Raw genomic sequence first — 70,385 nt, forward strand, 5'->3', positions numbered from 1 at the left:
CTCAGATCTTATGTCTTGAGTAGCTAGGGTTACAGACATGAGACAACAGTGCTTGGCAGGGGCTGAATCTTTTAGGGCAGACCATTTATCAACTTCCAACGAAATGTAAAGTATAGATAGATGTGATTCTGAGAAGAGTCAGAGACAGTGGAATTAAATTCAGTTGGGGCAGAATAGCAATGCCTGAAGACAGACATCAAAAATTAAAGCCCAAGACCAGGCACCCATGGCTCATGCCTGTAATCCTAGCTACTCAGGAGGCCGAGATCTGAAGATCACAGTTCAAAGCCAGCCTGGGCAGGAAAGTCTATAAGACACTTATTTCCAAATACCCACCAAAAAGTTGAAAGTGGAGCTGTGACTCAAATGTAGAGTGATAGTCTTGAGCCAAAAAGTTCAAAAGAAAGAAGGAAAGAGAGAGAGAAAGAGAGAGGAACAAAAAAGAAAGAAAGAAAAAGAAAGAAAGGAAGGAAGGAAGGAAGGAAAAAAGAAAGAAAGAAAGAAAAATAGAAAAAAGAAAGAGGGAAGGAAGGTAGGGAGGGAGAGAGGGGAAGGAAGGAAGGAAGGAAGGAAAAGAAAGGAGAAAGGAAAAAGAAAGAAAATTGAAGCTCAGTATTCTCTACTGGGTTAATATTGACTTACAAGTATTTGTGAAGTAACAAAATATAAAGCCTGTGGTAGAAAAGATAGCCCAGGTTCCATTAACTTGATAGTACTGTTGGTAGTGAAATGCTTCCTGACCTAGTGAGAAAGATCTGCTAGGTTATACACAACAACATGTATAGCTTTTAGACATATCTATGAAATCAAGTGCAAGACAGATATAGATACAATTAAGACTTCATGGGATTCAATGTTACATACCTAGGAAGAGGCTAAGCTAAATTATAAGGCTAGCTCTTTCTGACCCAGGTCTATTGCTCCAGCAACCTTTAAATAAAGGATTCTAATATAAATGATATTCATAAATATCTACACTATTCTAGTAGTTGTGTCTCATTTCTCATTTTCCAGATTAAATTATTTTAAAGACTATTTCTCATTTATCTTTGTATCCTTTTATTAGCAAAATACCCAGAAAGGACTAAGCATTTGATACACACTGTTGAACCAAATAAAATTAAGTAAGACATTCACATTCTAATCTTGCTACCTTTATTGATCAGTTTTATTTTGTTGGGCTGATAGAATGTCCTTCTTTCAATCTAGACAAACTTGAAACCAAGCTTGAGCTCCAGAATCTTTATTCATCTCATCTCTGAAATCCACTGCAGCAGCATTTTATCTTTTCATTTATGCAAATCTTATCATTCTGGGAGGTCCTACTATCTTCTTCGTATCGGGTACCATTACACTTACAGACAATAGCAAGTCAACCTTGATTCCTTAAACCCTAGGAGTAAAAGCAGGTCCCTGAGTCTCTCCTCTCAAAAACCAAGTCAAAACAGGAATGACCATTCAAAATAGGAAAAGGATTCTAAACGTCCAGACATCATGATGGTCTGACTCGTTGTTTAGTGCATGAAAGCATTCCTTTGGTTCCCCATGAGGAATTAAGCACTGCCCCCCATCATGTACATAATGATATCTTGAACAGAACAAAACATTGTCTTATGAAAATGTTTTTATTCTAAGCATTTTCTATATGAAAATATTAATAGAGAGTTGGTATAATAAAGCTGTTAAAAATGGAATACTTGCCGTAAAATCGAAACAAAGTCTAATTACTTATAGAGGACCACAAGGCAGCAAATCAAGCTTATATCTTTATTCCTAAGTGATGGAGTAAGGGGACAGATGAAATAGCAAATAAATTAAAATCATACCGCTTACTAAACAGAAAGATAAATCAGAGAATCACTTCCTATTTTTTAATCAAAGTTTTGTTTAACTTTTTTGCTGTTGTTTTATCATCATTTGGATTTCTGAAAATGGGATTGGTGTTGTATCCTAAACACAAATCCTTAGTAAATTTTACTTTCTTCCAAAGGTTTGGGGAATCTCAATGTGTAACAATACATTGCATTGATTTTTGTCAGCATCAAATATCTAATGTAACAGATACACAAAGAACACTTTGAGTGTTTTGAAAATTCACATTCAGTTCTGCAATTATAGCTGTGAATGAAGAGACTATAAACCCTGAGCCGTTTTGTGACATGGAATGACCATGTTTTAAAACACTAATGGTCAAGTCAGAGGCTGACTTGATGGAGCCCAAGTGCCCAGGCTCTGTTGCATAAGCACAAGTCCCTTCCTAGGCCTGGACAGAAACCCTAGAAATGTATTTAATTATAATACACTTTTTTTTTTGTCAGTCATGGGGCTTGAACTTAGAGCCTGGACTCTGTCCCTGAGCTTCTTTTGCTCGAGGCTACCACTCTACCAATTGAGCCACAGCACCACATCCACTTTTTTGTGTATGTGGTACTGAGGAATGGAACCCAGGGCTTCATTCATGCTGGGCAAGCACTTTACCACTAAGCCGCATTACCAACCCGATAATATACTTTTGTACTGTTTGTTAAAGTATAAGGGCCAATTGTATAAGGGAAGGAGGGTCTCGTAGTTGTTTAAGTCTTCAGAACGTAGTGTAGAATAAATTACTACCAAAGCAAGGTAAGACAGACTCCTAGCAGTTCTCCTGCCAGGCTGCATACTGGCTTATTCAGTGTCATGACCAAAGGTGCAGGTCTAGAACGCTTTTGATGATATGAATGTATCCCATCTGTTAGGTACTGAAAGCATGTGGCTAACCCAAGAAGAAGTTTGAGAGAGATTTAGTCAAGTTTGATAATAATTTTAAAATGCTAGACGATACCATTCACAACAAGTTTGAAAATATGGAGATGATGGGGGAAGAAATGCCATGATATGGCACTCTTGGGCAACTTTACCCTCTGTATCTAATTTCTCGCCTGTTGGGTGATGATTTTGAGAATTAAGTAAGTCAATATAAAATTGTGTCTGAGATGTTTAAAATGATGCCTGGTCTACAAAATCCACTGGGTCATTCTTTTTGTCTCTGGGTCACCAACTGAGCTGTTTTGAACAGCCATTTCTCAATCTGAAAAAAAAGGCACAAACTGATTATCTTGTAGTTCTTAGTATTTCCGATTGAGCAGACAGAGCTCTGATATTGCCCTCTCTCTAGTCTGCTATCTTGGATCTGCCCACCTCAGTAATTCTTTACACCTCCAAATGTCAACATTAATGAAACTTAATGTTATAAAATACAGCTTATCATAGGTAACCTGCATTATTTGGCTAAATTTTTATATAGATCCATTATTTAATCCTAGTTGTTTTGAAGAGCTGATTAAATCTGTAAGAAAAAATGCTAGAAGGGAAAATTGTGCATATAAATATATAATCTGAATATATTTAGTTAGCTCTTGTTTGTATTCTTGCTTATGCAAAAATAAAACTAAATCAGAATATAGAGAAACAAAGCCCCACTTCATCAAGAGGAAACTGCTTACTTAAGCTCTCCTCCTCCTCATGAAGTTCCCACGATGGGTGATGTCACACTGAATCACACCATGCGAAGGACAAACATGAAATTTCATGTCAACATTGTCAAAGCTTTGAAATAGCCACATCACTGCAGACATAATACATTTTGCTTTTGGCTAGGATCCAACCATATAAGTACTTTTATGAAAAGGACTATTTTTTTTCAGTATGCTTATACTTAAGCAATATGAAATTATAGGTTCCAGCTACTCTAGACTAAGTTCCCTGGTGTGTCTAAAGTGATTATTTTCTGTAAGAAAATTATAAAGCACCATTTGGATTCTGGCATACTGGTTACAGTCAAGTTTAATTACAAGCAATTCTTTTAGGATTTTCCCTGATAAAGTAACTCTTTGAGAAATATGCAACTGGTAGCTACAACATAAAATCAGAGGAAACACTAAGATATTATTTTGAATAATGCATTTTTTCTTGTGTGTGTGTGTGTGTGTGTGTGTGTGTGTGCAGTTGCACACACATTCTTGTGCCTGTACTGGGGCCTGAACTCACCTCCCACTTACTTGGCTTTTTTATTTTATTTATTTATTTTTTTGTCGGTCATGGGGTCTGAACTCTGGGCCTGAGCGCTGTCCCTCAGCTCTTCAGTTCAAGGCTAGTGCTCTACCACTTGAGCCACAGCGCCACTTCTGGATTTTTCATGCTTATGTGGTGCTGATGAATGGAACCCAGGGGCCTCATGCATGCCAGGCAAGCACTCTACCACTGAGCCACCTTCCCAGTCCTTACTTGGCTTTTCTGATGAACACTGGTGCTCTACCACTTGAGCCATACCTCCACTCTCAGGTTTTGTGAGTTAATTGGAGATAAGAGTCTCTCAGATTTGCCTGCTCAGGCTGGTTTTGAACCTTGACTCTCAGATTTCAGCCCCTTGAATGGCTAGGATAACAGGCATGAGACACTAGCGCCTCATTTGTTTTCTGAACTGTTATTGGAACTGCAAAATGCTGTCTTTCTGACTTCTCTGAAGGGGAAATAAGAATGGCCAACAGACACATGAAGAAATGCTCAACTTTTCTGGCCATAAAAGAAATGCAAATCAAAACAACGTTGAGATTCTACCTCACCCCAGTTAGAATGGCTATAATCAAGAACTCTAATAACAACAGATGCTGGAGGAGATGTGGCCACAAGGCAACCCTACTGCACTGTCAGTGGGAGTATAAATTTGTTCAGTTACTCTGGAAAGCAGTATGGAGGTTCCTCAAAAGACTCCACATAGAGCTCCCCTATGACCCAGCAATCCCACTTCTGGGCATTTAACTAAATGATCACAAACAAGGCCATACTAAAGCTACCAGCACAACCATATTTATCAAAGCATTATTCACCATAGCTAAGATATGGAACCAACCAACCCAGATGTTCCTTAGTAGATGAGTGGATCAAGAAAATGTGGTATATATAGATATAGATTGATATATATATATATATATATATATATATCAATAGGTGTGTCTCTATCTCTATTAGTCTGTATATAATTTCTCAGTCTGTATATAATGTCTCACCATCTCGCTCTTTCTTCTTATGGCTTTTGCCTCTAACTACAATCCTATTTTTCTTCTAATAACCATCCAGAAAACAGATACTTTTATTTTAAGTGCTCACTCTCTTTAGCACTTTACAGCATACCTTCCTACCTCCTCGTCACACCTAAGTCAGTACTGGATTGAAGAGTGTCATGTAAAAACTCTTGTCTATCGAGAACAGCGAATGTAACCTTCTTTGGAAATAAGATCTTTGTAGATAAAAACACCTAGAGATGAGATCACACTGGATTACATCAGGCCCTAAATCTAATCATTCTTGTCCTTGTAAGAAAAGGGAAATGCAGACACTGAAATATAGACAGACAGAGACCGTGTGAAGAAGGATGGATGCAGACAGAAGGCTGGGGGCATGACTCAAGTGGTGGAGTGTCTGTCTGCTTTAAAGGAGGCAGAAACTGACTGGAGTGATGTCAGTACAAGCCATGGAAATGGCCAGGCTGACGGCAAGGGCTGAGGCACTCAAAATGCATGAAACCACCACAAGGCAGAAGACACAGAAAGGATTTTCCCCCAGGGGGTTCTGAGAACTTGATTTCAGCCTCCTGCCCTTCATAGCTGAGAATGTGTGACTGTCCCTTGCTTAAATGTTTTTTTTCTTTCTTGCAATTGTTTCCAACATATTTATAAGATATTTCTTTGTTGCTTTGTATGTTCCTCCCCCATGGTATAACCCCTGTTTTCACTGTATGTGATGTTGGTATAATATGGGAAGGGGAAGGGAAAAAACAAATTGTTTAAATAGAGATACAGATTGAGCCATTGCAACAGTGAGATGTACAAGACGTTATGTCGAAAAACGAACTTTACAACTTTGGCGTGGAGGGTAGGGGGAAGATGGGAAGGGATGGAAGGGGAAACAAAGAGGCAACAATGCTTGATAAGAAATGTACTCATTACCTTGCTCATGTAATTGTAACCCCTCTGTACAGTATTTTCACAATAAAAAAAATAATGATACTCAGAATCTAGGCTATTTTCCTAATCACAAATGTTTGCCTTGGTTTAAGGAAGGTATAATCTTAGCTCTTCTGAATTGAAATTTAAGTCTACCACTAATTTCTTCTTGGCTCCTTTCCCGGATCTTTCACCTTTTTGTGGGCTTAATTCAAAGCTTTTGCCCTGTCTTCATTCTTTCTCCCACAGAAATCATTTCCAATCTTGTGATTTCAATGATTGCTTCTTTTTTTTTCAATGATTGCTTCTGTGTAAACACACACTGGCTTCGGTCTTGGCCTTTCCTTTACAAAACTTCAGTCATGCATTTTTAGTAATGGCTACTTTAAAACATTTTTATTTTTTCTCTGTGTGTGTGTGTGTGTGTGTGCGCGCGCGCGCGTGCATGCGCACGCTGGTACTGAAATTTGAACTCAGGGCCTGGGTGCTCCCCTTTAGCTTTTTTAGTCAAGGTTAGTGCTCTTTCACTTGAGCTACAGCTCCATCTCTGACTTTTTGCTGGTTAATTAGAGGTAGAGGCTCTCAGATCTGTCTGTCTAGGCTAGCATCCGTCCTCAGATCTTAGCCTACTAAGTAGCTAGGACTACACATGTGAGCCACGAGTACTTGGCTTATTTTTTATCTTTCCTAGCAAGTTCCACATAGCCCCTTCAGCTCCACCTAGTCCCTGTTTCCAGGAGTTGACACACATGGCTGTGAGGCTGGCATCCTGAAACTCTGTAAGTCAGAGTGTGAGGCTTTTTGGATAGGTAGGTGAGCAGGCCAGAAACTTAAATAGGAGTTGATGCCACAGTACTGACAACACAATTTCTTTTTCTCTAGAAAACCAGTTTTCCCTTACTTATTACATGAACCCTACCACATTATCTTCCTTAAATATACAAAATAATTCAAACCGTAGCAACAGGTTAAAGTGGGCCTAGAGCCTAGAAAAGTATTATCTAAAACTAGCCATCATGGGAGTGAGGACAGAACAGACAATGGGAAAATAAAGTCTGCAAATATTGAGAAGTAGCCAGAAAATTAGAGAATTTGCAGAAAGTGTTCATAGAAGAAAAAATAACCACAGATCAAGTATCAAGCACTATGAAGGGTCACATAAGAGCCTAAATCTGTTCATAAATTTTGGTATTTTGTAGTTAGTTGTGACCCAGCAAGGTCTACTTCAGTGGAGCTCAGGGAAAAGGGCTTGCAGTAGTTTGAAAAGTGCAGGGGAGCCAAAGAAGTAAAGGCATCACTGCAATATGCCTGCAGAAATGATAAATGAGATGTTCTAGTAAAACATTTTGCTCTTCTTCAGATGGGCCTTCCCCAACACCAAATTATTTGGGGCTTCCCCAGACTCAAGCTACACCCTAAGGGGCTAGCCCAGGGACAGGTGCAGTCATGGCTGCATGCATTAGGAAACTAGTTTTGTGACCTAGTTGAAAAATAAAAGAGATACTACAATAGAAATAGTGACAATATGGCAATATATTTAAGAGACATGAGTCTCTAGAAAAATTCTTAATTTGCACCATTTTCTTTCTTCCTTCCTTCCTTCCTTTCTTTCTTTTCTTCATTTCTTTGCTTGTATTGAGTCTACCACTTAAGCCACATCTCCATTTCTACCCCAACCTGTCAAGTATATATTTTTAATTTTATTAAGTATAATTCACATGTCATGTATTTTCTTCATTCAAATACATAATTCAATGGTAGTTATTAAGGTCAGAGGTGTGCAACAATCACCAAATAGATTCCAAATATAGAATAACTTCATAAACCCCCAAAAGAAACTCTATACCCTCTAGTTGTTTACCCATTTTTCCCAACCCAGAAAGGAAGTTGAAATTTGCCTTCTAGCTCCATAGGTTCAAGCGTATTTCTTATCTGAGCTGGGCTGGTGGCCTAAGTGAGCAAGAAACATGAATGAGAGAATTAGACAAAGGTCAGATCAACCAGACAAAGGGAGGTAGGTGGAGAAAAGGGGAGAGAAAAAGAGAAAAAGAAAAAGAGAAAGAGAATTTTTGAGTCTTTCCTATAGTCAGCTAAAATTTACTGAGTATGTATAATGTGTAAAAAGTGCTGAAGCTGTGGGCTGGGGAGATGGCTCAGTGGTAGAGCGCTTGCCTTGCATGCCTGAGGCCCTGGGTTCGATTCCTCAGCACCACATAAGCAAAAAGAAAAAAAGCCGGAAGTGGCTCTGTGGCTCAAGTGGTAGGGCTCTAGCCTTGAGCTGAAGAGCTGAGGGACAGCGCCCAGGCCCAGAGTTCAGGCCCCACGCCCGGACCCAAAAAAAAAAAAAAGGTGTTGAAGCTGGTAGAGCAAATAGTGATTACCAGAGTGCCATGATAAACCAGTCCTCCTTAAGAAGATTATTCACTTTTTTCTTTACATTTAAATTGGACCAGGCCTAACATTTGCTTGCCAGCAGAGGTAAAGAAAAAAGTAAGATCCTAACCAAGTGCTGAGACTTTTAATGATTGATGTTTTAACTGTACTCTTGTTTACTGGTCAAAATCATGTTAAACAGGGGTTAACTTACAATAACAATTAGATGAGAAAACTTACTTTAAATGATCTCCTATGGACTGTAGCTCATGGGAGACAATACATAAAAAGTAATCTAAACCTATTAATATAATACTGAGACTCCAAAAGAGTCTAAGACAGGTTAGGACTCAAATCCAGAATGCTTTAACTGGGGGTGGAATAAGGGGACAAGTTTCACCCTGACAATTAAGGATTTCCAGATAGTGTGCCAATGTGTTTTTTATACATTTCACAACAGTCTAAGCATTCCAAAAACATAGCTAGTTGATACTGCTTTTTGTAAAATGACAAAAGGCCACAGTTTTCTCTATTCTCTTTTAGGATCTACATAAATACATTATTTTATCTGAGTCAGCAGCTACTATGCTCTTTGCTTTCAACCAGATGATAGGGTTTTTTTTAAAATAGAAAAAGACCTGTATCAGTGTGCCTCACTTGCCTTTGAGTTACTCTTTGTTTCTCTCCTCTTTCCTCTCCTCCTCATCTTGATATAGGGAACTAGTTCTCTCCCCTGCATTTGGCCAAGGTATTGTGCTGCCTTTTCTTCATTCTTCCACTTGGCTCACTCCCACTTTTTCAGTGTTGATTGATCCTATTATTAGAACTGTAACTGAACTACTGACCAATGCCCTGGCCCCTTGAATTTCACAGTACTCAAAGGAAACAAATGAAACACGGAGAACTGGAGGCCTAGATGGAAAGTGGAAGAGATATTTGAAGGGGGAGCCAAGCAGTCAACCTGCTAGACTCCATTGCATTCTAGTCTATAACTTCTAAGCTGCTCTTCCATCCATTCCTCACTGATCTCTGAAACAAAGAGGATGGTGGGAAATGCTTTAAAACAACAACAACAACTAGGTTTCTTTCTCATCTATTAGCTTTTTAGTTTTAAGTTTACTTTTCCAAATCCCAATATACTAATCTATAAAACAGCACTAAAACCTATTTCCCATGATTGTGATTATTGTGAAGGTTCACTGAAATAATAACACGGGATTATTCTAGGGATCCTGATTTTAACTTGATAATATTGCATACTTTACTTTGTTATGATTGATTTAACCATAGGCATTTATAATTAAGTAATCAGAGATAATGATTTTTTTTACTTTTAAGCAAGTAGATTTCCATTTGGAAAATAAATGATTTTACATTCTACCAATATTATTTTGGAAAAATGTCCCATATTGAAATACAGAGGCACAAGTAATTAAAATGTGAAGCAAAAGATTTGTTCTAAGTTAGTCTTAGGAATGCTTTGTAAGTTTTGTGTATGCTCAGTTTTGTTTTGTTACAATGACAGTGAAATTCATAGACATGAAGTGTGAGACTAGATAGGCTTTGACAGTACACACTCACGTAACCATCAAGTGATCATTCCACACAGTTCACTAGAAGGTTTTTCCAGTCAAATGTCAGGCCTCACAGGCAGCCAACTCCTCAATTACCTTTTGTTCAAATTATCTTTTGATCAATTCAATTGCTTTCATTGTTCAATGTTTCTGCTATTCACTAGTCTTTCCTTGTGTATCAGTCATTCATTTTCAATTGCTTAAGGTATTCTACTGTGTGTTTAGTGTAGTGAATTTCTAATTTTTGAGTTCTCTTTTTGATGGTCCTAAATTAAAAAACTGTTATTTATTTTTATTTATTTATTACCAATGTCCTGCACCAATAGACTCCAAAATGGATTCACCCATGCAAAAATTCACCAAACTCAAACGACACTGTCATCTGACCTGCTGAGAATTCGGGAGACAGAAAAATCAACCAAATTTCTCAAATAGTCCTGTTTCAGTTGACACAATAATGAATTTCCCTCTGCTTTAATCCTTGCCCCCAAAAATGGTCATTTGAAATAATCCAATGTTAACTAGCTATTTTTCTATTGCCCTTGTGTCCATCTTCATCTTATAAAGAAAATAATTCTGAAGTAACCACTTCTGTTTTGTTCTTGGTTTCTGTTTTCTTCTTTTTTCCTGTTTATAAAAATAACTCTTGTGCTGAGCTAGTTGAAACAGTTATTCTATTTATTGAAGGGAGTGTTGCCTCATGTTAGAATTGCAAATAAAGCCAGCTAAGGTCTTTAAATTGGTTTTGACTTTGTTCTTTGATATTAGATGTATAGACTGTTTACAGCTTAGGGTCTTGTGAATAAAAGTACTACAAACACTCCTAGAGTAGAAATCTATTTGTCAACATACGTACTTATTTCTCTGAATAAATTGGGATCCAAATGGCTTCAATCATGGGGTATAATTAACTACTGAGGTTTCCAAAGTCCTTTTACTATTTGACACTACACCACTGTTGGATGAGAGTTCCAAGTGCTCTCTATCCTTCCCAATACATGATGATGTTAATATTTTCAATGTTAACCATTCTTCTGAGTGTAGAGTAGTATTACATGGTCACATTCATTATCCTTTTTCTAATGACTAATGAGGTTGAACACATTTTCCTGTGCTTGCTAGCCATAAAAACATTTCTGGTAGAGTATCATCTAAGTCGTTTTTACAAAGAAAGGAGTCTTCTTTTTGATTAGTAGGATTTATTTAATTGGATACAAGTTATTTATCAGATATGCTTTTGAATAGTTTCCCCTCCATTCATGTTTGACTTTGCATTTTCTTAACAGTATATTTTCATTAAGTAGATTTAATTTTGATGAAGTCTAACTTGGCTTGGCATTTAGGAGTAGTACTTTTGGTGCCCTTTATGAGAACTTTTAACTCAGTTTTCCACAAATTGAACAATTAATGAATAAGAACATATTTCAAGTATAAAGATATTAAAATTTGGCAAATTATTTTATGCATAATTTTACACTCAATATGCAAGTACACTGTTTTTTGTTTGCACTGTTTTGTAATTTTTATTGCTGTTATAAAGATGATGTACAAAGTTACATGTCAGGTAAATACACATTTTGGGGGGACAATGTCACCCCTTTCCTCGCTGTTTTTCTCTCCTGCAATGTTTTTAAATTTTAGACATAAATTAAGTATTACAGAGAAGAGCAGAATTAAAATAAACACTTCTATGACTTTGCTTTTATAATCACTGTGCTATGGTTTACTCTGAATCTAGTATTTAAATAGAGGACTATGCATAGTGTTACATGGGTTAGTGAAATGAGCAGCACCTGAGCAAACCTTGATTTGTCAGCATAAATCCTACACCAAAGGTTGATGACCTTCCTCCCTAAGTTTCCAGATAGTATTTCAGGCTATGCTCTCTGTGGTTACCTACTCATCTCAGCGGTTACAGCATGGAAGTAGCAAAGGCCATGTAAAATGAGTATGATTGAATTCCAATGAAATTTTATTTTTTTTAATTTAATTTTATTTGTGAACATACTGTACAGAGGGGTTACAATTACATGGGCAGGATAATGCGTACATTTCTTACCAAGCATTGCAGCCTCTTCCTTTGGTTTACCCTTCACATCCCTTCCCAGCCTCCCCACTCCCCTCCAATCCCAATCCTTCTCCTTCCCCCCCTTCCTCCCCCCCCCCACCGACGTTGTAAAGCTCGTTTTGGACATGACAACTTGTACTTCTCATTGTTGCAACAGGTCCACCTGTATCCTTAAACAACTGGTTCCAATGAAATCTTATTTAAGGGCACTAAAATATGATTTTCACATCTAATTTTCATGTGTCACAAAATACTATTTTTCTGATTTCTTGCAACAATTTAAATGTGAAGAAGTCATTCTTGGGTAGAAGGAATACAAAAACAGGCAGCAGGCAAGTCTGGCCCCAGAAACAGGAGGTTGGTGGGGCCAGACCTAAGGAAAGCTTAGTGTTTTCTAGAGTTCCTTGCTGTCCCCTCATAGCTAGCTTACCTTTACTGCTGGTATAGCCATGTAGGTAGTGAGTCTAGCCTTTGTCTCCTGCTCTCAGCGGTTGGAGCTGTGCAAATTGAACATGGGGTTATGAGACTTTTACACATATATCTAGGACAAAAGGTAGCTTATGTGCCATCCAATGTTTTTGTATTTGTTTTGCTTTTGGCCTCTAAATTTCTCTTTTTTGGGGGAGGGGGTCCAGTGCACTCTACCGCTTGAGCCACAGTGCCACTTCTAGCTTTTTTTCTTTTTACTTATGTGGTGCTGAGGAATCGAACCCAGGGCCTTATGCATGCAAGGCAAGCGCTCTACCACTGAGCCACCTTCCCAGCCCCTGGCCTCTAAATTTCTTGTCAATTACATATTTTTTCCAGTATCTACTGCTATGCACAATAGAATTGTTTAGCATATTTGACATTGTGCTGCAAACATACTCTACTTGAAAGTGATTTTTATCCCCACTATTAAAAGATACTATGTTGTTCAATTCTTACATTCTTAGGAGTTAAACTTTAGCCCAGATTTTCTTGATAATAGTGACAATATTGGTAAGGTGGACTGAAGGCTTTATGGCTATCTGAAATACCTGTCAACGTAGATAGACACTACCATGAAGGCTTTAAAACTATAAGCAGAAATTAGATGTTTTATTAATTATAGATATTAAAGATTTTGAATGTATTTAAATAGTAAGAAAAAAACAAAAAAGAGAAAGTAACCTTTTCCACTTCTTACCCCCACCCAGCACCCAGGCATGAAATGAGGGGTTCATGCTCTCACTAGTTTTTTTCATTCATAGCTGGTGTTCTACTGCTTGGGCCATACACATACCTCTCCTTCCAGAAATAACATTTTTAATAAATGAAGATTACTCTGCCTATTCAGTCTATTTTGATGTGGGCAAGACTTTACATGGCCAGCCCACAACTTTATAAGAAGGATAATTTAAGGTTTATTACATTTATATGCTCTTAATTTTTCATATTACCACAATTTCTGAAAGTCTGTAAGTGATGTTACTGTAAATTAATTTAGAAATATTAGCTGATTCTGACCTTCTTAAACAGTCAATCTAAACAGACTTTTCCAAATGGAAATTTTGGCTTTCCATCCAATTTTAAGTGCCATTCAAACTTCTAATGTATCCACGACTTCCAAAATCTTCAGCACTTTTTTGATGATCATGATTCAAACAGAGTGACAAATTCTGTACTATCAACATAATTAAAGTTTCACATTTGTTTTTGCCCATTATCTATATTTTGCAAATATTTTCTCCTTTTCCATGGATTGCCAATTGTTTCCTTTGCTGTGCAGAAGCTTTCTAGCTTGACTTGTCGATTTGTTATTGTTTCCTTGTTCTTGTTTGCTTTTGGCTCCTACCTAATTCACAGAACATTGCCTGTACTAATATTTGGAAGCATTTCCCCTATAATAGCGCCTGAGTTTCAGATGCTAGATTCATTTTCTTTCTATACAAGATGAGAATAATGAGCCAAATTTCAATCTTCTACATGTGGGAATTATTTTTCTTGAAATGGCTGCCCTCCTTCTGTGTATGTGTGGGGCGGGGGGCAGGGAGACACTTGTGCCTTTGTTGAGAATTAGGTGGCCATACATGTCTATTCTTTTTCACTGGTTTATGTTTATGCCAGTACTGCACTATTTTCATTACTGTAGCTCTAAAGTATGGCTTGAAATTAAGTATACATATGTCTCTTGCTTTGCTCTTTTTGCTCTGGATTGCTTTGTTGGTTAGTGGTCTTTTGTGCTGCCCTATCAGTTTTTGGGTTTCTTTTTTCCTAGTTCTGTGAAGAAGGTCATTAGTATTTTGATGGAGAATTGCATTGAAGCTATATAGTGTTTTTTCAGGTAACATGGACATTTTAATATGGTGTTTTACAATTAATAAACATTTTCTCACTTTGTGTGTCTTTCTCAACTTCATTAATGTTTTGTAAATTTTATTATAGAGGCCTTTCACTTCCTTTTATTTATAGCTATTACAAACACAATTCCTTTCTTAGCACATTCATTGTCATATAGAAAAGTTACTTAGTTTTGTGTAATTTTTGTACTTTCCTGAATTCATTTAGCAGTTCTAATAGTTTTGTCTTTAGAATTGTCTCTCCATAGAATACCATATGCAAATAAACTGTTAACTTCCTCCCTTCCATGTTGCATGCCTTTTATTTTTTCTTGCCTAATTGCTTTGGCTAACATATCTAGCTCTACTTTGAATATGTGGTCAAAGTAACCATTCTTGCTTTAATCCTAATCTTAGATGACAATACTTTCAGCATTTCCTCATTTAATAAGAGTATGGTTTCTTACATATAGCCCTTATCTTAATGTGGGACAACCCTTCCATATTTATTTGTTCAGGGCTTTTATCACAAAAGGACATTGAATTTTAGTAAATGTCCTTTCTGCACCTACTAAGATGGCTGTATTTTACCCTTCCATTGATGTGATGGACTACATTTATTGATTTGTATACGTTGTACCATCCTTGTATCCCTGGAGTGAAACGAACTTGATCATGAAGGGTCTCATGCTTGCTACCACTTGAGCCACAACCCTAACCCTGGAAATGATCTTTTCAATGTGCTGAATTTAAGCCGCTAGCATTTTGTTAAGAATTTTTGCATCTAAATTAATTAGGGATATTATAGTTCTTTTTCTCTTCTCTTTTGAATGTCAAAATCTTATCTGGCTTTCTCAATAGGGTAATGGTGGCCACAAAGAGTGAGGCCAAAAGGGTTCCCTCCTCCCTTGCAATTCTTTGGAATGGTCTGAGAGCAACTGCTATCAGTTCTTGGCTGAAAGTTTGGTAAAACAGAGCAATAAAGTTATCTGGTTCTATGCTTTTTGTAAAGGTAGTTTAAACTAATGTGATACCTCAGGATGGAGGCTAGATATGCAGAAAAACTAAGAATCTGACAGAGGCTTGTGATTTTAAGCTATGTGTTATGAGTCTAACCACCACGGAGATAAAATGTATGGAGAGATGGAGATTAACTGTATAGCCAATGATCTAATCAATCATACATATGCAATACATCCCCATAAAACCTGTGCATCTTAATTTTATATGATGCTGATCATTACTTTGGAAGTAAATCAAACACCAGACATACTTTTCATGCAATATACCTTTATTATGTTCTATATAGACACTGTAGCTGTCAAGATAAAACACAATTTCTCTTGTTAGGGAATTTATAATGCTGAACAGACAAATCACTAGAGAATTAATTAGTTCTGAGGAGAGCAATGTCAGAAAAATGGGTGGGGAAGAAAAACACAGGTGTGGAAGTATGACATCAGGATGAAAGTATGAAAATTGAGTGGGGAATAATGAGAAGGGAGAAATAAGAGGTGGAAAAGAGGGTGGCATGGAAAGCAGTGAATGGAACACTCTGTAACACCTGACCTCAAGATCAACCAGTAGCTGGGAGAGACAATAGCTGTGGCTAGAGAGGAATGCTGAAGCCAGATGATAAAGTGACTTTTTAAACAGTGTCGTACATTTCAGATGTTTTGTATTTAATATGGGAGGGAAGCAGTGAAGGAATTTAAGTAAGGGAATAATAAAAGATGTGTTTCATAAAATAAACATTTGGGGAGTGGTGATGAAGAGATTTAATGTCAGATAAAAAGATTAATTAATCTTAAGAAGTAACAAAGCAATTCTGGAAAAACAAAACAACAAACATCTTGGAATTAGGGCAGTAAAATGTAATTAGAATCTAGAGACACTACAAAGGTAGAATGGATTGGATTTCATGAAGTTGAGAGGTAAGGACATGGGAGGAATTACTGCTTTAAATAGTACTTCTCTTTATGATAGGGAAATCAGGAAGGATATGCAGTGGAAAAAGTTCTGCTTTTCGCATAAATTGCTATGGAACATCCAAGTCCAGAGGATACACAGACAAGCACACAGTATGGCAGTTCAGAAAACTACTCCTATATGAAAATGCAAGCCATGAGTTAGGGGTATCACTAAGATAGGGAAGCCAAGTAGGAGAATGCTTCAAAGTATACAGAGAAATGGTAAAGGACAGAATTATATCTTGAATATTAGAATGACTGAAAGTATTAGAATAATTCAAGAAGTATTTAAGACATAAAATGATAAAACATGGCAATAAGGAGCAGGGAATGGGGAAGAATACTTTCAGAGTCACTCAATCTAAAGTACAGATTGTAACTAGAATGACAGCCAACAAACTAACTTGGAGTAAATTTTTTGAATAGGGACTATGTAATAGCTGAAATGCTACTGTATTATTAGTAGTAAAACTGGTTATTCAGAAGTATCAGAAAAGAGTAAATGAGCTCTTTTAAGTATCAAAATGTAAATGCAGATTTCAATGAAAGGATGAGGCTGGAACTGAGAAATGGCCAAATATATCCACATATAATATAATGAGGCTAAACTCTTCTGGTTCCGCAGGACCACCAACTATACTATAGCTTAAGCAGCACTGTTAACAAATAGGAGGAATATGAAAAAGCCAAGACAGAAAGTAGGGTTCACAAAGGAACTTATTGATATGGGGCTCAAAAGAATTCCATTAACTAGAATGTCATGAAAAATAGAAGTATTTCCTTATGTCTTTCCTTATGCGATATCCATTTGTTGATTTGGCTTTAAAGTAAATCAGCTAATTTTCAAATTGGTATCTGAAAAAGGGAAGTCCTTATTAGGAATACATATTACTCACCTCTCCCTAAATCCTAGTGGATGTAGAAAATGGCCCCCAGATTGTTGTATTCCATAAAAAAATAATTTAGTATTATTCTATTAAGAAACAGGTATTCTGGGCACCTAAAATATCTAGATAACATGTATGTTTGAAGGCCATCTGCAATAATGTCCCAACTGTAACAAATTTAACTCCTTAAACAACATCCTACTGACACAGATCACCCCATCCAAGACATAAACAAACTCAGGTTATCTGGTGACTAGTCTTCTAAACCATCAAGTATCTGGAAAGAGCTCCAATAGGGGACCTAGATATTATGGAGACAACAATTCGATCAGTCTAATTGAGCATTATTCAATTTAATTACCACCACCCACTTCAGTTCTCCTACTATACTGCAAGGCTCTCTATGATAGCACATAGAACTGCAAGTATTTTATTATCTTTATGGAGCACAGCCATTTATGTTGTCTTTTTCTCGAATATAATTTCTAAATGGTTCAAATAGTAACTTATGCAGCTCTTTGTCCAGTCCAGTATAAAGTGCACAGCCTTAAGCGTGAAGGACAATAAATACCCATTAGGTGGAACAAGACCAGTCAGGTATCACAGTGCTTCAAATGAGTTGTGCAATTTAAATTTCTGCATGTAATGGAACCCAGGCCAGTGCAAAAAATCTGTCGACACTGTGATCCACCAAAAATAAGCAACTTTAGTCTTAGGCTTCTTGGCGGGGTCTAGAAAAGTATGTCAAATTATTTGCAGAAAAGAGCAGTATTCTCAACACACTGCCTATTTATTTTGCACCTAGTGGATTATAAAAAGGAAGAAAAAAAAAGTACCACAGCTCACAACAATGTGCTTGAAATTTCACCAGGAAACTTGTAGTAATCAAATGTATGACAGATTAAGAAAGACTTAAGAGTTTGTGAATGTATCCCTTTGCAGTTTTCAGTATTATTAAATTGAATGATGAGTGATGGTACTTTGGAGTTGAATTTATTTTTATTTTCTTGACATTTAACATAGCTTCTGTAAGTTGGGAGTAGGTTCCAGTTTAGATCATCATCAACACCTGCCCTTTCCTTCCAAATTTCACAAGTCCAGGGTCACTTACACTGATTTATATATTCAAGGCATCTCAAGTTATTTTGTCATTAAATACACTCAGACTGATTACTGTTTTCAGTACTGATCAAGCCAATGGCAATAGTTCATCAAATCACTTTCCTATCTGCAGCCTCAGTGCAGCGGCCCATTAGCATATCTTTACTTGCCTGCCTCAGGTAGTAGTAGGAAGCAATATAGTCAAGATAGTGTACCTAGTCTAAGATAACTCATTTACTAAGAGCACAGATAATCTACTGAAAATTCATTCAATATGAACAGACTGAGTAGGTGTTACAGAGGAACACTGACCTTGCCCTTAAAGTTTGTAGGGAAAAAATGTAATAACAAATAAGTATTGAAATCAAAAGGAAAGAAACTGCAGCTTAGGTGAAGTGAAAAAATATAACAAATGAAAGCCTTCTGAACACAGATTCCTATGTGATAAAGTATGGACAGAGTCGGTCAGGAATAAGCAAAGATTGATGATAATGAGCAATGGGTAGCAATGAGCTGAGACAAACAAGCTACAAAACAGATAAGAACACATCATTAAAAAATAAGACTATAAATACTGAGACATGCTATCTATGAAGACCACTGAGCAGGAACACAGTAGGTGACAGTTTAAGAAATAGTTACACAGAGCTGTTGGCTCACACCTGTAATCCTAGCTACTCAGGAGGCTGAGATCTGAGGATCATGGTTCAAAGCCAACCCAGGCAGGAAAGTCCACTCTTATCTCTAATTAACCACCAGAAAACCCAAAGTAGAGCTGTGGCTCAAAGTGGTGGCACACTAGCCTTGAGCAGAAGTGCACAGGCACAGTGCCTAGGCCCTGAGTTCAAGCCCCATGACTGACACAAAAAAAGAAATATTTAAGTGTTCATGAGGCCTCCTGTACCATAGCAATGCATGGAGGCTATGTAAATGGTAACTCTTCAGCATACATTAGTTGTCTGAGGAGCAATCTCATCATAAAATTTCCCCACATGTACACAAGGGGCTCCAGTCAACCTCATTTCCTTACCTATCTTAAAACAATGGGAACAGATTTCACCGTTCCATTTTCATACACAACAGATGAACTATTTCAACTATATTCATCTCATTCAGCCTCTTCATTTGCCCTCCATCCTCTCACTGGTACCTGCAATAGAACCTGTTTTACTTTCCTACCATTAATATAATTTTTTTAGTGTATTAATTGAACCAAGGAGTTTCACCATGGTAGCATGTATTATACTTTGATCAAAATAACCCTTTCTATTGTTTTCTCTTTCCCTGACTCCTCAGTTCCCTATTGATCAACAGCTTTCACTGAGGTTCCTACACTATTTTCACAGAGAAATTATTCACCCTCCATTCTTTTTCTCTCTTCCCTTCCCCTCATTGAATGGCAACTCTTGAGATTGTGCCTCCAATCTATTCAAAAGGGCTCAATGACACTTATGTGAGTCCCCACCTCTGATGGGACCTAGCTTTGCAAAAAGCTCAGTCATGGGGAAGTAGGCTAAGGGTAAGAACTCAAGGAAATCAGTCCTAAGGCTCAATCGTGTGTGTGTATGTGTGTTGTGTGTTGTGTGTGTGTGTGTGTGTGTGTGTGTGTGTGTGTGTGTGTGTTATTGGCTGGTAAGGGGGCTTGAATTTGGGGCTTGAGCAATCTATCCCTTAGCATTTTTGCTCAAGGGTGGCACTCTACCACTTGAGCCACCACTCTACTTCTGGGCCTTTGTTAGTTAATTGGAGGTAAGAGTCTCATGGACTTTTCTGTCCAGGTTAGCTTCGAACCACAATTCCCCCAACTTGGTCTCTTGAGTAGCTAGGATTACAATTGTGAGGCCTAGTTTCAATCTCTTGAAATGAATCTAAGTATCCCTGATTTTTTTTTTCTAGACACAAACTTTGAAGAGCTGTAAAGTATAAAAAATGCCTTACAAATAAACAACAAAAAACACTTGAGACATACGTGCATAAGGCAGCATTCTAGGGAGCCACTTTACACAAATACATAGGTTTTAGGTGACTTCTTTTAAGTAAGGATTAATGAGAAATATTCCATGATTTTCAGAGAAACAGATTTGGATTTGTGGTATGTATGGTTGTTTAAACATTATTTATCCATTTTACTTCATCATACAAAGTAAATGAAAACAGAGTGACTTTTTTCCTAAGTAAATCAATGCAACCATAAGTAATTTAAAATCTTTTAACATAGGTAAATATAGTTCCTTTAAAGTAGCGCTATCTTTAATTGCCACTTATTTGTGAATTGTTAGAAAATAATGACTATCAATCACTTCAAGCTTTCTAGACTCAATGAATATTAATCAAAATTTCCTCTAACAAAGGCAATCTCTGGGAACGTGTAGGTTAAAAGGCCAGCTTCAGAGTAAAATAATATTCGCTATTCATAATAAGGTCAGATGGAGTTTAGTCATTCCCCCAATGCTTTCTTTTCAAGACAAACAACAAGCTTACATAGGAAAATTGAAGGATGACTTCTTTTAGATGTAAGGTAATTAAAATGTGCCCATAACATAATGTAGTATCTCAACCCTGTTATTACTTTAAAAATGCAAGTAACATATAACGTATTTATGACAATGAACATCTCACTCATATTTTATGATCACTGCCTGAAGATCTCAGATATAAAAATTTCCCATAGTGAGGGTTCCAAAAAAGAGGGGGGAAAAAAGCCCTTTTCAGGCACTATTCATCCTATTATCCTTTAAGTTAAAAAGGAACTTTTTTGTAGCATTTTTTTCTTCTTTTTGATCTGGAGTCACTATTTTCTATAGTCATTCCTCTCTTCTGTCATACATGAGATGTGAAAAATGCTATAGTATTATGAATAATCTGTAGTCTCCTTTTATTATAATTAACATAATTTTACAGTGTGTTAAAAATAATGAAGCTATTAAAGTAAAATGATCAAAGCTCAGCTTAAATTAGGTAAAGAAATGGTATCATTTAACATATATTTAAGTTATTTGGTTAATCTGTTACTAGAAGGGAGCTTATTTTTCAAACAAAATGCATTTAAAAAAAAGACAGGTTGGTATCTATCTGGGCAGATGGATAAACATCTGATAACCCAAATATAAAACCAGTTAATAGCTATATAACCTGAGGTGGCTATACTGTCATTTATTATAAAATTGCTTCAATTTTCCTGTTTAAAAGTTTGCCTAATAAATTGTTAGGTGAAATGCAATAATTTGAAACCTGTTTTATATATCAAGAGAAAAATAGCCAAATCCCACTGAATAGTTCTGCAAAAAGAGATGAGGCAAAATTTTGCTATTATTTGAGTTGAAGAGAAAAAAAAATTTATTTATCTAGCTCTGGGAAAAAGTACACAAATACTTTCATTCCTATTGAGGAATGAAGGCAGGAAAAAGGTAGGTTTGTTACAAATTCCAAAATACAGCTCTTCTGGCTAGTTTGGAGAAGTAATTAAAATGTCTTGCCAACAGAGAATAACTTCGCTTTCAATATAGATTTTTCTAAAAGGAAATAAAACATATTCTCGTTTATTTATCCTTTTTTGGCAACATCCTTGTACTGTGAATCTACATGAAATTGTTCAGAGAAAATCTGAACACATACACACACAAACACATAACCAGTACATGGGAAGTTTGCTTATGGACTCAGCAGTGCACTGAACTATTCATAATGTGTTACAGGTCTTTCAACACAAAAGACCTCCTAAAGTGATATGAGGAAAGCATTTGTTCATGCTTGTTATTTTATCTGCAACATTTTAGAAGTCATTTAAGATACCACCTCTGCATTTTTCAGAAATGCTTAGCTATACGTAGATACATAATCCACAGGCAAACATTTATTCAATACCTACTATGCGACAAGCACCAAGTTAAGCCTTAAGAGGCTAAATTGTAAAACTGATGGTTTAATTACAAATTACAGACTGACAACCAGAAAAAGACCTGTCATATATAGGCAGAACTTTATTATAAGACAGAAGGCACTTATTTTAGTTTAGGGTATTGAAGTACTCCGGGAAATTTTTCTGGGCTTAATTTGAAGGGATGAGTAGTGGTTAGCTAGGCAGGAGAGCATGGGAGACAGGAAGTAGCATGGAAGCACAAAACCACATGTTGTATGAGCACAGAACTACAAGCAATTAACTACTGGTGAAGGAAAAATTCAGGGTGTGGAGGGAGATGAGGCTAGAGAAGTAGACAATGACCATACCCTAGAAAATCTGGTGGGATGTATTAAGAGCCTGGACTTTTTCTTGGCCTCCCAAATGATGATTTTAGAACGGGAGTAATATTTTCAGACTGTAGCTTTAATAGAACTCCCTGCTCCCTTAAAGATGTCAGGGAGACATAAAGACCAGCTGAAGGAGTGACAAAATAAGGACCGGAATCAAGACAGATTAGCTATAGCTTCAACTGAGGAAAATAAGCACATATGACTACATGCAGCAGTGAGTCTCAAGTACACGGCTGAGTGAATTATGGATGGAAATTGTGTACTCTCATCTGAACTACCACAGGTGACTAAGAAAGAAGAGCCAACCTGGAAGAGAAATTGATGGCATCAGTGGTAGAGTATGCCTCTAGCTTAGCCAAGTGGAGATTTCCTGGGGGAAAAAAATTAATCCACAGGCCGAGAAGAGGCCTGAATGAGAGGTTGAAATTTGAGCTAGCAAAATACCAGGAACCTGGAATTGTGTAAGTGGACAGCTGATATTTCTGTGTTTCTTTTTTCATTTTGGCCATTGTAGTAGGTGTGTAGAAGGATCTTGTGGTTTAAATGTCTATTTCTCTAATGTCTAAAGATATTTAGTATCTTTAAAACTGCTTATCTGTTTCAAGTATATCTTCTTTGATGTTGGTTGAAATTTTTTGCTCATTTTAAGCTGAACTCTTATTGCACTTTGAATTTTCTTTTATGCAAGTCTTTTATTGAAAATATTTTCTTTTGGTATATGGCTTAGTAGTACCTTTTGAAGAGCATAAATTTTTATTTTAAGTCCATCTTAAATAGTTATGCATCATGCTTTTGATGCCATACTGAAGAAATGTACGCTTAAATAAAATCTTTTCTTCTGGTATAGTTTTAGGTCTTGCCAATTATATCTGTGTTTTAATACATTTTGAGTTTTCGTTTTGTAACATAAGAGGAATAAGTCAATGCAAGAGAGGCAGAATTATTCATGAAGCAAGTATCAAATGGGATGTACAAAGGACAGACAGACCTACTGAAGGGAAGAGGGGGAGGAAAAAGCCAAGGCTTAGCAAAAGGAGTGCTGGGCCAGGTGCTGGTGGTTCATGCCGGTAATCCTACTTGCTCAGGAGGATGAGATCTGAGGACTACGGTTCGAAGCCAGTCTGAGCAGAAAAGTCTTTAAGACTCTTCGAATGAACCGGCAAAAAGCCATCAGTGGAGAATGTGGCTCAAGTGGTAGAGCACCAGCCTTGAGCAAAAAAGCCCCAGTACTGGAGAGTACGTGCAACACACACACACACACACACACACACACACACACACACACACACACACGAAAGAGGGGAGAGAATAAAAAATGAAAAGGAGTTGGGGTAAAAAAGATAATGTCTGAAAAATCTGAATATTCAGCAGCGTGTATCAAGATAAACTATGAAAACGGCCTTTTGAACTTGGAGGGAGTCACCGGTGCAAATCATCTTCAGTGATGCTGGAATCACAGCTAACCCACCACCCTTTAGACTCCTCGGGTGCGGGTGCCTGGGAGGGGCCCGCGATGGGATCTCCGGCACGGGTCGGGGGGGAAGGTCGCTCCTCTCGGTACAGGGAGATCCGGGCGTCCGGGCATCGAGGATGGCTAGGCCAGGGCCTGTGGGGCAATCCGGCCGGCCGAAGGTCACGGGGGCAAACAGAAGGGGTCACGGGGGCGGGAGGAGGGCCTGCAGGGAAATGGGCGCCCACGCGCCGCCGGGGCTGCCAGCTTGACGCCTCGCCCAGGAGACAGCAGGATGCACGGGCCGGGGGGGGGGGGGTACCGGGCCAAGCTGCCGTCCGCCGTGCCCGGACCGATCCCGACCTGCCCTTCCCGGGCTCCGAGTGACCGCACTTACCCGAGACCCGAGCGGGGATGCTGAAGCCCGTGTAAGCCAACGGTGGCAGGGAACGTGGGCAGGCCAGGTTCGTTCCCCCGGGCCAGGGCCGGCGCTGGAGCCCTCCACCAACACCCCGACGCCTACTGACCCTTTACCTTCCGACCCGAGAGGTCAGCGGGTCACCACTAGTAAAGCCAGTCAGCGGCTGGCCCCGCCCCCCTCCGGAGGGTCGTGAAGTGCCGTAACGGCGCCGCAAGTGCCGCCAAGACTCCGCGCTTTACGGCACCGGAGGCCCAGGCGGCGGCGTGAGCGTCTTTGCGGCCTTAGCTGCTGATTCTTTTTTTTAAATGTGGAAACCCAGCAATCGGGACTCTGTGGGGGTCTGGCGAGCTGGCTACGGTCGTGTCCTCGAGTAACTGGGCCAAGCTGGTGCGGCTATTTCTGTTTTAGAAACACTTTTCATTCCTGCAGCGTGACACGAGGGTCCCACAGGCCCGGCCGCTGCTCTGGAGCCATTTGGCTCCAGGTTGGGGTGTGTGTGTGGGGGGGGGGTCCTCGGTGTAGCTGACGTGGTCTTTCTTGTTCACTCCGTCCCACAGTTCCCAACCTTTCCCCCTGGGGCTGGAAATGCTTTACCTCGTCGGCTTGGGCCTGGGAGATGCCAAAGACATCACCGTCAAGGGTCTGGAAGTTGTGAGACGCTGCAGTCGGGCCTACCTAGAGGCCTACACCTCAGTCCTGACTGTAGGGAAGGAAGCCCTGGTAGGTCATGCGGGGGGGCGGGGGGAGGCAGCCTCCTGGGAAAAGAACAGTCTAGCATCTGATTAGCATACAATAAGCAGAATAGAAGGTTCCAGCGTCTGCCGGTTTGACTCTTTTAAAAACACATCCCCTGGTCTTGAAGGATTCCCTCGGAGGAGTACAAAATAGGAAATCATACACCAGCCTGATGACTTGGAAAATGAAAGAGCAGTTTGTCCTACCTTACAAATGGAATGCTGTGTCTCCCTCCAGTAAACAAAGGGGGGAAGGGGGAGAGAAGGAAAGTTTTATACTCCTGGGGATTGTTATCACAATCCTTTATTTCATGAGATACCCAAGAAATCCTTTCTGAGAGTGCTAATGAGGTACTGAACCGGCCTTAATGAGTTGGTTGTATATTCAGAAACCCAGCTGAAAGCTTACCCCTTTGAAGTATTTCCATGGGGAATGGTGATCGCCTTTTTGTCTACAGCATATCCAGAGTGATCGGATCTTTAAGTAGACATTTTCTAGTGAGGCTCACGTTCCCACGTGTATATCTAGCATAAGCCTGACACTAGGAAGCAAGAGGATTTGTTAGTGTATTATACATTTAGCTGGTTGTCATTGAGGGCTCCGCAAATTTTAGATGAAGGGTCAGTTTCAGGTATATTGTCAAACTCCAAGTGGAATAATGATGAAGATAAAAGAAAATCGTGCATGGACTTTATTATGAGAAGAGGGAATGAGTTTTTTAGAATCTGTCAAGTCTTCCAAACAAAAAAGTTCCTGCAGAATTTCAGATCTCTTTCCTCTGAGATTAACAACCCAGAGAAGTTACTTTAAAACTGAAGAAATTATATATGTTCTTTGAATTGGTCATGCATTGGAATAAAAGTTGTTTTTGCTGAACAGCTATTGGGCACATTTGTTGATTTTCACTCTTAGGGTGGAATCAAAATATCTAACCTCAACATGATGGAAATGTGTCTAAACAGTGATCAAGGAAAACTAGAATGAATTTAAACATCTTAACAGAATGGAAAAAGATGACAAACTAGCAGTTTAGTAGAATAAGGTGTTAAATTAGAGCATGGCACAGAGGAAAGTTGAGACCCAGTTGGTCATTATTCTCTGTGTGTGTGTGTGTGTGTCCTTGGGAACTTCTTTTAACTTTAGTTTCTTACTGTGTAAAATGGGGTAAAAATGTCTCTCTCATAGATTCTTACTTAACACAGTGCCTAACACAAAATGTTTAGAAATAGACATTTCCCAATTTCTGAATGTCAGTCAGTTTCTTCATTTGTCAAATGGAAACAAGTAATTGGAGGGTAATGTCAAGTTTTAAGATGTGAAAGTGCTTTACAAATGTTTTATGGTTTTGGCATAATTTGTGCAATTTTTCAAAATAAGGGGTTTTGTCATGATATTGTCAGGCACATATATGAAGTACTTTGTCATATTTACCAGCCCCTTACCCTTTCTCATCTCTCACGTGTATCCTTCCCAAATATTTCTTCAACTTTCATGTCTTTAAAAAGAAATCTAGATTCCACATATATGAGGAACCTAGTAGATTTGTCTTCCTGAGCCTTCACTTATTTTTCTTAACATGATAGTTTCTAATTTTATCTTTTTTTTGTGGCACAATTTGGTTATTCTTTATGGCCAAATAATCCTCTATTGTGTATACATCCCACATTTCTTTATCCAATCATCTATGGATGGGTACCTAGGTTGATTGCTTTATATGGTTCTTGACAGTGCTGTACCACAAATGGGTATGTAGGCATCTATTTAATGCTAGATTTAATTCCCTCAGGTGTGCACCTAGCAGTGACATAGTTGGACCTAATTTGGATTTTAGGGTTTTAGGACCCTGTGTACTGATTTCTATGACTGTAGCAATTTACATTTAACACCGAATATGTGTTTCGTCTTCTCTGAACCCTTGCCAACATTTGTTTTTTTTGTTCTTTTTCTGACTGGTGTGATGTGGAATCTCAGTGTGGTTTTTCTTGGGATGAGAACTGGGGATTGAACCCAGGGTCTCATGCTTGTTATATCACTTGAGCTATACCTCCACCCCCTTTCCCTTTTTTGAAATGAAGTCTTATTAGTTTTACCCTTAGTAGCCAGGAACTTAGGATTTTCTGTCTCTTTTCTACTCAATATAATTTTGATTTGTATTTTCCAAATACAAATCTGAAAGTGTTGAATCTCTTTTTTTGTTCTTCTTGAAAACTATTTAGTGCATTTGCCCATTCACTGATTGGATAATTTGTTCTTTTGATGTCTAACTTTTTGAGTTAAAAAAAATATATATATATATACATATGTGCGCATGCTTGTATGTGCGTGTGTGCGCACGCACCCTTAGGCTTAAACTCACAGCCTAGGCTCTGTCTCTGAATTTTTTTGCTCAAGATTTGAGGTACAGCTCCACTTCCAGCTTTTTGGTAGTTAATTGGAGATAAGAGTCTTGCAGACTCTCTTGCCGTGGCTGGCTTCAAACTGTGATCCTCTCAGTAGCTAGGATTACAGGCATGAGCCACCAGTGACTGGCTATGTTTTTAAAAAATATGCCTTTTATGTTGATCCCCTGTCAGATGAATAGTTGGCAAAGAGTCTTTCTGTTCATTTTGGTAGTTGTTTCCTTTGTGTTCAGAAGCTTTTTAGTTTCATTCAATTATATTTGTTAATTCTTGCTATTGTTTTCCTGAGCTATTGGAGTCTTATTCATAATGTCATTGCCTATGCTTATATCTTGAAGTCCCTTCCTTATATTTTCCTCTAGTAGTTTTCTGAGGATCTTAAAGTCTTATAGCTATTTTGAGTTGATTTTATACTGGGTGAGAGAGGGATCTAGTGTGTCTTCTATATGCTTTTCCCAGAACCATTTGTTCAAGTTGATATCTTACCCTCTTCCTTTCCCCCTCCATGGATTCTTGTCATCTTTGTTGAAAATCAAATGGCTAGAGCTATGTAGGATTTTTTTATTTTCTTGTTTTCTGATCTATCTACTCTATTCCATTGGTTTATATGTCTGTTTTTGTGCCAGCATGGTACTGGGTTTTTTGTTGTTATTTTGTTTTTGTGTCAGTCCTAGAGCTCAAATTCACACCCAAGGCACTGTCCCAGAGCTTTTATGCTCAAGGCTAACACTCTTACCACTTGAGCCACAGTTCCATTTCCAGCTTTTGAGGGGTAGTCAATTAGAGATAAGAGTCTCATGGACTTTCCTGTGTAGACTGGCTTCTAACTTCTATCCTCAGATCTCAGCCTCCTGCTTAACTAGGATTACAAGCATGAGCTACCAACACCTGGCATGATTCTGTTTGGTAACTGTGGCTTTGTAGTATAATTTGAAATCAGGTATTGTGATAATCTCCAGCATTACTCTTTTTGTTCAGGATTTCTTTGGCTATTTGAGGTCTTTTGTGTTTCCATGTGGATTTTAGGATTAATTTTTCTAGTTCTATGGACAATATTATTGGGATTTGGATGGGAATTACATTGAAACTGTACATTCTTCAGTGCTCGGTAGTTTTAATTATAGAGGTCTTTCACCTCCTTAGTAAAGTTTATCCTTAGGTATTTATTTTGAGACTGTTTTCTTGATTTCTCTCTCTGCTACTTTGCAGAAAATGAGTGTTATAAATCTTTTAGTACTTTATTTTTTTCTCTTGTTGCTCTGGCTAATAATTCAGACACTATGTTAAATAAGAGTGGTGAGAGTAACATCCTTGTCTCATGCTGGATTTTACAGAAATGCTTTTTAGTTTTTTTTCCCCATATGGTATAATATTGACAGTTTGTCATATAAAACCATTACATTTTGAGGTATAATCCTTGTATTCCTAGTTTCTTCAGGACTTTTATCAAGAAATAATGTTGAATTTTGTCAAAGCCTTCTTATGTCTATAAGATGATCATCTAATTTTTTGCTCTTCATTATATTTGTGTGTTCTGTTATGTTTATTGGCTTGCATAGGTTGAACCATCCTCACATCCCTGGAATGTAACCAACATTATCATGGTATATGATCTTTTTAGTGGGATGTTGAATTTGACTACAAAGTAATTGTTCACAATTTTTGCATCTATTTTTATCTGAAAAATTGGTTTAGTGTGTGTTTTTGTATATGTGTATTTGTGTGTGTATGTGTATTTGTGTGTGTGTGTGTGTGTGTATCCCCTTTTCTGGTATTGGTATTTGAGTAATGCTACCTTTGTATGGATAGTTTTGAAGCATTTTTCTCTTGCTGTTTTATGTTTGAAGAGCATTGGTCTTTAATGCTCAGGTAGAGTTTAGCAGTGAATCCATGTAATTCTGGGCTTTTCTTTGTTGGGAAATTTGTTATTCTGCTTCATTATCATTGCTCCTTATAGATCTATCTAGTTTGCTTATATCATCTTGATTCAATTTTGGTAGGCCATTTATTTCTTCTATATCTTCCAATTTGTTAGAAAAATACATTTTAAAAATATCCTCTACAGATCGTCTAGATTTTAGACGTATCTGCTTTAATATACCTTTTTGTTTTTAATGTTATTAATTTAAGTCTTCTCTCATTTGGTTAGTTTGTGTAAGAGTTTGTCAATCTTGTTTATTTTTCCAAAGAACCAACTCTTTGTTCAATTAAACTTTTGTATTCTCCATTTCATTGATTTGTACCATAATTATAATTTCTGTCTGCTACTAATTTGAGATTTGGTTTATCTTGATTTTCTCAGACCTTGAGTTACATCATGAGGTAGTTAACTGAAATCTGTCATACTTTTTAACATAGTCACTGATAGCTATAAGATACCACTTAGAACTGCCTTTCAATCCAGGTGCCAATGGCTCATGCCTGTAAGCCTAGCTACTCAGGAGGCTGAGATATGAGGATCATGGTTAGAAGACAACTTGGGCAACAAACTTTGTAAGATTCTTATGTCTAATAAACTACTCAGAAAAAGCTGGAATTGGTGTTGGGTCTCAGGTGCTAGAGCACTAGCCTTGAGCACAGGGACAGAGTGGAAGCCTTGAGTTCAAGCCGCAGGACTGGCAAACAAACAAACAAACAAACAAAAACTGCCTTTCTTATATATCAAAGGTTCTATTAAGATATATTTTCATTTTCATTTAATTCAAGAACTTTTTTAATTCTCTCCTGATTTGTTTAATGTCCTGTTTACTATTGAAAAGCATATTTTTAATTTTCATGTCCTTGTATTGATTCTGTTGTGTCTCTTAGCTATTGGTATTTGTTGTTTTCTACATTATATTCTGGTAAGATACAAGAAATTATTTCAGGTTTTTGGTATTTTTGTCCTTAAATGTGTTGTAATTTGGAGACAGTTCCAAAGGCTGATGAGAAAAATGTATGTTCTACCGCTATTATATGTTATAATCTGTAGATGTTTGTCATTCGTTCTGTGGTTAAGAACAAATGAAGTTCTGAAGTTCTTTTGTTGACTTTATTTTTTGGTCTGGATATTGATGAGAATGATCTATTGAAACCACCCAGAATTATTATGTATGGACTCATGTGTCCCTTTATTTATTGACCAGCAATGTCTTATGAAATTGGATGCACCAGTGTTTAGTGCACACACACACACACATATATATATATGTATATATCTATATATATACACACACACACACATAGTTACATAGTTATATCTTCTTGATGGCTCATTACCTTTAATAATATGCAGCCACTTTCTTTATCCTTTCTGGCTAATTTTAACTTGAAGTCTGTTTTGGATAAATTATTTGGAGTGATATAAAAATAAAAGTTTCAAGAAGTAGATTTAAAAGTTTTTAAGATTATTTTTCCAGCCGGGCACTGGTGGCTCACACCTGTAATCCTAGCTACTCAGGAGGCTGAGATATGAGGATCGCGGTTCAAAGCCAGCCCGGGCAGGAGAGACTGAGACTCCTATCTCCAATAAACCACCAGAAAACTGGAAGTGGCGCAGTAGCTCAAGTGGTAGAGTGCTCGCCTTGAGCTGAAGAGCTGAGGGACAGCGCCCAGGCCCAGAGTTCAAGCCCCACGGCCTACAAAAAAAAAAAAAGATTATTTTTCCAATGTGGAATAGAGCCACATGCTAGTGTGTGGCTTCTTGATCTTTTTTTTAAGGACATGTTAGTTCAGTAAAGAACTTTTTTTTTTTCAGTTTTCTGTAATCATGTATGATGTCTTCTTAGATTTACAAACATAATTCTTTTAATTATTCAGTTTTCTGATTCACAAAATCAAAGTAAAATAAGAAAATTAATGATAAGGGATAAAAATATATGGCAAAGTGGAAATAATGAGAGCATTTTTTTGTCTATAAAAATACTGACATTGGGCAGTTATGGAAGGTTACGCCTCAATGGAAACCTTTTCACGTTGAAGGCGTTAAGTGTTAGGAAATAATTATTAGAATTTCACCTGTAGCATTGATCTTGGGATGTTTAATCATTTGTTCATTAGCTCATTTGTTTGACAAATATTATTGTGTGCCAGATGCTCCTCAGTTACAGCAACCCTCATAACTTTTTGTAACTCAGCTTCTCAATATGTAAAACATGGTATTATTTATCTATGCATCTTTTACTTAATTAGAGGTGCATATTATCCCATAGTTAATTCGTTTTTAGGTTTTTTTTTTTGGCCCAGGGTTTTTTTTACCAGTACCACATAAACACTGGTTCATTGGCTTATTCTACAGAATGTGTTCTCTACACTTGAACTTCAAAAGATTAATTCACAAAGTAGTTTGTTACAAAAGTCCTTGTATGTTTAGAATCCAGTTCTTTTTCCTAAAGGTTTTCCTTCTTAGCAGCATAGGGAATACAATTTTAAATTTGTCTTTTAAAATTACAAAAGAATGTTTGCTGGTTTTGTCTTCTTGATGTTGGCTTTTGTTTTAGCCAGGGTGCCATAGATTTTTATCAGAGAAAATTCAATAAAATCTGAACCACCCTGCATGTTTATCATTAGTGTTTAATATATTCTGTATTATCATGTTTCTAAATTGGGACTCATGCATACATATTCTCTGTTCATTCGCTAATGTTCTGCCTGGTCTATTAGAGCCAAATTTAGAGGCCTCAGATGTTAAGAGGTCGGCCTCCTCTTGGGATATTATGATAGCCCCAAAGACAGAGTTTAATTGCAGCATGATATAGAGTGCTGGCTCACTGATGAGTTGTATTAAACGATCTGTATTTGGATAGTTGCCAAGTTTTGCACAGCTCTAGACAAAGATTGTTTTGGGGTGTGTGCCTGTGTGTGTATGTGCATAGTTACCTGCTGTCTCTTATTTTGCTATTGAACTTAAATCTGTAGGAAGAGTTTTATGGAAGAAAATTAATTCTTGCTGATAGAGAAGAAGTGGAACAAGAAGCAGATAATATTTTAAAGGATGCTGATATCAGTGATATTGCGTTCCTTGTAGTTGGAGATCCGTTTGGGTAAGTCAGAGCAGACATTTTGAATTTTTTAAAAATTAATTTAGTTTATTGCTATTATAAAGGTGATATACAAAGGGATTATACTTTGAATTCTATATGTGTGTATATATACATATTTTATGAATTTACTTAATCATTTAAAAATATCAATTTGTAAGTATAGTACATCTTTATCAATGATACCCCTCCATCATTCTTCTTCATCTTTCCTAGCCTCAAGTTACATGGTTCCTTTTCACATATGTGCATTGAATATTTATTGAGTACCCACCTTTCCTGTCTCCATTATTTAAATTTTATATATTTTTATTAATCTGCAATAACCATTCTATTTCATTTAAAATTTCCTTGCCAGGTCCTAATTACATAAGCCCTATTTAAATTTCATAGTTAATGTTAGGTGTGGTAACACACACCTGTAATCCCAGCACTTGGGAGGTTGAGGCTAGAGGATCACAGATTCAGGGTCATCATAGTTGCAAGCTAGGCTGCACAGCTACATCATATCAGAAATGCTAAAGGAAATAAATAAAGTGGCACAGTATAAATTTCCATTGCCTTTGAGATTAATGAAGAAAATCTGCTTGGTAAAGATGTGCTACTGTATTATGAAGAATCAACTCTAAAGTTCATTTCTTTGATTCTGTTTTAGATCATGTTGGAAACAAAATGCTTTAACTAAGTGTATCATTATTAAATAAACTATCCCATTATCAAAAGTCATGCCTGCTATTTGCTGCAGATAATTGCAAACATGTTCATCTTCCTTTAGGCTTTTCTTTTTAGTCATCTAATATTTGACAACACTGCTGTCACTTTACTTGCCTTGAATTTATCATTTATCAAGCCCTTGATTTCAATTCCTTATATCCATTGGGAGCTCTGTTCTTTCTCATTACCAAGAAGATGGGCTTCTACTTGTCTAGTCAAACGTCATCAATCTCTAATGTCAAGCCAAACGGCAGAGTTCTTTGTCCACAGCTGGTCACTCAGGATTTATGTTGCAGCTTTAAGGAACATAAGGACAATTAAATCACTCTGAGCCCACCATCAAGAATGTTTCTAAAAACAATGGAGTTACATGTGCATGCATGTGTCTGTCAAAAAGAAAATAATTTATATGATGAATAGCCAAAGATTCTGTATCATAATTATGTTTGATTACAAATAACTGTGGATAATTACACATTTAGAAATATTTAGTAGCCTCTGACCTTGTTTTATGTAAATTTAACTTTCTGAAAATTAGTAGTACCTATCTTTTTTTTTTAGCAATAGGATAGTAAAATAAATTTTAAAAATCCTAGCTTTAAGTATATTCTAACTCTTACAGAAGTTTCTCATTATCACCCTCGACTTCTGCATAATACCTGTGTTTTCCATGGGGGACTCTTCCCCACCACACATCCCAGCTTGGCCAAGCAGTCGAGAGTTGCTTTTTACTTTCCTGCATACCAGTCACTCCCAGTGTCAGTTTCACAGTACAGATGCTACTCAGAGTGATATTTACACACTGGTGCCAGCACACAGACTTTCTAGTGCTCAATGGGATACATATAGAAATTGAGAGTAAGCATTTTAGAAGCCTTTGTAACTGTTTTAGGAAGTAAATTTTATATCTACTGAATCTAATATTAAAAATGTGGGGCTTAGCCAAGCACCAATCACTCACACCTGTAATCCTAGCTACTCAGGAGGCTGAGATTTATGGATCATAGTTTGTAGTTCAAAGTCAGCCTAGGCAGGAAAGTCCATGACACTCCCATCTCCACCAAAAAGCCAGACTGGAGCTGTGACCCAAGTGGTAGAGTGTTAGTCTTGAGCAAAAAAGTTCAGGGTCATCTCTCAGGCGCTGAGTTCAAGCCTAACACACACACAGACACAGACACACACACACACACACACACGGGGCTTTTATTTTGTATTACTTTGTTTTATGTTTTGCTTTCTGAATAGTTATTTATGGGGCTTGAACTTGAAGTCTGAATAGTTATGGGGCTTGAACTCGAAGTCTCAAGCTCTCTCTTGGTTTTAATACTGGTGCTCTACCACCTGGGCCATACCTCCTCTTTCATCTATTTTTGGTTAATGGGAGATAAGCGTCTCATGGACTGTTTTCTGCTGAGGCTAGCTTTGAACCAGGATCTTCAGATCTAAGCCTCCTGGGTAGCCAGGATTATAAGTATTAGCCATTGACTCTTGGCTTGAGTAACTTATTTTTATTACATTTTATAAAACTATTATTCGGGGCTGGGAATGTGACTTAGTGGTCAAGTATGCATGAAGCCCTGGGTTCAATTCCTCAGTACCACATAAACAGAAAAGTGTACAAGTGGCACTGTGGCTCAGGTGGTAGATCAAAAAAGTGCCTTGAACAAAAAAAAAGAAGCTCAGGGACAGTGCCCAGGCCCTGAGTTCAAAATCCAAACTGGCAAAATAAACAAATGAACAATTAATCCTTGACAATGTAGAACCTTAAAAATGAGCCTTTCATTTTAGTCTGAGAAACCCTGCTATTGGCTTTTGCTTTATCCAGTTTTTCATGTCATTTCATTCCTTTTCAATGCAGCTGCCCCTTCTGCCTAATCCAACTTCATATACTGTACACCTTTGGTGGTCCATTCACAAATTCTTAAGTCATTACCCATAGTGTGGTCAGATTCCTATTTGTAAAGCCACAGTTTGGAAACCTTACCTGGGCTCACAGATGAGATCTTTATCAGCTCTATCGTTAGCAGATATTGAAAATACTAATCTGTCTGTATTCTGCCACTTTTGTATTAAAGCCCATACTCATGCTTACCAATGTCATGATCCTTCTCACCTTCACACCTTAGTTCAAGCTACCTCCTCCATCTCTACTACTCCATCACTTGCCTCTGCCAGAGTACTCATCTTTCAAAACAGCTTTTCTTGCTTTTGTGCTTTATTATGTCAACATATATCTTTTATACTTTAAGATGAGTCTTACCATGTAGTTCATACTGGCCCAGAACCTCGTATGTAGCCCAGGCTAGCCTTGAATCTGTGATTCTCCTGTCACAGCCTCCCCAGAATTGGGATTACAGGCATGTTGCGCCATACTTTATGCTTTGGTTACTTTTGCATATGTGAACAAAATACCTGAGAAAACACTAACGGTAGAAAGTACTTACCTTGCTCGTGATTTCAGAAAGTTCAACCAATTGTTGCTTGGTTCCCGCTGCTTATGCAGAACATCATGGTAGTAAGATGGGAGGTGAGGAGCTTCTTTACTATGGCAGACAGGAAGCAGAGAAAGATAGAGACAGATAGGAAAGAACCAGGGACAATACACTGTGAAGACCTGCCCTCTGTAGCCTGCTTCTTCCAGCTAGGTCTCACCTAAAGTTTCCAAAATCTCCTCAGCCCACCACTGGTGACCATGCACCCAACACAAGAGTTCTTATATCTAACTCATAACAATACTAGTTTTACTAGTTTTACAACATGTCATAAATAACATTGTACATCTGCATTGGTAGTCTACCTTTCACATTTTTGTCTCCCTAGTATGTACTTGGTATGAATTAAGTATTTCTTGAAGATTTGGGGTATTTCTTAAAGTCAACAAAGAAAAAAAAGGGTGATGCATTATCTTCGACTGACATTTATCCATTTATCCACAAATATACACATATTTGTGTCAAAATTTCCTGAACACATGGGTTTGCCATTAGTAGGGAAAGCCAACAGTAATCAAAGAAAAAGAACTAAAATGTTAAAAGGGGGAAAAGACATAGTAAAAAGAGACTCATCTATGCAGGGTCATATAGAAAAGCTTTTCTGTAGAGGTGATTGTTAAGAAAGTGTCAGAAGACTGAAAAGAGGAAAAGGGAAAGACAGGAAGATAGGACTGGGGAAACAAGAAGGCTGAAAGGTTTGGGTGGGCTGCTGTACAGTGACTGAAAGAAAAGGAAAGGAGAAGATGGTAGACATAGGAAGGAGCCACACTATCTAATAAGGCCTTGAATGGGTTTTCATTAGGAAAATTCTTTCTAATCATGGTTTTGTTGTTCTATATTGGATCTTAGTGTATTCTGTAATTGTGTGTCTGTACATGTGTGCAAATGTGTGGTACATCAGCACATATATCAATATGTGTATATAAAATAATGTGTGGTTCTATAATAGATAATACAATATGATAAATACATAGTGTAGATTAAATATGTAATTTTTTGTAATTGAACATGCAATTTTTATTCTTCAGTTGTATGCCTTTGCCTTAATAGTGTATGCACACACCACTTGTCACCAATGTGCCCTAATATAGGCCATTTGTCTGTTCACATTTAATGAACTACACTTGAACTGTTAACTGTTCAGTGAATGTCAGCATTATCATTAGTCCATTTTTTTTCCTCCAGGATAAAGTCATGGTTTTATAAATTAATGTGTATGATTCCTTCCCCCTCTTTACTTCTCCACATTTTAGATTGTTTCTAATAAGTTTTCAAGATCAAATAATCAAATATTGTTGACAAAGACATTTCTAATATATAAAAGTAACTGTCAGATTATTTTTCAAAGCAGTATTTCTAATTTATATTCTTTGTAGTTGCTCATGAGAATGTAATTTTCATCGTTACTGGAAATGTTAGTTTATTTCCAGGCCACCAACCACAACTACGTCCAATATATCAACTGATCTGATAAAAGAAAATTTAGAAGTCATATCAAGTCTTGTACATTTAAGCTAGTCACTTTTATGTACTTTATTTTATTGATTCCATTCCTTAAGTCTTTAAAATAGAATAAAACTTAAATAAAAAAAAAGAATAAAATGATGGGAAAAAATTAAGAAAACAAACAGAAAATACCAAGTATATTATTAAGAAAATATTCTTGAGTATTTGTCAGCCTGTGACTCAATCCACATAACCAAAAATATTAAACTTGTATGTGTATGTACATGTATGTTTATATATGAATCTGATCATTTAAATGAATTTTTGATAGATAAGTTTTTTATCTACTGTATTTAATAACAATAAGACTACTTAACTTGAAAAAAGAATAGTAAATAACAGCAAAAGGCTCACTTTTCTTGTTCCTAATAATAAGTAGTGTGATCCTGTTGAAAGTGATACTAAAATTATTCTTTCCAAATGGCATTCATGCTTTAAAAAAAAAACTCTAAATCAAATGACTAGTTATTTTTCATACTCATTTTTATTTTATCTATGTGATTAAAAACAGGCTTCCCTGGTGGATACTGGCTAATCTGTATCTGGCTACCTCATGGGGTTAGCCCTTGATCTTCCTACTTGGTATGCATTGACCAGTTGACAGGTTCTGCTTGTTTGTAAGCAGTTTCTCAAACATGCTAATGTCACTTGCCCCAGTAGGGCTTGGCATTTTTATCAAGAGGGGGAAAAAGCCTTTGGTAATGCAGTTCTAAATTGATGTGGGGTTAGTTTTTACAGTGTTCAATATATTTTCATATATTCTGTAGAGACAGAATCTAACCAAGCCTACCCAATTATAGTCATGAGACTTACCTCAAAAAAAAGGCAACAGGCAGAACATGCATTCATACACACAGACACACAAACACACACACATATACACAAATTATACATACACAAATTTTACACAGCATCAAGACTGTAAACAGTTATAGAATGACTACTAGATAGATATAAACTCCAAGCAAGATTCTATTAGACAGAATTCTAACAGAAAGACTAAAAGCTAACATTCTGTGTGTTCTGCCTCATTTTTCAGAATACAGAAACAAAACTTTCAAAATTGAATAGAAAAATAAAGAATTGGGTGTATTTTTGCCATAATTTACAACTTGAAGAACTAAAGGATCTCACTTATATGTGGAAGCTAAAGTTGTTCTCCAAGAAGTAGAGTTTACACTAATGATTGTCAGAGCCCAGGAAGTACATGGGGGAAGGGGACAAAAAAGGAGGATTAATGGGTAGGGAATTACATCTAATGTTTTATAGCACAATAGGATAATTATGGTTTACAACAATTAATTGATACTTCCAAATAGCAAGTCAAGAGGATTTTCAGTGTCTCCACATAAAGAAATGACAAATGTCTAAGGTGAGGCCGATTAAGTTAATCTGATCACACATTGTATACATATCCTGGAGTATCTTATTGTAGTCTATAAATGTGTACAGCTAAATTTTTTTAATGAATTTTAAAAGGCCCTGAGACCAATGAGTTATAACTCAAGAAGGAAATGATTTAGTTTATATTTCACAGATGTCTTTTGTAGATGTCCACAGGACAACAAGCAAACAAATTTGCCCTTCAGTAGCTACCAGTACTGGAGTTCCAATTCCACATTGTAAAGGACATGGATAGGACAGAGATTAAAAACCGTAAGCAGAATTTGAGGAAAAGCAACTCTTGACTTAAATGCATAAAATCTTTTAAAATTTTAGTGTTGTGTATTTGATTTCTCACTGCAGAGCTACAACACACAGTGATCTTATTCTGAGAGCAACGAAGTTGGGAATCCCTTATCGAGTGATTCACAATGCTTCCATCATGAATGCTGTAGGTTGCTGTGGTTTACAGGTAATGCTGCAAAGAGAGCATTTTCATGTGTAATTTTCTTTTTTTATAAGTTATAAGGAGATTTTATTGTATTTCATGAATTATAAAACATCATTTGATAGTACACTATTTAGTATATACTGCTTTTCTTTATAGCAAGTTTCTCCAAAACTTTTTTATTCTGTTTCTTGGAGTAAGCACTTAGATTTAGCTATTGGAATATTTTAATTTTATCTGCGGAAAAATGGAAAATATACATAATCAACAAATTCGACTGTATTTTTTATATTCTTTCTGTATTCTTACAAATGACTTATTCAGCATTGCAGAGGACTATATTTTTTTACTATTTTACTTTTGGTCATCAAGGGCATAATGATGACTTTATTCCTTCCTTCCTTCCTTCCTTTCCTTCTTTTCTTCCTTCCTTCTCTCCTTCCTTCCCTCCTTCCCTTCTCCTCTTCCTCTTCTTCCTTCTCTCTTCCCCTTCTCCCTTCTCCTTCCTTCTCCCTTCTCTCTTCTCCCTTCTTCTTCCTTCTCCTACTCCTTCTCCTTCTTCTTTTGTACTGGGGGTTGAACTCAGGGTCTTACGCTCTTGCTCTTGCTTGTTTTTTCACTCAAAGTGTTCTCTTTATTCAGCATATCTCTACATCTGGCTCTTTGCTAGTTAATTGGAGGTAAGATTCTCTTGGATTTGTCTACTCAGGCTGGCATCAAATTGAGTTCCTCAGATATCAGCTTCCTGAGTAGCTAGAAATTTTAGAAAAGATTTTTTTCCTTTAATATTCCTTTACTCTGTATTTATTTGGAAAAAATAAACTTGAATGAGTGTTTCTCAGATTTTAGTGTTGATCAGAATCATCTAGAGGGTTTGTAAGATTAAATACTATGTCTTATCCTCAGACTCTCACAGTAGATCTGGGATGGGGTCTGAGGATTTATATTTCTAACAAGTGTCTAGGTGCTTCTGAAGCTGTGTTAGTACAAGTTCCATGCTTTGAGAACCACCAACTCACAAGTGAAAAACCCTAGAAAGGAATCTTAGAAGGAACTATGTTAATTCTCTTTTTGTTTCCAGTAATGCACTTGCAATATATAGAATGCTAACAGCTTGTCTTGTGCTCTTACATAATTTTTCAAAAGGGAAGTAGGCACCACTTTTCTCTGTGAAAGAACTTTCCTATAATTTCAAAAATAACCAGGCCGTTGTTTTGTTGTTGTTGTTGTTTGGGGCAGAGAGGTGCAACTTTGAGGGCTGTGGGAGAAATTAGTACATATATGTTAAGTGAAAGAAGCCAGATCATATTGTATAATACTGTTTATAGAAAATGTTCCCAAAAAGCAGATTTACAGGCAGAACTTACTTGGTGGGCATTACAGGGGTTAACTGTAAATGGACGTAAGAGATTTTAGTGGGATCAGGAAAGTGTTCGAAAGCTGGGTAGGGTGATGGCTGGCACAGCTCTAAATTCTCTAAAACTTAGTGAATTATACACTTGAAACAGGCAAATGTTATGCTACCTAAAGGATAACAGAATTAAGTGGTTAAAAATGAATTACAAGAAGTTTGATAGATAAGAGATTAAGACATTACTTATAGATTTGGAAACTAAGAAAGCTGATCTGTTTCTCAACTTTTGGCAAAAGTTGCCTTGACCAAAATAGACTGAGCATTCAGACTTTTTATTGAATAACTTTTAGGATTTTTATTGAATAACTTTTAGTTGTTCCAGAACAAAATGTTTAGTATATTAGAACACTCTCCAAGGTGCCATGAGACCAAAGAAAAGAGGTAGACAATCCAGAATTGCACATAGTGGTGTTTATTGGGGCACTTACTGACAAGAGCATACTGTGGGCAACCTTAAAATGGGTGAATTCCTACAATGTGAGTCACAAGGTCTGGGTTTATTAAAGGGGGTCAGGACTAAAGTTGAATGTATTTTGTTTATGTTTGGCTAATTTTAAAGATGTAGACAGATTCTTGACAGTAGGATGCAGCTATAGAGCTCCACATACAACCTCTAAGAGATTTTTTTGTTGTTGTTGTTTGTTTGTTTTTTGTTGGTTGTGGGGTTTGAACTCTGGGCTGGGTGCTGTCCCTGCGCTCTTCAGCTCAAGGTGAGTGCTCTACTTCTTTAGCAACAGCGCCACTTGCGGTTTTCTAGTCGTTTATTGGAGGTAAGAGTCTCACGGGTTTTTCTGCCCGGGCTGGGTTTGAATCGTGATCCTCAGATCTCAGCCTCCTGAGTAGCTAGGATTACAGGCATGAGTAACCGGTGCCCAGCCCCTAATAGTTTTGTCTATTTATGATGTGCTGGGAAAGTGTGCAGGAAAAAAAAATCAACCAGCATGGACAGTCATGGTGGTTCTGATCAAGATGGCTGCATTTATGTCAAGCTGAATCTGTACATTAGCTCTAAGCATGTAACTTTTAAAATCATGAGATTTGAAATCCTGAGTAACTATCATTCTTTGATATTTTCAGGTTTTTCTAATGAAAAGAAAATATCTAAAGCTAGACAAGTTCGTTGATTTTTTAGTACACAACAACAAGAAGAGTAAAGTCCTTCTTTTCTTGGGTTTTCTCTTCCCCTTTCCATTCCCCTTCCTTGTTCTCCTCTCCCCTTCTCCTTTCTTTTATTGCTGGGGATGGAAATCTGAAACTCACACATTCTAGGCAGATACTCTACCACACTCTAGCTCTTCTTGACTGCTTGAAGATGAGCATTTCTGCAGAAGCATTTACCAGTTAGTCATACAGAATTGGAAATGCTTATATTTCATATTGCTTCTGCTTTATTGTTTGAAAAATAACTTTTGATAATAAGTGGCTGACTCATGGAAAATTAAGAAAATGCAATGAGTATAAAGAAAAAAAAATCCATGGTCTGTCAGTCTAGAGGCATCCACACTTGTTATGCTATATTTTCTTTCAGTCTTCTTGAACAATTAACATGGCCTTTTAGCAAAACAAATATAGAAAGGCATTGCATATTCTGAAACATTTCTGTTTTTAAATCTTTTCCTTTTTTCTTCCTTTTTTTTTTGTACGTGTGGAGGAGTTCTGAGGATTGAACACAGACTTGTGCATACTCAGAAGATTCTCTGCTGATGAGATTACCTATAAAGCCTCCTATAACTATCATCTTCATCAGTCATTTGTGTGACAAAATATATAAAATCTTTGGCAAAAATTTAGTGACCAAAATGGTTTTGAAACACTTCAGAGGACAGATAAATGAGTCAGTTTTATGAAAACAGGTAGCAGTGTTTTCTGGGTAAAAACTTTCATCAGTTGAAGCTACTTTCAGGCAGAGGATTGTATAATTTTCTCATTGTGAAATGCTGCCACTTTCTCTTGCCGTTGCCTGAGTGACCTTGAGTATTACCAAATGTTCTTTTGTTTATATAATACATATCTGTTCTGGAAAATGTATATTTCTTTCAAAAAGTAACAACTCATTTCCTTTTTTTTTTTTAATGCTTTGACACTCCCAATAATCCTTGTTGACCTTGTAGTAGTTCTTCCTGTTTTTGAAAGCCTTAATTGGTCTTGTGGACTAATGTAGGAGTGAGGAAATCTAGTCCAATACACTAAACTAGTTATCAAGGATATCAGAGCTCTGTAACTGTAGAACTCATTCAAGCTTTTTATTTTCCTTTAGTTTACAGTAACTCTTTGACTATATGCTAAATCATTGGCCTATTAAATTTTTTCCATTTTCTATTTACTACTCTTTCTATTGTTACTTATTTTGATTTTCTGAAACAGCATAATCCAGGCCTTGAACTCATGATCAGTGCAATTCATATTTGAACTTAACTACTTATTTATCCCCTACATTAGCTATTGCTTTTGGAATTATTTGAATTTTAAATTTTGATTTATGAATGAGTTTTCTCATTTATATGTAGGCATATACATTTTGTATCTGTTCTGTGCATTCAGTCATAGTCAACTTTAAGTTGGTCCATATACCTTGTGTATGGCTATGCCCATAATCTTTTTTTTAGTTTCAGTAAAACTTAATTATCACATCAGTGTTATGGAGATAAAAGCAGTACATCAGCAATAAGACAACTGCAGCAATAGTATCCTATCTAGAAAAGAAAATACTCAATTATGTGATCCAAACAGACGTGTCTCTGTTTTGACAGGTCTGCTGACTGCATTTCCTCACTCTTCACAGATTAAACTAATTTAAGCTACATAAAATATGAGATACATGTTGAGCCACATTTCTTTTAGCAAGTTAAAATTTCGAATTTTACATGTCTATAATATTTGTTAATATTAATGTTAAATTAGTAGACACAGAAAATGGGTTCATTACTAATATAAAATAAATGCATTAATGACTAATTATAAGTAGGGTTTTACAAAGCATCTACATTTGTGAAAATTAAAAAACAATGGAGAGAGAAGAGGTAAGAATCTGGTGAGGTCCTGCTGAGGGCTGCTAAGCAAGGCAGAAGGAAGGAAATGAGTGGTCAACCTCTGTACAAGCTGTATAGCTTGAATGGATGGGAACTGGCAGTTGGTATCAAGACAGGAATTAGAGACACTGCTTAGAGCAAGTCAGAAGTATTCGCTATGTCTACACAATGCCTAGGCACTGGGGGTGCCGGACACTTAAAATTTGATAATTACCTTCTACTACCTAGGATTATTTGTCTCTCATCGCATCTTCTCACTCTAGGACTACCTTACATATAATGAGTGACTGGATGGTTTCGAACTGAGTATTTTCGTTGTGCTGGGTTTTTTTTAAAGTGGTTTTTGTATTTTCTCTAATAGATTAAGCACAATTTAATCTGAATTAGGTCCATTGCTCTGTCTCTGAGTTACTCTAGGTTAAAATTTTAAAAATCTGTGTTTTCTATACTGTTTTCTTAGAAAACAGCAGGTTTTGTTTGTTAGAAACCGCAATGGGAACAGTGCTGGGAACAATCAATCCCCTCATCAAGGCTCACATTAGGAGACAACTCAGTATTTGGACTTCTGCAGCCTCAGTTATTGTCCTGTGTTGCTTGCTCTAGTTTCTTTTTTATAGCTTGCTGGTAAGTGCTCTGATTGTGAAACACAGAGTACGGGTCCTTCTGGTCTTTGAGGTACTGACATCTGAATGGTGAAACTCTTTGCATAATGTTCTAGGATTCATTGAAGAAGTTTGTCCTGCAGCCACAAAGGTGCTTCCAGTTATAAATCAGGGTCCTAGAGGCAGTGCTTATGTGGAGTTTCCTTTAGTCCCATGAATTAGACAATTCAAAGATACATTTACACAGAGTACTTCAGTTAGTGTTTTTATGTGACTAGCATCTTAACTCTCTTTTAAAGAGACATCTTTTCTTTAGAATAGAGAACTTATTTACTTCCATAGCTATGTTTCTGTGTCTCTTAAAGCATTTAAGACCTACTTAAAGTATTTATATATAATTGTATTTCATTGATATTTAAAGTTGTTCCTTAATGGTTTTCCTATGAAAAATTTTCAAGGAAATAATACTAATCTTTCAACGTTTGACCAGAGAGTAAGAAGTCCAGTCTTAGAATATATCTAGTTGAGCTCATCAGAATTGACTCATAAGCATAACTTCAGGTATTTGGTAATTTTTGCCCTTATTCTAGTAAGGGAAGCAGTTAGATTCTGTCAGGACACAGAATTTTAGAACATTTTCATGTCATCATAATAAGCATCATCATTGCTCTTAACTGTAAAGGGCACTACTGGGCACATAACATGCCCTTTTATTATTTAACCCTTACAAACTGTGCTGCTAGAGCTGTTGTTACTATACTCATCTGTGTGTGTGTGTGTGTGTGTGTGTGTGTGTGTGTGTGTGTGTGCGCGTGCGTGTGTATGCGTGCGTATGTGTGTGCTTGCGCATGTGTGTGTATGCACATGCACTTGTGCCTTCTGGTTCTTGGCCTTGAACTCAAGGCCTTGTGCTTTTGCTTGGCATGCTTACAGCTAGTACTTTACCACTTGAGCCACACATCCCAAAGTTTTTATGACCTTGAAATATAAGATATGAGAAAGTTGAGCTGCTCTGATGAAGCAGGGATGAATGCCCCTGAGTGTCCCACCTTCTCTTGTTTCCTTCCTTGCTTCCCCATTACCTCTCACAGTACCTCTGAAACTGATGCCTTAGACTACTGGAAGCAGAATCAGACCAATATTTTCAAATGAGAATAAAGGCTTTAGAAAGGTAAATGACTTCCTCAAGTCACACAGTATTCAGTGCATAATTAATCTGTGATAGAGAACTAGAATGCTTTCCAGATATGTTATAAATTGTTTAAAACACTGCTGAAAGAATTAGATCTTTATATAATACATTAGTAGTGTGTTTTGCCATACATTGTCTTTGAAAATATATCTCCTTTGTCCAGTTCCTGGATAAAAGCTAGTATTAACATAATCGCTTAGCCATTGAATATGCTGTTCGGACTTCACACCCCTAAGGGTAGAATGGATAGCATTTCTCACTATTCCTCTATTAGACATACAGATTTAGAGTGATGTCACACAATTAACAAATTGTAGAACTAGAACTGAAAACTAGATTTTCTCAGCATACCATCCAAAACTGGATACATGTAAGTGAACTGTTACAGTAAGCTTTATTCAGAGAAGCCAGCCTCTTGGTTGCAGTCAGTAATGGTGAGTGGGTAGGCTACTTGAGCACAAAGGAGGAAAGTTGGTTAGTAGAACCGTATCATTGGACTTTGAGAACAAATAGAATCTTGCTATATAAAGAAGGTGTAGGTTTTGAGCAGTGGCTGGAATGATCATGTGCCTTGGGTGCTTTGCTGAGATAGTACAACAGACAGGAGCATTTTCTTGGACCTATTTGGAGTTTTCTCCTTCATTATTAACTAGCTGGATGACTTTAGCAAAGTCAATTGACTCTTCTGAGCCTCGGTGATCTCATCTGTAAAATAAATCCTAATTTATGAAATCTGCTTCAAGTGATAGAAGGCCTTTTTTAATTTCTGGATTCTTTATATTTTAGTATTTTTAGCCACTATATAGGTAACTTATAAATTGGTTACCTGGTGCTATCCTGAGCTACTAGAAGCTTCCTACTGAAAAAAGTTTTCTGAAAAGCACTGCTACTATAAGAACTTCTGCTACAGATTTCATTTGTGATTTATCTTGTCTGGTTCTCACTTTTTATTTTGGTTATTCTGTCTTTCTCAATGAATTAGTCATGAATTACTTCATCATTGATGAATGTTTTTGTCTTTTCTAGCTGTATAAGTTTGGAGAGACTGTGTCTATTGTGTTTTGGACAGACACTTGGAGACCAGAAAGCTTCTTTGACAAAGTGAAGAAAAACAGACAGAATGGCATGCACACATTATGCTTATTAGGTGAGAATTTGGATATTTTCATAGAGTGATTTTGATTTTGTGTTAAGTAAAAACTGTTCTAAGGGCAGCTAGTGAAAGGTAAGGAAGGGCGTGGGCCAGCCCCATTCCCCCCACTCTCAGCTCCCAGCACTACTTGATGTTCTGTGTTGCTATAATTCATGCTGCTCCTCCCAACCTGGAGATCCTCTCTGACATTCTGCATCCTACACATTGTCTGCCATGGCCCCTTGTCCACCTCCTGTAACTGAGACTTTCATTGGGCACTTATTCCCACCACCCCAGACTTTTCTTCATATTCTTGGAATGCCTCTGAATACTGCAGAGTCAGTTCTGTCAGAATCACAGGTTGGTACATCTGAAAGAGACTGCAGAGCCTCTCACTGCAGTCTGTGTTACAGATGAAGTCAAAACCCATTTCTCCACTCCTGACCAGCTACTGGTGGCAAAGCTATTATTCATTGCTCTTTTCCCTGGATTGTCTGCCCAAATTTTATTTCTTCTTTAGTGTAGAAAGAGCAATGCTAGCTCTTCCCACACTCAGGGCTTTGCTTTAGCAGAGGCCCTGAAAGCTTCATGTTTAGTAGGCTATATTCTAACAGCATATGTTGTAAAAGAAATGCTAGTGTTAACCTTTTAAACTATAACTAGCGAACAGGACACAGCCAAGTGATATCTTTGGTAACTTTGAAATGATACTTAAGGTTGGAATCAAAAGATTAAATCCCAGTGTTCATGCTTACTAGAGAGAGAACATTGTAGAACATTTCTTAACCTTTGTCTTCAAAAAGACACATTTGTTCCTTCAAAAAGGAATATACTCCTGCTGCATGGGGTTGTATAGAGCAATTCTTCTCAAACTGTATGGTTGAAGGACCAGGATTAATTGTTGGGTTTTTTTTTAATATTTTTAATTTCTTAAAAACTTCCTCCCCCCCCCCTCCTTTCTTTTTCTTTTTGCCAGTCCAGGGTTTTAACTCAAGGGTAGGTACTTTTCTTGAGCTTCTTTTGCTCTAGTGCTCTATCACTGAGTTACAGCTCCACATTCAGCTTTTTATTTTTTATTTTTTTGGTAGGTTGTGGGGCTTGAACTCAGGGCTTACACATTCGTCCTTGAGCTTTTCTCTCAAGGCTAGTGCTTTACCACTTTGAGCCACAGCGCCACTTCTAATTTTCTGTTAATTGGAGATAAGAGCCTCATGAACTTTCCTGCCCAAAGCTGGATTTGAGCTGTAATCATCAGATCTCAGCCTCCTATTAGCTAGAATTGCAAGCATGAGCCAATGACACCCAGCAAATGCTTGTAAATTCTTATTCTCACATATGTAGTTTATAATTTATTGGTAACAAAAAGCTCACATACTGGCCTTGATCTTGGAAACATACTTGAATTAGACTTTCAGTAATACGGTATGGGAAGTCAATCAGCAGGGCAGGAGATGGACCCATAATGTTGGCCTCTACAATAATGCACATATTCAGAACATTAGGAAAGGTTTCTATGTACTAAAAATAAATAAATAAATAGTTTACATAATATACCTACTCCTCTGTTACTTAAAGATACTATCATTTTGTACAATCCCATCAGTATGTCTTAGTGGAGAAGAATACAGCTTACTTTTACTAGTGGCTGCCATTCTACATACACTGCCGTTCTACTACATACATAGTACTGAAACTAGAAATTAATGTTCAGAGCAGGGTTTAGTAAACTAGTGCCAGGGTATCAGTTCTGGCCTGATACTTGTTTGGTCAAGAAAGTTGTATCCCAGCTGACTACCAATGGCTCCCACCTGTAATCCTAGCTCTTCAGGAGGCTGAGATCTGAAGATTGTTAGAAGCCAAACTGGGCAGGAAGGTCAATGAGACTCTTATCTCCAAGTAACCATCAAAAAGCTTGAAGTGGAGCTGGGGCTCAAGTGGTGCTGTATTAGCCTTGAGCGAAAAAGCTCAGAGACAGTGCCCAGTCCCTGAATTCAAAAACAAAAACAAAAAAACATTAAAAAAACAAAAACAAAAAAAAAGTATCACCACATGGCCTTTGCATTCATTTATGTATTATCTATATAGGGTAACTAGTGCTGCAAGGGCAGAAATAATTTGTAACACACTTTTTTTTTTTTTGGTCATAGGGCTTGAACTCTGGGCCGGGGTGCTATCCCTCAGCTCTTCAGCTCAAGGCTAGCGCCCTACCACTTGAGCCACAGCACCACTTCCAGTTTTCTGGTGGTTTTTTGGAGATAAGAGTTTCACGGACTTTCCTGCCTGGGCTGATTTTGAACTGCAATCCTCAGATCTCAGCCTCCTAAGTAGCTAGGATTACAGGCATGAGCCACCGGCACCCAGCATTTGTAACACACTTTATGATGCTCAGAACCTAATAAATATATTTGTCATTTGGCCCTTTTTACAAGTTTGCCAGCTCCCAGTGTAGAGTAGAATTTCCTGTGATCTCATCTGCTGTACCCTGTGCTCCCTCAGTGACTCCTCCTTTATGTTATTTATGTGTAGTCTCACCACCTGTTGGAATCCCTTTATCAACTTGGTTTATTTTTCTTTACTTCCAAAGAGCAGGGACTTCTCTGGTTCATTTCTCTCTTCTAAACACCTAGATGTTTAGCACAGTATACCTCCTGAACAAATATTTGTGGAAGTTAGTTTGTTAAGCTTTTTATCTGGTGCATTTTTTTTGTCAGTTTATTGGCACAGAAAATCTTGAATCTTTGTTAGGTCATTCAATCTAGCCAGAATACATTTTCTTTTATTCTATTTATATTGACGCCCAATTGGTTCTGCATCTGGTTCAAGCTATAAAGTCTTCTAACATTTTCCTTTTTGTCTTATGTCTATATTCTACAGTTTACTTGTTTGGTATGTTATGTTATTGCCAAAGGGATTAAGTGCTTCATTAGAAATTAAGTTAGTGGGGGCTGGGAAGATGGCTCAGTGGTAGAGCACTTGCCTTGCATGCCTGAGGCCCTGGGTTCGATTCCTCAGCACCCCATAAGCAAAATGAAAAAAGCTGGAAGTGGCGCTGTGGCTCGAGTAGTAAAGCTCTACCCTTGAACTGAAGAGCTGAGGGACAGCGCCCAGGCCCAGAGTTCAGGCCCCACAACCGGACCCCCCCAAAAAAAAAGAAAAAAGAAATTAAGTTAGTGTTATCATTGGCCCTTGGATTTTCCATGTGGAAAGTCTTACTTTTTTTTTTTTTGTCATTACTAACAAGAGCACTGTAAAGCACTTACTAATTGATGTGACAGATTTGTTAGTCCAAGCTTAGATCCAGTTAAGGCCAGTGATGATGGGTTGAAGCTCAAAATGTTATGGGGAAAAAACTCCTTTGGAAAAAAACTTTTTATATTTAACTGAAGGATGGCAGTGGGGATTCAGTGGAGTTCAGATAATAGAATGGAAGCATATTTTACAAGAACACTGAAAATTTTAAAAATAGAACAGAGAAGGAAGTCTAAGCTATAGGATGCCTGGAAACTTCCCCATGTATCCATTAACACTGAGAGGATAGCAGGAACATTAATATTTGGAAAGCTTTGAGGAAGCAGTAGAAAGATGTTTTATAGAAATTTATTAATTGCTTGCCCTGTGTAGTTCAGTTCATTGGGTATGCTAAGGATTATTAGACATTGAGCCTGCAATCGGAATTTTGAAATGTAACTTGGAACTAAATCATGTGTTACACACATGAAAGTTAAAGGCACAATTAAGTTCTATGTATGGAGAGACAGGAATGATGAACCACAACTTCAGCTCTTGAATTCTTGGCTTTCTTAGGGAAATACAAACAAAGCTAAGCAATATTATCTTTCCTGCTCTGATAACCAAAGCAGGAACAGAGATGTGAAGTATGGGAGCTTGTGATCCCAAAATCTCCAACTATAGATACTGTCATTTAATTATCTGACATTTTCATCATTTAAATTAGTGTGTGTTTATTGAGTGCTTGTTAGGGGCCAAACCCTGTAAGGAATAGTAAGAAACAAACATGATAAGAAACTAGAGAGAATTTAGAAGAGGTAAGACCAGAATACATGCTGTAACCACAGATGGATAGATAGATAGCAGGATTGTGTGTGTGTGTGTGTGTGTGTGTGTGTGTGTGTGTGTGTGTGTGCGTGCGCGCGTGCGTGCGGGCATGCACACACCAAGAACAAAGATCACTAGAGGAGAAGTCAACAAAGACTATGAGGGAACTGAAATTGATGCTTCTTAAAGGTAGTTTAAAATGAACTGGTAAGTTGGTGGTGGGAGAGTCATATGGATAAATTTATTCAGTAAATATTTATGGAATTTCTGCTGGCTACTTTCACATTATGCCAAACCTTGGAGCTAAGCTAAGTAGGAGAAGCTTACATTCTAGCAAGCAAACATGGAATGAAAAAATTATAACTTATGGGAAGACAAGGAACAAGTAGTCAAACTTGATTAAGGCTTCATTCATAATGAAGTCTTAGGTTCAACTAAAGTACATTTGCCAGTAAAAATTCTCCCCAGCTTTCTTCATTTTAAGAATCAAATCTCTTGTAGAGCATATTATTAAAAGCAAAGTTTTCATAAAATGAAAATATGAAAGATCTTTCTATGAACAATAAGGTTAAAATGATATTACAGACTCATACCTGTGTTCCTAGATATTCAGGAGGCTGAGATCCCAGAGGATCGTGGTTCAAAGCCAGCCTACACAGAAAAGTTGGTGTTGCTCTATCCTAGATATTCAGGAGGCTGAGATCCCAGAGGATCGTGGTTCAAAGCCAGCCTACGCAGAAAAGTTGGTGTTGCTCTATCTTCAAAATAGCTAGCTTAAAGCAGGGCTGTAAGTATGGTTCCAATGGTAGAGTGACAGCCAAGCAAGGAGGCCCTGAATTCAAATCCCAATACTGACAGAATCAGTAAATTAGAATAACATTTTAAGTTGAGTGTGGTTTTATACTCCTGCAGTCCCAAGCACATAGTAGATTGGAGGCAAGAGGATTACAAATTTGAAGCTGGCTTGGACTGCATAGCTAAACCAGGACTCTATAAATAAATTAAGAAGTAACAACATTTTAGAAGTTCAAGGTAAATGAATAAATAAAGGTGTTGAACTTTCAAAAATTGTGTAATAGAAAGGGAATCTAAAATTTGACTTATGCCATTAACTGTATTGAAGGTCATACTTGTATTATAGATAGTCATTTTTTCCTATATTTGCCAGACAAGCAAAAATATTAAAGATATTTCAAAACTGAAAAATAACTCTGGTTCCACAAACACCAGAAACTACTGACTAATCTCTGCAATTGTTTTAAGCAAATTCTTTAATAGTCTTCATAAGAAAAAAAAAGCCTTTATTAAGAAAGTTGTAGATGTTTATCAGCAGCTCCTCAGTTGCACCATATTAATTCTGCAGAAGCAAACTTTGGCTGAACCATGTTTCAGCATGTAAAACAGGAAGCAGCTGCTGTCCTTGCTGCTGTGTGTAGAGTTCCATGTGAAGATGAAGAGCTGTTCTGCTCTTTCACCTTTTACCACATAGTTCAGCAGAGCATCAGTGATTTAACAGTATGAGGGATCAAATGTTTGCAGTGAGTGGATCATCAGATCCCATGAGTTCCAGGGTTCTGTCCAGGCAGGTCCCTATAGTGCCTACTACCTGATATAATTTATGTCACCCACAAGCCCTGTTAAAAGTATGAGTACAGCCAGGTGCTGGTGGCTCACACCTGTACTCCCAGCTACTCAGGAGGCTGAGATCTGAGGTTTGAAGCCAGACCAGGCAGAAAAGGCCCTGTGAGACTCATCTCCAATATACTACTCAAAAAAAGCCAGAAGTGGTGCTGTGGCTTTAGTGGTAGAGTGCTAACCTTGAGCACAAAGAGGCCCAGGGACAGTGCCCAGGCCCTGAGCTCAGGCTCCAGGACTGGCAAAAAAAAAAGGTATGAGTACTTGATGTCAAAGTATTCATAATTATGACATACCTTACAATTCATAAGAAAGCCAACATAGAATATGAATTTTGTTTGTTTCTGAATAGGCCCTGTACGAGACTTCTCATTGAGCCTGTATAATCACCAGCTGGTAGAAATGAAAACAAAGAATTTTATTAGCTGTTAGGTAGCCGGTATTTATCTGTTTTTCCTTTATCTTCTTTTTCAACAGGAAATTAGATTCCCTGTACAATGTTCTCAGAGCCAGCCCCAGACTTGTTTTCTAGATAGTGGCCTTTACACTGGCTTCTATTCCTCTGCACCTATTCCCAGATGCACCTATTCCCAGATGAGCTTCATGGCACTTGGGAAGAATGTTTTCTAAAAACTTAGATGACTCTTCATTGTAGTTTGTGGATTTGGGATAAAGTACCTAATTAAATTATTTTGCACTTCCTACAGACATCAAAGTAAAGGAGCAGTCTCTGGAAAATCTAATCAAGTAAGTCCTATTTATTTCCTTGTGGATTAAATGTGGGGCCTTGTGCATCTGGGCAAGTGCTCAGCCATTAAACTACATCCCAGGCTCTCATTCTGAGAATATATAGATCTTTTTAAATTCCTTAACTATACTTAAATGATATGAGTTCCAAAGATTGTTGAAAAAACTGAGCTCTCATTCATAGTTCAGCATTAAGCATTTTCTTCTTGTAGAATGACACAGTGTTGTAGAATGGAAACAGGTATGGATTCCATAGCTCCAAACCTGACAGCAGCAGTGGGCGCTTTCACATCAAAGAACTAGCGTTGGAGTCCCAAGCCTGCCTCTAGAGCTGTGATTTTGGCCAGTTCACTTCTGCCTGATACTGAATTCTCCGTATGTATAGTGAAGGCAGTCATCCCTTTTATTTGTTTAGAGAGGCCATATCCAGTACTGGAGCCACTTCCCACACGTGGCTATTGAGCACTTGAAATGTGGCTAGTGTAATGATGAAAAAATTTAAAATACTCCAACAACTTTTAAGTTATTTAGAATAAATTTAATATATACATGTTTTTATGACCACAAACCTTTATGAAACATAACCCAAATATTTCCAATGAAAATTTAGCATCTAGATTGATACATTTTAAATACATATAAGATCTCAATAATTTAGTATAAAACAGTCTCTTTAGTAATTTTTATGTGAATCAGTATGAAAATATCTAAAAATATATTGGATTAAATAGAATGTATTATTAATACTGAATTTGCTTTTTAAAATTTGGCTAATATGGATACCAAAACATTTTAGATTGTATTGTGGCTTGTATTATATTTCTGTTGGATAATACTTGACTTAACTATTGTGGAAGTCAGTAAAATAATCACTGAACCATTTTGTAGATACTGAAGCTCACATTTTATTACTGTCATCGTTGGGTAAACCTTAGGAGGGAAGCATAAATACATGTCACCAACCAAGATTTTCAATCTTTGTTTACTTTTCACAGAAACTGCTTACACAGAAACTGCTTAGTATAAACAGGTTAGGAGAAAGGTGTCCAGCATGCTTTAGGTCCTCGGGTCACTCCTTAGAAGAATACTTATAAATCTGGTTAAGCTGGGATGTAGACCAAGTGGAAACTTAGTTTGAATTTTGCTTTACTGAAGACATCACTTTGAATAAAGATAACTGATTTAGACACCTGTCTGATTTGCTGGATTTCTGTGACACACAAGGACAGTTAGAACTGTGTGAAAAAGCTTCATACTCTGTACTGCTTTGGTGTGTACTTGAAGTGGTCTCCTGTGCAAGCCCGCAGAGTGAAGGTGTGCTGCCCATGCGTCTCTGGGTGGAGAGGGGTGTAATTGCATTTGCATTGTAGTGCATTCTACAATTCTGGTGAGAAGCCTGGCATGTGATTTTGTATTTACAGGGGAAGGAAGATTTATGAACCTCCTCGGTATATGAGTGTAAACCAGGCGGCTCAGCAGCTTCTGGAAATTGTTCAAAATCAGAGAATGCGAGGAGAAGAACCAGGTACCAACACCCTAGAAAGGCTCTTCTCCTATTGCCCTCTCCTGCAGGCAGCAGGGGCGTAGAGAGACAGATAATGAGCGGAATGCTTTAAAGTCAGATTAGCACAATTCCAGAAAGTAAGGGTTTTTCACCAATTACTGATTGACAGATTCTATGTAAAGAGATAATGTAAAGTATTCTGATAAAGTGGGAGCTTCCAGTTCAGCCACCATTAATAATAAGAGCCATGCCAAAAACATGTTTCTACTCAACACTTGAGACTAGAAACCATCTTCTTCTGGGTAAAGACAAGAGAATTTGTACTTATAGTCTCAATAATTAGACACTGCGGTATATAATATGCTTTGTCAATCTTTATTGAGATGTTCTTAAATGTACCTGTCATAGCAATGAGCCTACATAGCAGTGGGCAGGCTGCAGATGACCTCCCAAGCTGCTCTGCGCCCTGCTTGCTTGAGGAGCTGCTACTCTGGTATCTGACGACGAGAGGACATGGAGTGACCATAGTGGTGCAGCTCAGTCCCTCTTGGGGAGCACAGAGCAGGACCCTTTTGCACAGCTTGTGTGAGCCCACTATCACAGTCCACTTGTGGCAGATACCAATATACCCCTAGGACCCTCTGTCCTTCTTCCTGCCACCCCTCATCTAGCTGTTCTGTCCTGGTCCCAGACTACAGATTCTAGGTTCTGAGATGTAGCAGACCATGGCCAGATCACCACCGTGGATCAGCTGATCCGAAACCAGAAACCGAAACCAGACAGTGGCTGGTGATGGGAGTGGTGATGGGGCTTGTATGTCAGGGCCTGGGCCTCTCAGTGTGGCGGCCAGACAAAGACAAAGCCCAGATTCTTCGCTTTTGGGGAAAACCATTCTGGTCTCCATCTTCTCACCGCTAATCTCTTCAGTAACTCTGACTGCATTTGTGAAAACATTTGCAACGATAACTTATATTCCTGACTTTTACCAAGTTCCTTGTGTGCCTGGTCAAGTTGTCACCCCCATTTTGATCACTTCATCCAGGACAGCTTGCTCCTAAACACTAAAACCAGCTCAAGGTCAGCCAGTCAGCTTTTGAACCAGAGAGAATGACCCTACAGAGGCCTCTAAAATTAATTATTCTGAACCTAAAAACATAAGTAATATCACAATGATTGTTGTCTGTTAAGGGCTCCATAGTTTACTAAATATTTTTATATCCATTGTGTTCACCCTCACAACAACTACATATAGTAGTATTACAGTTTTAAAAATAAGAAAATGGCTGGACACCCATGACTCATGCCTGTAATCCTAGCCACTCAGGAGTCTGAGATCTGAGGATGAGATTCAAAACCATCTGGGGCAGACAACTCCTAGAGATTCTTACTGCCAATTAATCAGCAAAATGTAAAAGGAGAAAGACAGACATAATGGAAGGGAGGGAGAGAAAAGGGAGGGAGGGAGATGGAGAGGGAAGGAAAGAGGAAGAAATAGAGAGCTAGTTTGTCTCATAGCTGATTAGGTAGAGAAGTAGAAACTCAGAAGTCTATGGTTTTTTTCTAGTATCTGTCAATATGAACTTGTCTCAAAACTTATTTAAACTATGTGTCACAGTCATGTTCATTCAGAATCTGTTTTATAAATGCTGTACAAATATAAGGAGTTATTTCAAACAGTTATGTTCTAAGAAGATGTAGCCACTCACTACAGACTTAGTATTGGTGTGTGTTGAAGTTTTATTCAGTGTACTAATATCTTTTTAGTATTGTGCAAGATGGTACATTGCTGAACTGAATGGCATTCTTTCTGGCTCTCCCCCTCCATCCCTCCATCCCTCCTTGCCTCCTTTTCTCTTTCTTTCTGTCTCTCTCAATAGCAATCACCGAGGACACACTCTGTGTTGGCTTAGCCAGGGTTGGAGCTGAGAACCAGAAAATTGCAGCCGGCACTTTACAGCAGATGTGCACCGTGGACTTGGGGGAGCCCCTGCACTCCCTGATTATCACAGGCGGCAGCATGCATCCACTGGAGATGGAGATGCTAAGTCTGTTCACCATACAAGAAAACAGCTCAGAATCCTGAGTATTGACGGACATTTCTCTTGTGTCATGTTTGATATGGATGTTATATATTTGTCTCTATAACAAATTAAGCAGACTTTTGGTTTATCTAATATGCACAAGTAACAAAAAATAATAAATTGCCAGGTACTGGTGGCTCACGCCTGTCATCCTAGCTATCCAGGAGGCTGAGATCTGAGGATCACAGTTCAAAGCCAGCCCAGATAGTTCATGTCCAAATTAACTACCTAATATAGAAGCTGGAAGTGGAGCTGTGGCTCTAGTGGTAGAGTGTTAGCCATGAGCAGGTAAACCCAGAGGCAACACCCAGGCCCTAAGTTCCAGCCCAAAAGTCAGCACCCATATGCACATGCACACACACACAAGAATAATAATAACTTGACTCAGAAATGTTTGGTTTCCGACAGCAGGGATCGTCACTTGTAGCTTTCAGGATCCGTGCACGTTGAGCAGACCAAGCTGGCAAGATTGTGGTTAGACATCCATAGGCAGAATCATGTAAAAAAAAAAACAGTTTTTACTTATGAAGCCAGTTAACTAAAGTGGCCCTTTGAGCCTAGTTTGCAGTGGTTTAAAAAAAAAAAAGTGGGGGTGGGAGGTATAGCAAATAAAAGACCAATAACTGTTCACATACAGTTTTTATAATTTTCTTCCATTATAAAAGTCTACATCCTGACTGTAAGTCGAGTGATCCTAACAACAGCTGGCACCAAGACTTCTAAAAAGAAGTGGAAAGCGTCCATCTTCACCCAGCAGCCCTACTTAGCACAAAGCTCAGTTGCGCCACCGCCCCCTGGGCTGATATCCCAGTTATGTGACTTGTATTCATTCTGCTGAAGTCTAGAGGCATTTTGTTTTGTTCTCTAATCTTTTCTTTTTTCTTTCCATTTTTTTTCAATTACAAAATGTGGACACTTAAGACGTTATACAAAGGGGTTTCAGTTCAACATGTCAGTTTATGAATACAATGCATCTTGATCAGTGTCACCACCGCTTCCATTATTCTCTCCCAACCCCACCCATCCCCGTGTAAAATAAGATTCATTTATTATATATCATAACCATAAAGTTCTGTACTTTGTTTGTTCAGAATAGAAAGATCTTTGTTATAGGTTAGTTCAGTTCTGTGTATTTTCATGGCCTAATCAATTTGACCTCTTGAATTCATTAGGAATTAAATATTTCCCTCTTTTTAGTATTATCAGTAGAAATTATGTTAGATATCTCATTTGGAATAAAAGGTTTTAATATGTTTGAACATCTCATGCATCTATTGGGCCCTAAAAGGAAGAGAGCCTCATATGTTAAAGTCATTTCTGTGTTATTTTCTTTTAAAGTGTTTAAACATTTAAGACTTTTTAAATGCTACTCAGGCAGAGATTAGAAGTTTAACACCAGCCCAGGCAAAAAGTTACCAATACTCTCATCTGAAAACAACGAAAGCATCAATGGGCTAGATCAGTACTCAAGTGGTAGAGTGCCTGCTTAGTAATCTGAAGAGTTCAGACATTATTACTGCACACCCAAAAAGCCTAAGCTGAAGAGCTTCTATTTGGGGCAATAGTGGAATAGCCTATAATGTTCCAGCTTTCTGTTAGAAACTCTGGAAGCAACTAAGGACCCTTAGGGGTCAGATGCAGACAGAACTGTGCTAATACCTGGCTTTTGCCCTTGTGGCACTCCCAGAACTTGCTGATATATGGGGATGGTCAGAACTACAGAAAGTTGCCATCTTCTGGCTTGAGGGAGTAGAAGACAGGGTACTGTTAGGGAGCCCTTAGAAACAAAGGTGCCAAAGGAGGAGTCTTGTCATCTGTCTGTGTATCTGAAGTCCTGGGCTGACTCCTGACCTACACACATGTTAGGGGGATCCCAAAGAACCTGGTGGAAGCCCCCACTAGAGAAGGCTGCAGAAGCTAACACATTGTATTTCCAGAGAAGACGGTTTCTAGTTCGAATTCTAACAAGTGACAAGGGCTTGATATGCACTTGGGTTTTGCTTTTCTTTTTTTTTCTCAAAACCCAAGGATGATCTATTAGTAAAAAGTAGGCCTGTGCCTAGATATTTCTATCAAAACTAAGGGAAAATCCTTTAATCACAATGTAAAATCATCCCTCCATCACGGTGATTAGCCAATAATTTAACTGCCAGCTAGAACAAAGCTTAATGTGCTTCACAGTATATAAAAAATGGTGAGACAGTAAAATGTTGTAAAGCCTGGCTTTATTTTTAAATAGGCAATAAAGATCCCAACATAACTTAGACATTAACATTAGTAAAGGAAGGGTGGCACAGGTGGTAGTGTCAGCCATTGAGTGAGTGTCAGATCATGAGTTCAAATCCCAGTCTTGGAAAAAAAAAGAAGAAAATTTAGTACAGCAGGATTTTTAAAACAACCGTTAGAACTATGTTCAGGCATGAAAATGATTATAAGGTATAAATATCAATGACAAATGGAAACTCAAAATGTAAACAACATAGACAACTCCAAATTGTTGGGCATAGCAGCACAGAGCAGATGTTCACCCTGAGAGAATTTTGGGCAGAGTCTTAGTGTATGGCATTCACAAGCAGTTTTGTAGATGTAACCGAATTCCCGTAAAGAAAAGAGAAAGTAAATAGAGCAGAGAAAATGTGAAAAAATAAAAGCCAACATTGTCCCAAGTTTAATAAAACAATCAATGCAGATCCGTTAAGCTTGGTGAATTCCAAACAATAAGTATAAAGAAAACCATGCTTGCCATATCAGTAAAAACTGACAAAAACCAGCAGAGTTAAGGCAAAAATCACAACTGATGGGAAGGGAACTTTGTATTTAAAATGAAAATTTAAGTATCTTTATTTTTTTGCTAAGCCTGACAAACCTATTCTCGATGTAATTTAACTTTGACATAATGAAATTACAAAGACAAGTCTACTATTTACTAGTAGGAAAAGGATGACCAGTATTGTTGTTTGCTATCCTGAAATTGCAATGTTGGGGGCAGGGCTTTTGAACTTTATGTCTTGTACATACTGGCAAGGGCTTTCCCAGTAAGTTATACCATCAGCTGTGTTTAAATTGTTAAATGTATTTAAATGTTACATTTTTCTACAGTGAAACCTCTCCGTTATCTACATACATATCAATTGCATGACCCCAAAGAACTCCATTCCATGGTCCCTTTCTATTTGTTTCTTTCTACCCATAATCCCTGGCAACCTCTGATGTGTCCTTTCTCTATTGTGTTTTTCATTTTGTTGGATGTCACAATGAGTCTGACTTCTATAAACATGCTTTTGAGATTCATACAAGTTGTTGCATGTATCGAACATGTATTCCTTCTTGTTAAGAAGTGTGCTAAGCAAGCTTGTTGAGATTGGTTTGGGAAGAGCAAAGAGGGACCAGGGAAAATGATGGAGGAGGTGAGTCATGTAGGTGCATTGTATGCATTTATGGACATGTCAAAATGGAACTCCTTTGGACAGCTTATACTAGTAAAAAAATAATTTTAAATGGGTAGAAAATAATTTTAAATGGGTAGACTTTATTCCTTTTGGGGAAATATTTAGGTTATTTCTATTAGCAATTATAGAGTTCTTAAAATGTTCACATACATGCTTGTAAGTTATTTCTCTAGAGTATGGGAGAATTTCTGGACCATAGTAAGTCTAAATTGAATTCCATAAGAAACTGCCAAGATGATTTCCACAGTGGTTGTACCATTTTTCATTCCTGTTATTATCGAGGACTTCCCATTGCTCTGAATTTTTGCCAGTTCTTCCTATTGAGAAGTTGCTTTTTTTTTGTATTTACATAGGTGTGTAGCCATCTGTCATCATGACTTTAATTTGCTTCCCTTATGACTAATGATGCTTAGCCTCTTTTCATGTGTTTATTTGGCATTGTTACATTCCATTTGATGAAGCATCTGTCGATATCTTTTGCCCTCTTAAAATGGATATTTTTTATGGGTAAGTTTTGGATGATTTTTATAGACTTTGGTTTTTCCTGACAGCCTGGGTAGGAAACTTCATGAGTCTCTTACCTCCAGTTAACCAGCACAAAGCTGGAAATGAAGCTGTGGTTCAAGTGGTAGACCTGTCACCTTGAGAAAAGGGGCCAAAGGGACATTGCCCAGGTCCTGAATTCAAGTCCCAGTACGTACACAAAAACATTCATACCTACACAAAAATCATGAAGGAACTACTCAATGTCCTGAGCTAGAACACTGAGTGCAAACTGAAAGTATTACCTTAGTCCACACAGGGAAGCTTCTTTTAAAGAAAGATTAAAATACTGGTGCATTATTCTAGGAAGCTTCCTGCCTAAACCCATGTAGATGGAAAAGGCTGCTCGGATGGTGTCCATGGGTCACTCTATACTATGCTCAGGCCAGAGGTTAACTCCAGAGGACACAGAAGTCAGCCAGGCCCCAGGCAGGTCTCCATACCCAGCAAGTCAGTGCAGGACACAGCTGGGACCGGCAAAGGTAATCAGGAAGGCAACGGTTTCGAAAGGCCTGGGCAGTCAGTCAGCAAAATTTCCTGTCAAGGCTAGAATTGTTTTTGCATGGGGGAGAGGGAAGGGAGTGGTTGAAATGAGTATGACCGAAAGCTGGGCCTGGACCAGATTAGAATCAGGCCATTCCCAAATGTGATCCTGCTTGCAACCATCAACCTAGGCCTGGGCAGGAAGAAGGGAAATGGTGAATTTAACAGATTTCAAAGAAGAAAGGGAAAGACTCAGGAACAGAGTTGACAAAGGCAGTGTTTACATTTCTAAGAATTCTGTAAAGAATTCTGACTGGAATTGGGGGTAAGAAGAGACTGGAACAGGAAAGATGAACTTAGTTTGTTTTTTTGGCTTTATTTTGACTTTTTGATGTCGGTAGTTCTGCATGGATGTGACAAAGGAGCCACCAATGACTTTGAAACAATGTTGACAAGACAGAGTGAAGTCAGAGAGGTAGGAGCTGTGGAAATGTGGAACAGAAAGGAGCATTTGTACCCCCTGAAAAATCCAGCCCACTGCAGATAAGCAGGTGTTAAGGCCCAAACATACTGTTTCAGACTGAGGATAAAAAGGTCATTTTGATAGGAATTGTTTTGAAAAGGTAGATGAGCGGGGCCTGGGATTTTGTGGAAGAAGTGGCTCACATTTGAAATCCTAGCTATTCAGAAGGCTGAGATCTGGGGGGGCACAGTTTGAAGCCAAACTAAGCAGGAAAGTCTATTAGCCTCTTATCTCCAATTAACCATCTGAAAGCTGGAAGTGGAGCGATAGCACCAGCCTTGAGCAAAACAAGCTGAGGGACAGTGCTGAGGCCCTGAGTTCAAGCCCGAGGAGTGGCACAGAAATAACAGAAAGAAAGAAAAAGAAATACTACTTCTGATTAGAAGGAAAACCCTTGGAAGGAAAATGAAGGTTCATGTCAGGTATGTTCTTGTTTAAGATGAGATCATCATAGAAAATGAGGTAAGGGGACAATCTGGCTTCAATGGAAATAGCTGGAATACACTGAGATTTTTTTTTGAGATGACAGGATGAACAGAAGCCACTTCCAACCTTTTAGTACCTGTTGTCTCCTAATGAGGTGCAACAGTGCTCTTTCCCAGTTCACCCAACTTGTAATACAAAATTGAGGTAAAGGTTTAAACAAAGTTTTTGAAAGGAATTTTGATACAATTGAGGTAAAGGTTTAAACAAATTTTATTGAAAGGAATTTTGATACAGTTGTTCATGATTCTTTTAAAATACATTGGAGGGTAAACAAAATGTAAATGTGCAAGTAGAAAAGAGAAATACACATTATGAATCTATGGTATTGCACTTGGGCCAATCATAATGCTCGAGGTAGTGAGCATCTTCACACCATACTGTAACAGCCTGAAATGTGACACCTAGCCTTCTACCTAAATGCTTGTACAACTGTTTTGACGCAATAATCTTCACCCAATCCCAGACTTGGCCGTCTGTTTAAAAAGCAGAGAGGTGAAATGTTGTTGGGTTTTTATAATATACTAGGAAGCGATTTGGCAATTTCCCATTCACAGTATTTCCAATTTCAAACAGTCTGTTAAACGGAGAAAAGTTAGGGTAAAGTATCACGTGGAAGAAGTATCACTGTCAGCTTCTTGAGAAAGCAATGGAATTACCTGACAGACTGGACATTTAGTTCAAAATATATTCACTGTGGGGAATGCACAGTATGCGAAACAAATAAAACTCAATTGCCAAAATATAAACTACAGCTTTTTTTTTTCCTAACTGGAAGTCAAAGCAACAACACCAAGTGGAAGCAACAACACAAAGGAAAATGTAAAGAAATCGTGGAGTGTTCTACTAAAATTCAGGAATTCACAAGAGAACAAAATAAAAATGGTAAAATTTTTCAGGAAAATTGAAACTGGTGAAGGCATTGGGTTTCATAGAAGCACCTGTAAGGAATACTCCCTGCAAAGAGTTTTGGATGATGATACATCTGGATATAAAATGAAGACAAACACTGGCTCTTAATACAAATATGACAACTTCCTCTAAAATCAAGAGACTGCAGTTACTGATTTAGCTCAACACAATTCTAAAAATTCAAGTGACCCACATGGTAGTCTCAGTTCTGCCAAATTATTTTTCAATAATATACAAATGAAAGCATCCATATCCATCCACTGTATGTTCAAAAGAATGTGCAGCGCACATGACTACTTTAAAGAAAACGGACAAAGTTTATTCTGTAAAACGCCAAAGAAAGGCTAAGATATTTTTGTAATAATTACTGGTTTAGCCTCTCCTTGATCCTTGCTTATCACTAACAACCACAGTTACTATTTGACTGAACATTTAGAGATTGTCAAAGTGTAAATTCATGATAAACTGAGATAAAAAGATGGACAAGACAAAGCAAGAAATCTTATCTACAAGTTTTCCAATATGATAAAAAAAAACCACTGGATTTTCAAAACTGTGTTGACACATTCATGAAATCTATTTCTTCATTTCAAAAAGTTATGTATGGGATGTAATGTTCTAAATTAAGTCATACTTATCTTGCTCCTACAACAGAGAACTAGTACTTCTTGGTAGATGAGTTTACAGAGGGCACTTACAGGGCTTCCTCTGTAGTTCTGCTTTTTAAAATTGTCTTAAAAGTGCTTATTCATTCTTTTCAGCCTGTAATTTTAGATCACATAAGTATGTAGAAAGGAGAAATCTGTTAAAGTAATTTACAAACTGCTCCTCCAAGACAAATGTGTCAGTGAAATTAACTTTCACCATTTTTCTCCTCCTGTGGTATGCAGGTTTGGGCTCAGGGCCTCAAGCTTGCTAGACTGGCACTCGACCACTTGAAACAACACCTCCCTACTGTACTGATTTTCTAGGAATGTCTAGATGTGCTACAACTTCTTGGACCTTGAAAACATTATTGAATGGCATCCATAAAACAGAATCATCATTAACCAAGTACCGAGTTTGGATTTGGTACTGTACTGCTGGCTCTCCCCAAGAAAAGGACGGTAGAGTCTCATGGAATGGGGTAAGGATTCCTTGCTCAGGTGTATGAGAACTCGAAAATACATTTGGAAATGTTGTCAGATGAGTTTAAATCATGAAATCATGCAAAGTTCCTTTTGTATAAAATGTCAGGAAATGCTTAGGTTAGCCTTCAACCTCTGAAGCCACGCCCTCAGCAAGGAAGTGCTTAACTTAAGGCAAAGCTCACCTCATCCAAAGGGCCCCCAGCCATCTGGCCTTTGAATAGAACTGTACTTCTCTGGTGGTTCTTTCCTAGGGCTTCTGAGGGACGTCTTGAAACAATCTTCCTCTAATAAGACTTTTAATAAATGTTCTTCAAAGAATAGTTGCCATTTTCTAAGTTTTTTTTGCATCTTGGAAAGTAATTTGTTTCAACAATGGTAAATTTTGTAGCAGCAACAAGAACAAAGCTTAATTTTATCACACTATAGAATCTAAGCAATCCTTAAAGTGGGCTGAAGTTCTGCTTGAAATAGTAAAAGATCCATTGTAAACCCAAGCACCAGCAGGCACACACCTGGAACCCTATTCAGGAGGCTAAAAGCTGGAAGACAAGGCCACAGATGCAGGTGGGTTTATGAGACTCATCTCCAAAATGACCAGCAAAAAGTTGAGTTGGAAGCATGGTGGAAGTGGAAGAGCACCAGTTGAACGAGTTAAGCAAATGGGAGGCCCTGAGTTCAAATCCTAGGTAGCATCAGCTAAAACAACAACAAAAGTAGCCATTGTACTAGTGTCATCAAGTCAGGAATTTGTTTCCTATGAGTAAAAAAATATTTATTGTAACCTCTTCCACAAAGGACACTGGAAATAAAAAAATCATAATTAGATATGAAAAATGAGACAAAATTCCATTAATAAAGTGCCTTAATGTACCAAAGATGGAGGTCATATGACCTTTATTTACAAACAAACAACAGTCAATCACATTTACAGAAAGGCAAATATTACACTGGAAAAACAGCACAGTAGGGTCTAACCAACTCTCCACTTGGAGTCAGATCTGAATTTTAGTGTTGGCTTTGCCACTGTCTGCCAGCACAACTTCTCTGAGCTTCATTTTTCTCATCTTTTGTAAAATGAGAGGTAGAGCTTGACTACTTGCTTCTAAGCTACAGTCCATGCTTAGATGTCAAATTTCATTCATGTAATAAAGATATTCTTAAAGCCCAGACTTACACATCAGTGTTAATCTTGGTCAAAACTGCTTCGTCCATAGGTGCAAACACAGAATTCCCTGATCACTACTCGGGCTGCTTTTCAGAAGTGCACAAAAGTCACAGTATTTTGGTTACAGTATGCATATTTAGGCTTTGAAGAACGGCAAGACATTCCAGACGCTGTCAGATGACATCTGGTACCACCTCCTGCCCGCACTACAGGGGGAATAACCTAGAGAAGAAGGGGCTACTGCTCTCCACAGTGGGTCTGGGAAGTTGCTAGCAAAGTGAGCAAGACTGCCAATGCTAAACTCTTCATCTTGAGCAAAAAAAAAAAGGAATTTTAAAAATAACTAGTATAGGTGTGTTTCTGAGGAATACAATTTTTTCCCCTGGAGAAAACTTTGGTCTTTCAATTAGTGGCAAATTTTTGGTTCAGTTTTGTACAAGTCAACCCAATCTTAAGGGCATTCTAAAGTTACTTTATAGCCATAATCAAGTGGTATTTCTCAGTGAACATACTACCTACTTTAGTAGTATCTGTGCCACAACACTGATAAGGAAGCATTTCCTTTGAAAAAGCAGTTCTGTTCACATTAGTTTTTTTTTCTCCTGGTGTGTACATGGGTGTACAGACATCTAATTAAACCATAAATGCTAATGCCACCCTGCCAGTGTTCTAGCTGGCAATCTCCTGTGTGTACCACCAAGCTCGCTCTGCATACTCTGTGCCTTACCAAAGGGAAAAGTCATCCATGGATTTGTGCTCTACGGATAGTTAGATAAAATGGTACAAGAAGGGGGATCAGTGAAAAGCACATTTGGATTTTCAAAACCCAAGGGCAAATTTTGTAAACTAGTGCAACTATCTCCATATGTGAAATGTCAGAACAGTTTCACATAATTAGTTTGTGTAGGCACACATCCAAAATCGCTGCCTACATCCAGAGCTGTCATTTCCTCTAATATACCAAAACCCACAGAAGATCTCCAAGGTCTTACTTTGTAATGAAAATAGAAAGACTAGTATCTGGGCATTTGCTTTATACTTTCCCTCCTAAAAACCTTAACTGTTGTTTCAATTAAACCACCGATGACAGGAATTCTTAGCTTTAGAACTGCCTGGCAGGGAGCAAACATGGTAGGAAATCCCACTCCATTTGCAGTTTAGAAAAGCATGAAGGAAGTGGAGTATTTATCAAAATATAGAACAAGCCACAAAGTAGGCTACAAGTAGAGAGAGAGAGGCTCTAAAACCTAGAAGAAATTCAATAATAATTCCTACCACCATGCTAAAAAAGTGCTTATTATTGATCTACATTCTTAGCAGTGAGCAATCATTTTCCATTTCACCCTGCAATATCACCCTCACCAATATCAACATTTTTAGATAAAGGGAATGTATATTATGATAAAATTTAGTATAACAGGAGAATGTCCAGTATTGCTTCATAAAACAGAATATTTGAGTGTGTAAACACTTGTCGTCTCAAATTGATGTTTTACTTTTCAAACAGAGAAGAACCTAGAGAAGCAACTAATCTTTTTTTTCCCCCTAAGATACCTGTGTTAGATCACCACATTTGCTTCATACCTCTACCTGTGCAAATGTAGTCAGATGCTGCCGTCGGCTCTGGAGAACAGCAGCAATGACAGCTTGCACCCTGTGCCTCTTGGCATCTGAATAAACAACAGGAACTCAGAACACGGCTGCCGCCTCCGTCACTGCTTCAGTCCACACTGCCTTTCCCAGCCATTAATAGTCCATAAAAATAGCAAGGAGAGCTGTTGGAAGTTGTTATTACCAAGCCTTTATAGAAATTTGGAATCAAGTAGATGTTGCAGGTCAAAACAATTTTCTCTGTAATAGAGCCATCTGTAAAGGTCTGAAAACACAGTCCAGTTCACAAAGTAATTTAATATGATTATTGATTTTTTAAAAATCGAACACTTTTTTGATGAGATAAAACAATAAAAAGAAACTTCAATATCTATCTTAGGCTGGAAGTACACAACAATCTGTATACTTTACTTGCAAGAGTCTTATTTTATACAGATTACAGAATACACATGAACTTGATGGTACACTTCTATGTTGGCAAATACATTTGCTAATACAAAGGCACTTTGAAAACCCAATATGGTTTGGTTCATAAGTTTGCAAGGTACAAACAGTTTTACAAACATATGATTATACTGAAGATCGTCAACAACTGTGACATTATGTATAAAACAGCTTTTCTTTTTTTTTTTCTTTTTTTTTTTAAAGTAACACTGGTTTTGAGAGGATAAAAGCAGTGGTTTCCAGCAGCTTCTGTGAAGATAGTTCAGATGGCTGCAGACTCACAATCTGAATTTCTCACTGGCTGGGTGGGGTGAGGGGACAGAGTGAAGGCATCTAATGTGAACCTCCACCGCCATTGCCAAATAAAGAAGAAAAGAAGTATATATAGGACAAACCAACACCCTAGAACAAAACCAGAAACCTCAGCAATCAGAATGGCTTGGTGGGGAGAGCACAAAGCAAGACCCATGCAGCGACCCTGTCTCAGCAGCGACCTCTGCCGTGCTCCCTGCAGAGCACACGTGGCTGGCTACCTGGTCTGCCAGGAGCTGGGAGTTGTGGCGATGATTTCTCTAGTTTAAAGAGCTGGGTACAATGTTTTGGATTGTACAGTACCAGAAAAATTTGGTCCAGAAAGTAATTTCTCTTCATTCGCTACATGGCCGCAAAGTCAATCTGTACATAAAGCTGCCTCACTCCAGCCTGCAGATTAGAAAGAAAGAAAGAAAAATTAGGAAACCAGCCCGTAACAAACATCCTTTCTGGATACATCCCCATCTCCACTAACTTAGGTAGCAAAACCCCTCAATAGGTTACTCCTATTTGCTGTCTATAATTCCTTTTTTCTCAAAGTCATTCCAACCAAATTTTACCTCCCACCACAGCACTGGACCCTTCAAGGTCCCCTTCATCTCAGTCAGTCCAGCCCTCCAGCAGCTCACTCTGCAGCTAACCCTGCCCTTCTAAAGGCCTCCAACGCCTGCACACGCTGGTCCATTCCTGTCTGAGTTCATTGTTGAATCCACCACTACTCGCTCACTGGCTCATTCTGCCTCCACCACACTGGCCATTCTGCTTGGAACTCCCTCCTGTTCCACAAGACATCCTCTCTCTCACCATATGCCCACAGAGGCATCAGTGAGGCCTCTCCTGACCACTTCCCTACTCCAACACAGTTACTGTGCACTCCGTGCAGTGGAGTTACACCTAGGTAGGAATACCAAAGTAGGCAAAGCCAGTCACCACTAACCTGGACTCTTAGTTTATGTTCTGTTGGGAGCTTGGTGGAGGAGGACAGATGATGAGCAAATAAGCAAGGAGACAGTTGTGTCAGAGAAAAAGCACTGCTTGCAACAGAGGAGGGAAATGTCTTTCCACCCCCCTTCTCCCAAACATACTCTTCCCATGATAAGATTACTTATCATGATAGATTACTCATCTTATTCACTGGACTCACTGGTTACCATGGTTCTCTGCAGGGAAATAATGATGCCTTCTTTTGGGCATTCCCTACTTCCAGAACTTTATGTGATACCTGACCCATAATACATGACCCATGAACATTTATTGAAGGAACTAAAATTCTATGAGTTACTTTCTTCAAATGAATAAATGTAAGTCACAAATAAGTTCTTTCTAATCCACACCTTCTAGGAAAAGGTACAAGGCAGGGCTAGAAAGTGGATCACCACTACTACTTCCTTTGGCATTCAGGTAGGAGGTGCCAAGGGTAAACACAGGAGTCAGGTCTGCTCTAAGGAGTACAGTGGGGTGAATCGTACCTAACATTATCAGCCAGCCACAGAAGTTAAAAAAAAAAAATTCTCCAAATTCTCCCTAAGGTATGTCACAACTTTGACTCAAACTTATAGCACATATTGTTATTATCAGTTTTCTCTCTTAGTTAACACTTATGGTAGAAAAATGGGTGAACTTAGTACGCCTAAAGTCCACAGCGACAAATGAAAAGCAAATCCCAGTTGTTATCATTTTAAAACTGATGAGCTGGGCACCAGTGGCTCATATCTATAATTCTAGCTATTTAGGAGGCTAAGATCTGAGGATCGTGGTTCCAACCCAGTCCAAGCAGGAAAGTCTATGAGACTCTTATCTCCAGTTAACTTCCAAAAAGTCAAAGTGAAGCCATTTAAAGCACTAACCTTGAGTAAAAAAGCTCAGAGACAATGCCCTGAGTTCAAGCCTCAAAATTGGTACAATAGGGGCTGGGAAGGTGGCTCAGTTGTAAAGCACTTGCCTTGCATGCACGAGGCCCTGAGTTCGATTCCTCAGCACCACATAAGTAAAAAGAAAAAAGCTGGAATTGGCGCTGTGGCTCAAGTGGTAGACTGCTAGCCTTGAGCAGAAGAGCTGAGGGACAGCGCCCAGGCCCAGAGTTCAGGCCCACGACCAGACCCCCCCCCAAAAAAAAAATTGGTACAAAAGAAAAAAGAAAATCCAGCTAATAAATAACCACATGATTTGTCCTGGAGAACACCCAATATTTGTATATATGTACTATATATGTGTATATATTTACTATATATATTTGACAAATATTTAATAAATGTTTGATACATACCAAGCACTGTTGTAAGGATCTTGTTGTGAATGTGAGAAGAGAAGGCATTTTGGTGGTATAAAAGCTTTATAAAGTATTTGAATTGTATGATTTAATTTGCTCAATCTAGATGGCTCCAGAAATAACTGCACTTAGGAATTACTTTTGCAAAATTCCTGTATTTATAATCATAAAGCAAATAAACTGTTCTTATCTTTTCTGTTTTAAAATTGTTAATGAAAGCAAAATGGAAAAATAAGCTGAGCTGCTCTCACTGTCTCTGGGTTTGCTTATTCCAAGACTTACATTACAGTGAAGCTGGTAATAAGAAATGAATTGCCCAAGGCAATAAAAAAGAAAGCAGGAAAACAAAGAGGCTAGATAAATTATCTTTGCATAATCATGAGTTAATCACTCAAGCTGATTATCAGGCCTCCAGGGGCTACAGCTTTCTACCAAAGCTCGGTCCAACAGCAAAAATGAAAACAAACAATTTTACTTCATCCATTTGTTCCAATGGGGGCAACTTCAAATTCTCCAGCTACTCATTTTCCTCTTTCAGTTTCCTTCAAAGTAGAGAGACAGGTAGAATTTCCAAGGATACCACCAATTCCCTGAATGC

General features: G+C 37.8%; 2 protein-coding genes across 3 annotated transcripts in view; one reads left to right on the forward strand and one right to left on the reverse strand.

The window, feature by feature from the left end:
- The first annotated feature begins 24,257 nt into the window (after positions 1-24,257).
- Dph5 (diphthamide biosynthesis 5) lies at positions 24,258-57,036 on the forward strand. Of its 2 annotated transcripts, none has more exons than XM_013031404.1 (8): positions 24,258-24,383; positions 24,934-25,096; positions 32,407-32,531; positions 38,987-39,095; positions 46,335-46,455; positions 52,839-52,878; positions 54,300-54,403; positions 56,260-57,036. In XM_013031404.1, the coding sequence occupies exons 1-8, from the start codon at positions 24,370-24,372 to the stop codon at positions 56,463-56,465; spliced, it is 882 nt and encodes a 293-aa protein (XP_012886858.1). In that variant the 5' UTR covers positions 24,258-24,369; the 3' UTR covers positions 56,466-57,036. The 2 variants fall into 2 exon arrangements, with proteins under 2 accessions (XP_012886858.1, XP_012886859.1); XM_013031405.1 differs by lacking the exon at positions 24,258-24,383 and adding an exon at positions 24,631-24,763.
- A 10,003-nt stretch (positions 57,037-67,039) lies between these two features.
- Positions 67,040-70,385, reverse strand: part of Slc30a7 (solute carrier family 30 (zinc transporter), member 7) — a 55,299-nt gene continuing 51,953 nt past the window's right edge. Inside the window, exon 11 of the mRNA XM_013031417.1 lies at positions 67,040-67,908. Coding sequence (XP_012886871.1) covers positions 67,861-67,908 — 48 coding nt within the window. The 3' untranslated portion in view covers positions 67,040-67,860. The remainder of the gene's footprint in view (positions 67,909-70,385) is intronic.

This window comes from Dipodomys ordii, unplaced genomic scaffold, assembly GCF_000151885.1.
Source record: "Dipodomys ordii isolate 6190 unplaced genomic scaffold, Dord_2.0 Scaffold139, whole genome shotgun sequence".
In the NCBI taxonomy this organism is placed as follows: Eukaryota; Metazoa; Chordata; class Mammalia; order Rodentia; family Heteromyidae; genus Dipodomys; species Dipodomys ordii.

Bases quoted from the DNA above. Each gene is read 5' to 3' on its own strand.
- Dph5 (XM_013031404.1), top strand. The intron at 25,097-32,406 runs GTAGGTCATGCG...TTAAATCTGTAG, and splicing joins CTGTAGGGAAGGAAGCCCTG to GAAGAGTTTTATGGAAGAAA. The intron at 46,456-52,838 runs GTGAGAATTTGG...CACTTCCTACAG, and splicing joins GCACACATTATGCTTATTAG to ACATCAAAGTAAAGGAGCAG.